The following is a 72,089-nucleotide window of genomic DNA, read 5'->3' on the forward strand; positions in this document are numbered from 1 at the left end:
TGTAAGCCCTGATTAAGAAAAGTGTGTTACAATTTAGCAATCCCTTTGAAAAATGTTTTATAAATCAGACCCATTGTCTCCAGCTGATTCTTGAGTACAACTCACTGCACAGTGATACCTTGCCATGGTTACAGTATCAGGGAAATAGAACCTCTGTTAATTTGCACATGTTATCTTTAGAAAGATGTTGCACCAAGCTTGCTATTTGTAATCGAGCCAGCATGAAAATGCCTCACACACTTCCTCCTGATCCTGGCATCAAATTCACACCTAAGGAAATCAGTGCGCTCCTAACAGTAAGCGGGGTAGGGCACTTTTCTGTAATAAGCAATACAATGCCCTTCTCACTAATAAGGGATATGATGCCCTTCACACTTCTGAGCAGTTTATTCCCAATCAGATGGCAATCCGGGTTCAGCATCTATTACCAAATCTCAGTTTTAGAAACAGCAGGTGGGTGTTAGGGTAGAAATGCATTTTGGGATTTGTTTGGCTTCACATGCAGAGTTCCCTTCTATTTTTGCCATAGTCCTTGGTTTTTGACTCCTGTAGAGGAGGTATTAGACCCACCTCCCTCAAACTGAACGCAGATAACTTGTCAGGCTTATCAATAGTTCCAGTATTGCAAAAATCACAATTGTAGCACTTTCTAGGGCAAAAAGCTAATTTTAGGGTGACATATATAGTTTAGGGTCAGAATGCCCACGCAGTTGAGGGTATCTCAGGCATTACAAATATATTTTGAATATCAGAAATATGGTTTGAAAACTGAATAGGAAAAAAGTTATGCATTAAAAAGTAGAAATAGTAACTCCCCATTGGTAGCCGCAAAGAAAATTCAGGCTAGAGCAAAGTCAACTACATTTTAAAATGGATGCTAGGTAACAAATTGGCTGAGAGTCTAGGTGTCAAGGGGATGACTCATCTCTGTTCTAGAATATTCCTTTGGCAGCAGTTCACTGTAGGCAATTATGTGGTGGTGTATATTTAGAATTTCCTGGAACCAATTCTGGCAGTGATAGGTCGTGGGAGTCAGTTAGAGGTCGGGGAAGTATCAATTAGACATAACAGCTGTTTAAACTAGCAACAAATGTGCTGAGCTCATGGCAGTTCTTACGGTTTAGCCTGCCAAGTGTACTTAGCAGGTCTCTGCAATCTGATAAAAGCTACTTTTTTGGCAGGTGATGAATGAATTATAATGAGTTCCAGTTGAATCTCATACAAGCTAATCAGATCATGTGTCATTCAAATGAGGCAGGCCAAGAGAAATCATGTGGGCTTGGTGATTGACTAGCAAGCCAGCCAACTGGAGAATGTTAGCTAAGAGCGCCAATAAGGAATGTATCCTGAATTTGCATGAAAAGATGAGGTCATTGAAATAATCCTATAAAAGCATGATGTAATTTCTGCTTACTGCTGCCACTTCTGATGTCTTCATAAAGCTGACTTTTGAAACCAGGCCAGGCGCCTGTCTGCCTCCTTGCCTTGTGTCCAGTCTCTGCTGCCTGATCCACAGATGTCAAATGCCCAGGAAGGTTATTGGGCCCTCCACTTCACTCCCTTTTCTCTCCCAGCCAGGCTAAACCCAAAGCCTGACTACAGTGTGGCTCTATGTTTTCTATGTTCTGTCCTAACTTGACTTCTAAGGCAGGGCTACCCCAAAGGTACCCCTTAGTCACCAAGAAAATGTATTATCTCACTGTTAGTCAGGTGACCAAGCTGGCAGGGCTTTTGTACCTGTGTTTACCTGCCTGGGTTCTTTTTGACCCCTTGCTCCATTGATTAAAATGGGGATTGTCTTTGGTTACCCAAAAGATCAGAGAAGGGGGGTGCATATGACTATGCTCTGTACCTTTTTGTTTGTATAGGAGGAAGCGTTTATCCTTTTGCATTGAGTGTGTGAATCCCAGAACTGGGGGCTATAGTGAGAAGGACACATTTTCCATCAAGAACATGCAGATACCTGTCTGGCATAGTGTGGATTCATTATTTTGTGTGAGAGCCTTTCCTGTGCACATGGATGTGCTTGGAGGGATGGCTGTCATTGGATTATCATCCCTCTGAATGGTCTCTAGTGTTCAATTGGGTGCTGTGTTCACCACTGTCTCTTGAGGGGGATAAAAGCAGACCGCCTTTAACACTCACCTCTTAAATAGCTGGAACTCTTAACCTGAAGTATGGAAGAAATGCTTCTCGAGGAAGGATCACAGCTCTGCACCAGCATCATTTGATGCTCTGAAGAATCTGACATTGAAGCCCTGCCTCTCCAAGATGAGGAGGAGACATGTTGGTGCCCCTTTCCTTTTTTCCATTGAGGCAAACTGAATCACTGATCCTGCTTGAAGGCCTTATATCCATGCAGCTTCCAATGGTGCCTGTATCACTTGACACAGGAGTGAGTGATCCTTCACTGCCAGCACTGCAAAGACTCTCTCTACCAAACTGATCGGAACATATTCATCCCACTACATTAGGAAAGCACCCTGGTTCCATCTCCCCCACCTGGGAAGCTTCAGGGGCCTGTGCTGCCTCTGATCCTGAAACTGCACCACCAAACACACATGCGAGGTCTTTCTTCTGTCACTTGCTCCTATACAGTGTGCCTTCTTCAACCCTTCTTCCTTGGGGTCTCCCCAAGCTGACCCCATCCTCAAACTGTGAATACTGTGCCTAAGGATGATGTTGGAACCTTGCCCTGAAAAATACTGCAAAACTGCAGTTGACTCCACTTTTTTCACATAGAAAAAAAGCATGGGCACAAAACACACAGTAAGAGTGCATGCAAGAAAAAGAAAAAGATTAAAACAAGAAGTGCATGTGGAGGAAAGTGCCATAAAGCACCAAATAAGGGATATAAATGAGGTATATCCAAGAAATATAACTCTTTTAAAATTATAAAATGCAGAAAGAGACATGTTTCAGTAACTAAACAATAACACATTTTAGTTGAGTCGAGATAGGTCTATACGGTCAAGACCATATCATCAACAATATATAAATAGAATCAATGTATTAATAACATTTTTTAAAAAGCAAAGAATAAAAACAATATCACAGATATGCAAGACAGTTATTCCGTTAGTCACTTAAAGATGTGCAAAATATTCAAGATTCATACTTGTACAGGAAGGTAAGTAGGTAAGTAGAGTGGCAAAAAAATCCTTTAAAAAAATAAAAGCCAAGATCAAACATAGTCCTAAAAATACATTGCACTACAATAGTAATATGTATTCGCAACTGGGTGAACGGCGCTCCGCCAATCAGGTGGCTGGAAGAGTGGGCGAGAATAAACTGTGTCCTGCCCACACTTTGAAGCCACCCGAGGCCCTTCCCTGAGTGGCGGAATCTTGATTGTGGGGGGGCAACAGGGAGCCTCTCCCTGCTGTCTCCCGACACTCCCTTTTCATATGACAATGGCCATTATTTTGTTTCTGGAAGATTGGGCATGCACAAAACAAGTGGAACCGATCTCCATTTGCATCCTGAGCAAATCCCAGGGTGCAAATTGTTATCACCCACAGGCTCGGGCAGGAGGGCCATTACCAGCCATGTACATTCCCCCCGCCCCCCAGACTCAGGAGTGATTGTTATATTAAAAACATATATCTGTGCTTTCACTAAAAAGAATGATGCAGAATAATAGCCCATAATTTGCAGTCCCAAAGAAATACATTGCATCCCTCATGTTTCTTTTCCCATTTTGATTCAACACTGGCTTAAGCACCCATTAAGACAAGTGATCACAACCTGCCCAGAGTTCACTTCAAGAAGATAAGCATTTTTGCACAAGTATTTTGAGAATTTTAACTTTTTGACTGAAGAGAAGTATGGGGGATGATTTTTAGTGGCTAAAGCAGCCCATACGTTATAACAACAATCATGTATTTTAGAAAATATTGATGTATGAAATAGATTTGGGAATGAGTGTGTTTATAATTAAGTCATATTTATTAGTCGTTTTTTTCAGGTATTAATTGCTGTTTTTAATAGATTTTTTGGATAAGGATGATGGTTGTTTTACTGGAGTTAATGTTCTTCTTTATGGTGTTGAAAGATTGATTCATTCAGCCAAATCAATTAAAAAAAGAAAAAATAGTCATTTTATTCTTATTTTTTAGCATGTAAAAGTCATAAAAATAGAAAATAGTATACATGTTTGTCCCATTGAAAACAATAAGGGCATTTAGTAGTAGTTCCCTCTCCCCTGCACGCTGTAAATGCAGAAAGGTGTAAAGTGCTGCAACACACTGTGTAAACAAGATTCTACAGTGTATGAACTGTGGGAAATCCAATTACTAACACGTGAAGTTTTCACTAACAAAGAACACAACAAATTAAGATGCCCCTTACTTCATCCTGATTAGGTGGAATGCTACAGTAGCAATAATGATAATGCCCATCTCCTCTATCCATCACCCACTAGTAATGCCCTTTGTGGATCTCATTAAAAGCACTTGCTTCACTCGGACTACTAATGTGGGCCAAGGGCTATTACCAACTAGCCCTTGGACTGCAGCAATACTGATTAATTAAATAAACGGTCTAAAGTTTACTTTACCTAATAAGAACATCACTACCTTGGAAACATCCCTGTGTTTTTAACTTGGAAATGTTTAAATACATTTAGAGGGTTTCAAATCTACCGTTTAAGGTGTCAACTGCTGAGCTTAAAGTTAGCACTTTTAGAGTTTATCTGGCAGAAAAATCATCCATGATGCAGGCATATACACATCTGTTGGACTTACAAAAAAGGGGGACTGGTACATCTAGGTATGCAAATGTATACCCGGACATTGCTTAGAGGTAGTTTCAAGGGTATATTGAATAAAGGAAACAACACAGGTTTAGTGTTTATTCAGTTCTATCATGATTATTTAAACCTTGGTGGTGACACAATCTTACAGAAATGAGAAATGGAAATCAACCTTGAATGGGACTCTGCAATTTCTTGAATTTGAAAAGCAGGTTTCTGAATTCAAGTACATAGCTAAATAAAATATCCTAAATGGTATTTAATATACCCCATGCCATGTTACGGTACATTGAACAGTTCCAAGATGGAGTACTGGTCCTGCCTGCATCTAGGACAGTGATCTTCAAACTTTATTATGCCAAGCGCCCCCCACCCCCCTGAGTAAAATGTTAAGAAGTTGCCCATCCCACACCCCCCCACCTTCTGGGGCATTGAGTTCATTGGATGAGAGGAGGAAAAAGCTTTCCAGAGACCATCTACCCATGGTAACAAGCATGTGGCACTGAGCAGGGACTATGCTAAGAAACTGTCCACACTCACCTCTAAAACTCTTGAGTTTCCAAATGAGAGAGTTGAGAAGTTTGGTTATGTGGTGTGTGGGTTGAGACAGACGTTTGTCTCTTAATCCGTTTTGTATCACACGTATTCCTTCTCTCTGTGCTTTGCTGCCATTCTCTTGTTCTCTCACCTTACCACTTGTAATATATTTTGTATGCACACCTTGGCAAGGGCGCTCAGCCAAACAGGTGGATGGAACACTGGACGAGAATACACAATCCCCACCCGCTGTCCCAGCCACCTGAGGCCCTTTACCGGATGGTAGTTTTATTTGTATTTGTTATCATTGTGGGGAGGCAACCAGAAGTACCTCCCTGCTGCCCCCCACCCCCTTTGCTTACCTGCAGGATCGGAGTTTTGTGCTCCGGTTCCAGAGCTCCTCCCACCTGGCCATCTCCATAGACTTAGTCCCTTTTCCATATGGTGGCGGGTATAATTTTTTTTTTTCATCTGGAGTTTGGCTGCACTAGCACCACAGACCCCTAAATGAAAAATTGTGAAAGCCATTTGCACGCCGGATGAACCCCATGGTGTGAATGTCTTTCATGCCCTGCCAGGAGAAATTACTTGGCCTTTAACGGCCCACAGCCTGAGCTGGGCCCTCGTTTTGCTCAGGCCTGCCTTAGCTCAGGGTGGTGGCCCATTAAAGGTCATGTGTGCCCTCCTGGCAGGGCATGAAAGCATATTCTCATCCCCTTAAATTCAGGATCATACTGCCCCTTCGCCTTTCCCATTCTTTTTCTCCTATTTCTCCATTTCTGGGCCTCATTACACGGATGGCGGTAAGGATTTACTGGTATCGGTAAAATACCGGTTCCGGTAAATCCTTACCGACTTACTACGAGGTCCCTTTGCGGGTTGGGGGATTTAACGCCTGCTTTTTGCAGGCGTTAAAAACCAACCCGCAAAGGGACCCAGGGAGCTAATTACGGTACCGCAGTTTGCGGTACCGTAATTAGCGCCTTCCCCATTCCCATTGAGCACTATGGGGCAAAACTGGGAATGGGGAAGGGCAATGGTGGAAGGGGGAATTACCGCCCCGCCAACCTTGGAATGTGGCGGTAATTCCCCTTTCCGCCAAGGCGGTGCCGGTATTTTGCCGGCATGAACCATGGCGCTAATAACGCCATGGTTCTCCGCCATCCGTGTAATGAGGCTATGTCACTTATTTATCTAGCACACATTTGGTCTGTTTTCTCTCTAAACTTCTCCTTTTGTTTGTTGGCTCCCTATTGTTCTTAATTTGTGTTGAAGAGGAGGGTCCTGTATCCTTCATAGCCCTTGAGACCGGTGTACTAAGGTAATATAGACCAGCCAGAGATGGAGACTGACACCAGGGCTGTGTTCAAAATAATCTTTAATGCATCACAGCATACCAAGAAAACAACAGCAATGAGCTCCCGAATTTACAGCCTTTCATATTTATTTACGGCTGGTGCAACATTACATTTTATTATGCATTTTGATTGGTTCTTATATCCACAAACAAACCCCTACCCTGTCTAGTATTGGTTGGCTTGACTGTCACTAATCAAGCCACACATGACATCTCTTGGCAATCCTCACTTGACTGGCACATTGGCTAATTAAATGTGTGTGAGATCCTACTGACCTTAAATATAAAACTTTTGATGTGTGGCAAAGAGCAGTGCTATCAGATCACGGGAGTCATTTTGGCATGCTATACCATGCCGTTCATCTCATTTGTTGCAAAACAAGCAGCTGCCTGCTCTAATTAGTACTTTCTCAGACCTCTAACTGTCCCCGGACCATCAATGTCAGAATTGCTGCCAAGAAATTCTAAATATATATATACCAGCTGCAGTGAACTATCCATGTACTGCTGTTAGAGAATTATTTAATTATCTTGCATCAATATGGGTTTTTCCACCCTCTTGTTTTCCAGTATCTATTTTTAGAATTTGTGTTGACTTTTCTCTACCCTGAATGTTCTGTGCCGCTCCCAATGGGGAGTTTGTTATTTACTTTTGGCCATAACTCAGTTCCTGTTCAGTAACATAATATATGTGTAATACCTGAGAAACCCTCAACTGCATGGGGCATTCTGACCCTAAAAAATATATATCACCCTGAATGTGCTTTTGTCCTAAAAAGCGCTACAATTCTGATTTTTGCAATGCTGGAACTATTGATCAGCCTGACAAGTTATCTGCATTCAGTTTGAGGAGGTTGGTGTCTAACACCTCCACTACACTGCTTTTTCCTTTTCTCGCTCCTGCTGTGTTTGCTCTCTCTCTCTCTCTCTCTCTCTCTCACTCTCTCTCTCTCTCTGCACCCAAACCAATCATCTCTTTTCTGCTTCCATTCTGTCATTCAGTTTCTCACCCATTCTGCCTGTCTCTTCCCTTACAGTTCTGACTGTTCTGTCTTCTCTCCAATTTCAATATTCAGTCCTCTTATGATCTCTTTAAGTTCTCTCCCATTCCCTCACCCTCTCTCTCTTTCTCTCTTTCATTTTCTCTCTATTTCCCTGGCGCTTGCAAAACTCATAGTTTTGCCTCTCAATCTGTGTTCATTCCTTTCCCATTCTGGCACTCTGTCGCACTCCTTCTTATTCTGTCTCACTCCATCTCCCTCCTATGCTGTCTCTTTCTCCTTTCCTAGTTCAGCTCAACCTCTCTAATACCATTCTCTCTCTCTCTCTCTCTCTCTCTCTCTCTCTCTCTCTCTCTCTCTCCCCCCCCCACCATGTCCTGTCCTATTCTGTGGGTGTCTCTTTCCTATTCTCAAACACCCTTTTACTCTCCTCCTGCTCGAACTTCTCCGCTGTCTGACATTCTGGATCTCTCCCTGGTGCTTTTCTCCCTAGCATCTGTGTTTTCCTTCACCCCCTCAGAGTCTTATTCTGGGCCTCTTTCCACTTACCTCATAACATCTTGTCATGGCCCTGCTCTCTTCCTATTCTGCGTTACCACATTTTGTGTCAGACCTGTTGGTTTTCAAACTTGTTAATTCCTCTCAGGTGCTGTAAACTCTTCTCTCTCCTTGCAACATATTTAAGAAGGATTGCTCTGAGTTAAAGAGGATGATTGTACTTGACCTGCAGCAGTCCTTCTTAAATAAGGTGCAGGGAGAGGGGAGAGGTTACAGTGCCTGCAAGGATATAAAAAGTTTGAAAAATAATAAGTTTGTGATTATCACTTATAATAGCGCAAACCTTCTTGTTGTCATTTTGCAGTGACCTGAAGCATATAGTAGAAGACGAGGCCACACTTGATATAAAATACCCAAAGCCTCCTGGCTTTGCCACTGCGTCCTTGGGGCACAGTTTCCTTCTGGCAGGCTAGTGTTATATCCGCCCTGCGCCCCGCTACGCGGTGACGCAGGGCATATGAATAAAAGCCCCACCCCTGCGCAAGGGAGGTAGTTCCGGGCACAGACTCTAACAATGTGTGGCATGTTTCATTTCGCTCCGGCTGGAGCTGCGCCACTGCGACCTACCTCAGAGGCCTACAACGTTCTGCCTCCGCGTGGAGCCAGAACGTAACACTGGCGACGAAGGAAGCGGGACCCAGCACATGCGCTCGGCGCCCGATCATCTCATTCCTCCTGCAACGCATGACCGACCGGCATCCACCGGCCACTGGCACTGCTCTTCGACGTGTGAGCCTACCGCACACGCAGTGCGCACATGCGTTCATGGCAGCAGGCACTTGGAGCGAGGCAGCGGCCCCGTCCGCCAACACTTCATAGGTCGGCCTCAACAGGGACCATCAAAAGACGACGACACCACACCATGGGGACCGGTACGTCCACCCACGGGCCTCGCATGCCCTCCAGACTCGCAGCGAATCTGTTGATTACGCCACCGCCAGCTCGCCCACAAAGCAGCTCCTCCACAATGATTCAGCCATTTGACCCGTTCACGGATCCATCTTCGGTTGTCCCCCAGTGGCAGCTATGGCTCCAAAAATTCGAGATGGCAATGGAGTGCAAAGACGTAACCTCCTCCAGGAAGATGAGATCGCACCTACTATTGAATGTGGGGGACGAGGTGCTACGAATTTTCAACTCGCTAACCATTGCGGATGGCCAGAACATTTATGAACTATTGAAAGACGCTCTGATGGCTCATTTTCTCCCGCATCTCAACCCTGATTATGAAACTTTCATATTCTGCACCACGTTTCAGACAGAAGAGGAGACCTTGGATGCCTATCACACCCGGCTCATGAAGCTGGCGATGTCGTGTGAGTTCACAGATGTTGAGAAAGAAATCCAGAGACAACTCATTAACGGCATCCAATCGGAGAAACTAAGAAGGTTGGTGCTGGGTGAGAGGGGCATCTCCCTAACGTGCATTCTGGAGCTGGGTCGTCAAAGGGAGCTGGCACATGCCAGGGCCACCAACATGGGCATGACTCTGCAAAAACTACAACCGGCCCTCGCGTCATCCATGGTGGCCCATGTCACCAATAGACAGTCCACTAGAGATGAATCTGGCGGCAACTACGCACCGGCCAGATGGCAGCACGGATCCCAGGGCCCACGGAGTGTGGATGGTGTAGTGGATCGCGTCTTGGACGGCGAAATTGCCCGGCACAAGGCACAACGTGTGGGGCATGTGGCAGAAAGGACCACTATGCCAAGGTGTGCCGATCATCGGGCGCTCCACTACCGCCTCCGCAGAACCCCCAGGAGAGGAGTGGAACAAAGAAAAAGAAGCAGGCAGTCACAAGGCGAGTCAAAACGACCAACTCGTCGACCGAGAAAGAAGGGGATGACATTACAGGGACTCAACAGGACCCCGGTAGAGAGCAGCGGACCAAAGGGAGGAAAGTCTACCTGGTGTCAGCCCTGGCTCATGGGCATGCTACGCAGAAGAAAGGGCTCCTGAGGCGCAAATGCCAGGTCACCCTCCAAAACCAGCAGGTATGGATGACCATAGACACGGGAGCCTCAGTGAACGTCATGCCCACGAGCACCTTCAAAACACTGCAACCATGACCAGCCCTCAAGAACACTGACACTCTCCTGTTTGCATATGGCTGCAGAAAGCCGTTACAGGTGGTTGGCAGATTCCCACCACCCTCAGCCATGGTGAAAACAGGCTACCGTCCAAAATATACGTAGTGAATGCAGGGATTGAATGCCTTCTGAGCGGTGATGCGGCTGAGGATCTAGGGCTGGTACAGTTCGTCAGTCAAGTCAAGGAAGCCCAAGAGGTCGAGAACATCCTTGCACAGTATCCCAACCTGCTAAACAGGATTGGTTGTCTGAAAGGAAAGACAATCAAGCTCCACATTGATAAGTCGGTCCAGCCAAAGGCCGTCAGACACCGGAGGACCCCATTCCACATGTGCAAACAGGTGGAGATAGAACTTAAAGTGTTGGAAGAAGCTGGCATCATCGAAGAGGTGACGGGGCCGACACCATGGGTGTCCCCGATGGTGGTCACAAGGAAACCTAAACAGCCGGGAAAGGTCCGCATTTGCATAGATATGCACCTCCCGAACGCCGCCATCAAGAGGGAGCGCCACATCACGCCAACCCTCGACGAAATTGTGGCTGACCTCATGGGATCGAGAGTCTTCTCGAAGGTTGACTTGAAAGCAGATTACCATCAGCTGAAGCTGCACAAGGACTCTCGGTACATAACCACATTTTCTACACATTTGGGTCTGCGAAGATACAAGCGGCTAAGCTTTGGTATATCTTCGGCGGCCAAAGTCTTCCAACAGACCATTCAAGAAGCCATCCGGGTCATACCAGGTGTCCTGAATGTGAGTGACGACATCCTGATCCATGCCCAGGACAAAGTTGAACACTCGAGAAGACTACAGATGCTTCTGGACCGATTAGAGGATGCGGGCCTAACCACCCATAAGGAACATGTGAGTTTTTCAAGACGGAGATATCGTTCTTTGGCTACAAGTTTAGCAGTACTGGCATCTCACCCGACACCTAGAAGGTTGCTGACATACAGGCCGCGAGTCTGCTCATGACACCCACTGACGTCCGCAGCTTCCTGGGGATGGCCACATGCTGTGGGAGATTAATCCGGAACCTGGCCACTCTGTCGGAACCCCTTCGAGAACTTACCAAGCTCAACGTGAAGTGGGAATGGGGGAAAGCGTGCCAGGATGCTTTCGAAAGTATCAAAGAGTCGCTGTCCGTGGAGACAAGAATGGCATACTACGACACAGCGCTTCTGACTGAACTCTACGTGGACGCCAGCCCTGTCGGCCTGGGGGCCATCCTTATGCAGGTCACCAAAGAGGGCGAGAAGGGACCCATCGCCTATGCGTCGCGAGCTCTCACGGCGACGGAGCAGCGATACTCTCACATTGAAAAAGAGGCAATCGCCGTACTGTGCAGGTGCCGCCATTTCCACCTCTATCTGTACAGCCGCAGGTTCACAGCGATTACGGACCACAAACCCCTCCTACCAATCTTCATGGGCACCTCCTCGCACCCGCCGGCCAGAATAGCCAAATGGCTGCTACATCTCCAGCAGTATAATTTCGAGTTAACGTATCAGCCGGGAAGCGGCAACCCGGCGGACTTCCTCTCAAGGCACCCTCGGGCGGCGACGCCACAGTAGGTTCAGGTGGCCGAGAGACCGAAGAGCACATCTGCCAGGTGGTGCAGGCCCTGAGGCCGAAGGCGGTCAGCATTGAGGACATCGCGGAAGAAACAGGCAATGACCCCGGCTGCGATTTGGTAAAAGATGCCATCATTTCGGGTGACTGGAGGTCATTCATGAAAAACACGCACAACAGGACAGAAGAAGCAAAGGCGTTCCTCACAGGGACGTTCACCGTCCGCCAGGTGCTGTCTGTTTGTTTGTTTGTTTGTTTGTTTATTTATTTATATCGCGCACCTTACCCAGGGGCAACAGGGCGCAGGCAAAAGATAATTCGAAGCTTACAATGTTGCAGAAATATACACTTTGAGGTAGTGATAAAGATAATCAGAATTACAGGAATAAGAAATGTACAAATCTTCATGCATACAAAGTCAATATCTATGCAGGGGTAAATATACAAATATGTACAAGGCTGTTAAAGGAGGGTACTCCTGAGAAAAATATTCAGGATTACAGGAATAAGAGGTATACACATCTTCATACATAAAAGGTCAATATCTATACAGGAGGTAAATGTACAGATGTGTGCTGTAAGGACTGTTAGAGGCGAGGGCGAAGTCGCGAGCAAGGTATCACTATCTATGCCTAGGTATAGAGAGTGCAGCTACATACAAGGGTTATTGGAGTTAAGGTGACTGATGAGGTGTCTTCTAAAGTGTAAGTATGGTTGGTCAGCTCTTAGGTTGTGTGGCAGAGAATTCCAGAGTATGGCAGCTTTCACCGGGAAACTGTTCCCACCAATGGTGGAGAGTTTGAATCTGGGAATTATCAGGCGGTTGGAATTGATAGTTCTTGTTTGTCGGATGGAGGACTTTCTCTTTACCTTGTCCATCAGGTAGCTGGGGACGGCATTGTCGATAACAGAGCAGGGTCTGCTGCTCCGCGGAAATCGCATCGTCATTCCGCCAGGCCTGCATGACCAAATAGTGGCCCTCACCCATGAGGGCCACCAAGGGATGGCTCGAACGAAGGCTCGAATTCGACACCGAGTGTGGTTTCCACTGATAGACGAAAAAGTGGAAAAACTAGTCGACACCTGCTACCATGCCTGATAACCGAAGCCCCACCTGATCCAGAACCTATCCTATCGGCAGAACGAGGCTCTGGCAGGTGGGACGCAATAAGCATTGATTTCTGCAAACTACGAGAGGGCCTGTACCTCCTGGTGGCCATCAATTATCACTCCCGATACCCCGAAGTCGAGGTGGTCGAATCCACGGTGGCGGAAGTGGTCATCCCGGCCATCGAGAAGATGTTCGCGACACATGGACTACCCACTACGATCAAAAGTGACAACGGCGCACCCTTGCAAGGGGTGGAGTTAAAACAATACTTGCAAGATCTGAACATCCGGTATCACCACATCATGCCAAGGTGGCCCCAGGTGAATGGGGACGTGGAACAGTTCATGAGAACAATCAACAAAGTGTTGAGGTTATCAAAAGCAAATGCCAGTCCGTGGAAAGTCGACCTCTATCATTTCCTGAGGAACTACAGGGTCACCCCGCACTGCACAACTGGTGTCCCCCAGCTGATCTTATGTTCGGCACCGTCATAAGGTCGTCCATTCCACATCACCCCAGCAGAAGACCAGACGAGCTCGACAATGGGCGCACCGAAAGAAGGAGAAGGGACGCCAATGCCCACATGAGTGCCATGAGGAGGTCAAGACCATCCAACCACCAGGTGGGCGACCAGGTGGCCATGTTACGGAACCCGACGAAGTCCAAGATGGACTCCCGCTATGAGACTCTCCCATGGACTGTCCGCGAGACACAAGGGACCATGATAACCATGCAAAGAGGGCACCGTCAGGTGACGCGCAACGCGTCGTGGTTCAAGGCGGTGCCGCGCAACCTCTGGACTGATGGGGACTGTCCCCAAGAAGATGAGGACTCCCCGCTGATCGAGGACGAACCTACAAATCCTCAGGGCGAAGAAAATGCAGGTGACGGAACGTGGGAGCAGTGGAGTGAACCGGACCTGGGTGAGCCGGAGTTGGAAGGTGAGAGATCAGATGAGACGGTAGAGCCCACCTCCCGGGATGGGAGATATGGACTGAGAACCGCCACCTAGCCACCAGCTCGGCTCAAGGACTATGTGTGTTAGTTTGCACCATGAGAACTGTGAAAGTGGAAAACGCCTGTATTGTTGTGTTCATAAGCATAGGCCCATTCGTGTGGGTGTGCTCAGTTGTTGTGTTTATTTATAATAAAGGAGGAATGTTATATCCGCCCTGCACCCCGCTATGCGGTTACGCAGGGCGTCTGAATAAAAGCCCCACCCCCGCGCAAGGGAGGTAGTTCCGGGGACAGACTCTAACAACGTGTGGCGTGTTTCATTTCGCTCCGGCTGGAGCTGCGCCACTGCGGCCTACCTCAGAGGCCTCATAGGTTTCAGAAATCACACTGAGCCCACGTCCGAACAATGCACCAGAAAAGCAGGGCACTTGGGCACGAGGCAATGGGGGGTGAGAAGGGCAGAGGAGAGACTTTAAGAGGTCAATGTTGGTAGTGGGGTGACTAATGGGGGTGTGGATGGCAGGTGGTAACCCAATGTCACTTGCAACTGAGCATTCTACATCTTTTAAAGAAGGACTGCTGTGGGTTAAGGAGGATCATACTCTTTAACCCGCACACGTTCTTCTGAATCATGTTGTGGGGAGAGGGAAGAGGTTACAACGCATTCTTCTCTTTCAGAAGTGTGCTGCGGTTAAAGAAAGTAAACACAGCTTGGACTCTTCCGCGCTGTGATCACTTTCTTTATCTGCGGCACACTTATGAAAGGTGGGGGGGCAGGCCCCAGATTAAAAGCACGAATGCAAAGGCAGTGCTTGCTAAAGTGCTTGCCATAGAAGAGCCGATTGACAGTCGATCAGAGGCTCTGTTACGGCAAGCCCTGCCTTTACATTTTGCCTTTCATTCGGGTTCTCCCTTCAAGAAGTGAACACAGCACCATGCTCTGTTTATTTATTGAAAGGCGTGCCCTGACTGGAAGGCACGCAACAGCTGTCACATGTTCTGCAAGCTTAGGGATTCGTGTTCCCCATTGGCATGGTGCCCCTCAGTTTGAAGAACAAAGGTCTAGTAGTATTTTGCCAATTTTGCAGACAAGTAAAATGTATGTTCTTTAGAACAATAACGAGAGAAGTTTGTGCTACTGAGGCAACTCTTGTTAAATACCTATAATTAAGGAGTATTGTTTCCACTAAGGTACAGTTAGCAGTAACACATTTTGAAACTACGTGTTTGCTTTTCAACAAATGTATTCCAGGAATAGGCCCAATTGCTCAGTTTTTCATTGCATCAGTGGGTTCTCTGGTAGAACAAATAGGTGCAGAGTGGAAAATCACTTCGCCTGAACGCCCAATCAGTGACAAACAACAAGTATTTGCAATGCCAACAATTTGGGCTTTTGTGAAGGCATGGGAAATGCACTTGACAGGCACTGCCAGCGTGGTATTAAATGGCTATTGATCGTAGCAGGTGCAAAATGGTCTGAGTACCTTGCCATCTGATAGCTGTGCCTGGCAAATGACTAATATTTATACATAAGCCTAAACTTTTGGCTTTGCCAGTGCATCCTTTTAAAAAGGACTTCAGTGAAGGACACACATGGTGCTTGTACATCCAGTGGCTGAAGGAAGACGTGGTTAAGATATTTTCATTACACCAGCAGCATGTTTACAACTCCAATGAAGCCATTAGCTCTCGGAAGACTGCTGTGAGAAAACACTGGCAGGCAGGGCAAAGTTTGATGGTAAGGCTTGAATAAACAAGGTCAAGAGTCCCCATCAGGGGGTGTGTTGGGATGGAAGGGTCAGGAACTGCGTGGAAATGACCAAAATGGATTAGCATGGTCATGGGCAGTCAATGGGTGGGCCCATAACCAAATAACAGCTACACACTTGGTGTCCCTCCTCATATGACATTTCTCCCTATCTGTACCTAATTCAATACATTCTCTGTATAGGTGGCGCTAATGCTCCACCTAATTTAAAAACTAAAAAGAAGAAAGCTGTTAAACTTAAACAGATTGCTGACAGGGAATGAATCCAAGCTCCAGGTTACACTCTGTACCTACCGTTCACCTGAGCACCTGACTCACTGGCACCCTACCACCCCAAAGCCTGGTCCACAATGTAATCAATCCAAATCCGAAATGGAACATATGTTTATTACAGGTAGACAAATAAAACAAACTGTGTCGATGGTGGTGAGTTATATCTCAGAGATCACTGCGATAAAGCTGAAGGTTGAGTTTCTTTATACCGTCATGGAACTCTGAGGTGACTTGCAAATATCCTTTTTACGTACGGTAGGGGGTATTTTATTCCTTATTATACATGACTACACAATGTTATCTCCATTACTACCTGTCTCTTGCTTAATCTAATGGAAGAGATCTTCCATTTGCTGTTCCATAAATTAATATAGGAGGTGTTTGGATTTAAAAATAAATGCTAACATAAAGCTCGCAATATTTAGCAGTAAAACCTTTGAGCAGTTGAATAAAAAATCTTTGAAAAACGTTTAGATTTTGTGTGAAAATAAGAAAAATCTGGTTGATTCTTGCTCACATGTGTAAACTAGATTGAGTGCACAAATGAATCTACCATAAACAGTTCCTGTAATGTCTCACAGAAAACTATTTCACAAGCACAGAATTAGAAATGTTTGGCACGGCTTTAAGTGCAGCAGTGCAGTGAGAGATGGAGTGTTGCTCCTTTTGGCGTAAACAGAAGGCATTGTGACATTACAATGGAAGTATATTAAATGATTACAGAGTGGTTGTGATGTCTTTTTCTTACTACCGGTCAGTTGTGATGTCACAACTAGCCTATAATAAGAACATTGTCTCCATGCTTTTATTTTATACTGATATTGCAGGCTGCCATGTATTATACGAAGATCATTTCCACACTTGCAAGCAGGTATTTCAGTTTGCCATGTGTTATAAGTGTATAAGCCACACGTTTTATTGTATTATAACGAGTGGAATGCAAATAAATAATAAGAAAGCGAAAATTAAACAAAATAAAAATGTTTTTTAAAAAATGATGTTTTTCTCTGGACCAGCCCTGACTGTACCTCCAGCAGACCAAGCAAATCCAGGAGGCAGGAAGTCTCTGAGTTGTATGTAGGGGGGCACACGCCCCCATTTCGTTCAAAACCAGGCCACATATTGTGAGAACCTCTCGTTCCTGCTCCCAAACTATGCCCAAGTCGCACAAGACGTTTAGGAAATTCACCCAAGTATGTTGAATGAGACATGTGCGTTCGTTGGTCTTTTTTGGATAGTTTGTCCAGAGTAAATTGTGAGTACATCATCACGCCACTGGAAACACTTTGTAATACTACTTTGCATCCATGATACGTTTACCTTACATCATCCCATGCGGTTATGCGGTGATGCCATTCGGTGCTGTACAGTTTCAGCGGCCTGTCAGCAGAGAAGAAGTTATCTAAGTTTTTAAAGGAATCAGTAGGAAACAGAAGAAATTGACAGTTGTAATGATGTCGAAAAGTAAGGGGTGTTTTGGTACGTGGAAGACATCATCTACTCCAGTAGAACACTATGGAGTGGAAACTATATCATCGTCTGTGTGGGTGGTTAGCTCACAAGTTAGGTGCTCGTCTCAGATATGGGGTTAGCATGCACTTCCAAAATTCGAATATTGCAATGGGGTTACTCAACCATTCATCTTTCATTGGTCAATACAAATGGGCCTCATCACGAGTTGGGCTGTAGCCCTTAAATGCCATGGTAACGGTATTACAGCCGCATTTAAGGGCTGGCCCTATCACGAGTTGGGCGCTAAATGGGCTGTTTTACCTCCAGCCTTTCTCTGGAGGTGAAAATCCCCTGTTATCGGCTGTATTACCGACAGCTGTATTAGCCCGCATATTTAGCACTGAAAATGCCCCATTGCATCCAATGAACCCAATGTGGAATGGGAATTTACCGTTAACACCCAACCCATGATCCGGCGGTAATGCTGCCGGACTGATCGGTGCTAGGGCTATTACAATCGGGCTGTATTACAGCCGGGATACAGCCCAACTCATGATGAGGCCCATTGCGTACTAAATTCAATAATATTAAAAACTGTTGTAACAGTTCTCACATTTGGAAGACATCTTCCATGAACATCTAAGAACAGGAATTGTCTTGAGTCTGTAGCATCATGGGCTGGAAAGATATGGACAGCTCAAGGGCAACGTATTTGTTTTGGAATCAAAACAACTCACAGCAACATAGGTTCGAATCCCCGTATGCACATACAGAATGGTCTCCTTATCAATGATGAATTAATTAATTTGCACACAGTAGTAATGGGTAAAGTTACCATAAACGTCGGATTTTAAAAACATGTCAATGTAATTTGAAATGCTTAAAAACTTGGCATTACAGTTTAAAGGGTGACAGAGATCACAGACTGTTGGAAATGACAGAATAAAACCATGGAGACAACAGCAGCAGCAGCGTTTCGCCCGAGAATGTCCCAACTGTTCAGAAGAAGCAGACGCGCAGAGCAACATGGCGCGATTACCAGACAGCATGATCTCATTGCAGATGAAAAGCACTGAATGTTCTCGCAAGACTCACAATGCGAAAAAGGTTTCATGTAGTGGAATGATTCAATGAGGAACATTATATTAATGCATTGTACATACAAGTCCACAATTGCAAGTCTTGCGGCCCTGCATTTCAGCATTTCCATGCAACAGGAACAGAACAGGAGGTTCAATGCTTGGTTATTCACTTCTTTTAATTTGTTATTCATGAAATGGCTAGACCAAGTTAACCTTACATAAAATAGTTGTACATTGCCAAATGTACAAAAGATACACTTCACAGTTTAGAATAAAATACGAAATACAAAATGTATTGTAGCAAATGTACACATCACTTATGGAGCTCACCCCCTCACCTCTGTCATATTGGTAGAACAGCAAGAAAGCACTGTGCATGACTCTAACACACTGGGATACGAAGAAAAATCAGAGGAAGGGGAGCAAACCTGCTCTATATAAAATATACACACTGGCGTAATGGGCCCCCCGCATCCCCCACGGGGGAAATCTTTTTGAATTCCCTTTGCATTTATAAAGAAATTATTTCTGTAACAGAAATACTTTCTTTATGAAGACAGAGTGAATACAAAAATAACTTTCTTTCTGAAGTCTGGGGGGTACCCCACTCAATGACATGAAAACCAAAGGCCGGAGGCCGCCATGTCATGGGGTGAGGGAAGCCCTATGACTTCAAAAATAAATAGTTTATTTTTGAAGTCACTCTGCCTTCATAAAGAAATTATTTCCTTTATGGTTCAGTCCTTAATGGAAATAATTTCTTTATGAAGTCAGAGTGACTTCAAAAAGAAACAATTTATTTTTGAAGTATTATGACTCCCCTCAACCCCATGACGTGTGCGTGCGTGAGTGTATGGTGACATTGTGCACACAAATGTGTGGGTGGCTGGGTGTGCGTGTACAGTGAAAGGATGCACACTTAAATGTATGGGTGGTTGCCTGGGTGTGCCTGTATGGTGAAAGGCTGCACACTTAAATGTATAGGTGAGTGCGTGACTGTATGTTGAAAGGGTACACACTTAAATGTATAGGTGGCTGCCTGTGTGAGTGTATGCTGAAAGGGTGCACACAAATGTATAGGTTGCTGGTTGTGCCTGTATGGTGAAAGGTTGCACACTTAAATGTACGGGTGGCTGCCTGGGTGTGCCTGTATGATGAAAGGATGCACACTTAAATGTATGGGTGGCTGCCTGGGTGTGCTTGTATGGTGAAAGGCTGCACACTTAAATGTATGGGTTGGTGCCTGGATGTGTGTGCCTGTATGGTGAAGGGGTGCACACTTAAATGTATGGGTGACTGCCTGGGTGTGCATGTTTAGTGAAAGAGTGCACACTTAAATGTATGGATGCCTGGTTGTGTGTGTGTATATGTGGTGAATTGTGTGTGTGCTTGTGTTCAGGGTGCAGCAAAACCTACATTTCAGGGGGGCTAACCCTTCAAATGTTGGGAGAGGTGCTAAGTTCACGTGTGGTTGGGAGGAGCAAACTTATTTGTGTGGGGGCAACTAACTTCTTTACGCATTTTAATGAGACTATTGTGCAGCTTCAATTTTACAAACAGTTAAATCTCTCCTTTAAGTCTAAAAGCACCCACTTATGGACTCCTGTGAGAATGACTGGTCTCCTGTTCCCTCTCTACCCTTCCAATCACTCCCCTGGTATGCAAGTACTAAACCCACACCCCAATTTCAATTGCTTGACAAATTTGGCATTTGATGCAGGTCCTAACAGTTAAATGCTGTACATTAGTAATTGCTGGGCCGAGCCCTTTTTAACAGCGAAAGGTGCCGTTTAACATCTGTGTCCTTTTCTGGCGGGCAACTGCTCTGTAGGTCAGCCAGGTCAAGTCAACATAGCCCACAATTTCAGAGGGTGGGGGAGTGCTGAAGCCCAGTCAGCTCAATGGTGTTGCACCACTTCTTGTGTTTAATGCCTTTATTACTTATTGGTCATCTTCATTACTCCTCATCCCAGTACTTGTGTATGAGGCAGTACTTGTGTATGAGGCAATATGCCTCATACACAAGTACTGGGATGAGGTAGAGGTACATGAAGGTAATGCCCGATTTAGCTACCTGTAATCTTCATTACTCCTAGTCCCACTCGTCCTCATTCCAGTACTTACCTATGAGGCATAGAGCCTCATACATAAGCACTGGGACAAGGAAGAGGGATGTGGAGGTAATTCTGGGCCAATGAGCTGATTTTGGAGGTTGGAGTAGGGGATGGGAGGGAGAGGGGATGTTTGGGGGGTTGGATTGTGCAATAAATCATAATGGTTGTCCATGTCCATGCTAAGCAGGCAGATATGTGGTATTAGTGGCATTTTGGTGCAGCCAGTCTAGGAATTCCTCAGTTTGGTATGATTTTTTTTTAACTGGGCATTTCCTGCTAAGTGTAATTACCTGGCTAGACTGGCATTTGGGTTATGCCAGTCTAGCCGTTGCTTACTGCAGCACTGTATATTTTTCTGGGCATATGTGATAAAAATGATATGATATGATATGATATGGTAAGTCATATAACGCGCCTGTACACAAGTCCTTTTAGGCACAACAAGACAAGGTAAGGAAAATAGAAGGAGGACAAGAGAAATGATCTTACTAAGCCATGTGTCATTCAGATCGTGCAAGTGCGAGAACAAAAAGTGCAAGGGGAAAGGGAGGGGTAAAGTGCAAGGGAGAGGGGAGGGGAAAACAGGGCAGCAATGCTCTGAGAAAGTGCAGCCATGGCAACGCGGCTCTGGGTAGTGCAAGGAGAACAAGGGACTGTAGGGTTACAGGTAAAGCCCCTAACTGTGTGGTAGGCCCGGAGGCAGTGCAAGGGTGACTGATAAAGTAAGAACCTGGACTCAGTGAGACTGAGGGTAACCAAGCAAACAGTTGGTAAAACAGACAGGTAGGTCAGATAGGTCAGCAGGGCAGGCAGAGAGAGAAAGCAGACAAGAAGAGGAACGTTTTGAGCTGCTTCCAGACCTTCAGGTGGTCTGGCTGAAGTTTGGAAGGGGCAGGAAGGCCATTCCAGAGGGAAGCACCTGCAGTGGAGAGGGATCTTCCCCACAACTCTCTGCCTGGAGAAGCATTTAACCCTTAGGGCTCGAGAAGGAAGGTATTTTGGAGGAGCGTGTTGGATGTAGTGCAGAGCCCAGCCCCAGAAAGCCTTGTGGACAATGCAAAGGGTCATGTACTTGATCCTTGCATCCACCGGGAGCCAGTGGAGAGATTTCATGGCTTGAGAGATACCGTCCTTGGGCTTGAGGCCAAGGATAAGTCTTGCAGTCCTGTTCTGGATTAGTTGCAGAGGGCAGAGAGTAGAGGAAGGCAGATTGAGAAAGTGGCTGTTGCAGTAGTCCAGCCTAGAGAGAACCAGCGCTTTGGAGACAGTGAGCTTCTGGGGAAAATTAGAAAAGGAAGAGTCCCTTTGAGGAGGTGCCACTGGTAGTGGGACTTTTTGGCGACATCTGAGATGTCAGGAGACAAAGATAGAGTGGAGTTGAAGATGACCTAAGAATGAGCGAGAGAGGAGAGTAGGCTGGGGGGAGCCTGAATGAAGGCTGAGTGTCATCCGCATAACACTGAAAGTTAGAGGAGAAGGTAGAGGTCAGGTGGGCCAAAGGGGCCAAGTCGAGTTTGAAAAACCAGGGTGAGAGGATAGAGCCCTAGGGAACACCACAGGTAGAGAGAGTGGCAGAGTGAAAGGGACCAAGTTGGACCTGGGAGTGGCGTCCAAGAGGAAGGAGGTCAGCCACTCCATGGTCTGATCCATGATGCCCAGGTTCTCACAGAGTCGATTGATCAGGATGGCATGGTTGACAGTGTCGAAAGCAAAGAAAAGGAGGATGAGGACAGAAGGAATGCTGGAATCAAGGTTAGAGATCAGATCTTCACAGGTGTTGAGGAGAGCTCTTTCCATGCCTCTGGCATCTCTTAAGACAGACTTATGGTCATGGAGACAACCAACAGATTCAGTGTGGATAGTAAGCTGACAGTTGGCCAGCTTTTCCAAGAGTTTGGGAGAGGGAAAAGTTCCAGTGGCAAAAGAATGATTACAGAAATTGGCCAAGGCTGGATCAAGGGTGTCAATGTCGTCATTGATGGTTCTGGAGGAGCATGCGAGCACCTGTTTCAACGACACTTCCATACAATGGACTTGTCTAGAAACCTCATCAGGTGTTAGAGAGAAAGAGGAGAAAGGAGGAGGAGAGAGAGAGATGGCCAAAGGTGGGCAAGAGAGAAAGAGGGAGAGGAAGAGGAGATAGTGGACAGGATGTCCTGAGTTTTAGCTGAGAAGCGAGAGGCCAAAGCCGTACAGAGGGCCTGTTGATGGAACAGGAGAGGTAGAGACCGCAACAGGATTGGCCAGTTTCTTGCAGATTTTAAAGAGTTTGGCTGTGTTGTTAGAGGCCGCAGAGACGCAGGTTTGAATATGTGCTCTCTTCTTGATGACCCTTCTTGCTTCAACTGACATTTTGGTGCCACCAGTCTAGGTATGTCTTAATGTGGCCTGGCATGCTGTACTGTAATGTTATTATGTGTCATCACTGGTCTACATTGTGCAGCCTGTTGGACATGTTTCATTGTAGCATGGCATTTTTACTAGCAAAGCATTAATGTTCATGTGCACTGTTGGTGACTTGCATGTATTGGATTGGTGTGGTGTTACCCTACAAAACAAAAGCAAACAATGTGGCTTTTTAGCCAATTTCTCTCAGAAAGTGTGCTGTATATTGCATTAAAACACATATTTATATCTTTCTCCTAGTGCAGTGTGTGGCATACCCCTTCAGTAGCATGTTAGTGTGTATTGTGCAGGCATGGTAATCCAGGCTGGCCCAGCATGTGGCGTGACCCGTGATTTGTTGCTGAGTTGGGGGGGCCTCAGAATACCTTGCAGGGTGGCCCCCAGATCTTGTGTTATGCCACTGATCAGCAGTATGGTACTGCAGAGGCCTTCTTGGGGGAAGACCTACTCTAACCAAGGGCGACTCGATTGTTATGTCTAATACATATGTGAACCAGTATTTATAGTAAGCTGAGCTCCGGTGGGACCAGGAATACTCTGCTGCACGTTTACATTGGAGAATTGAAATATTGAATTAATTCATGCTCTGGAGTGCAAGGCACATTGCATTGAAACGGGGTGGCTACACTGTGCCTCCGCAGTTTCCGGGTAAGAGGCATGTGAATGTGCACGTGTTAATTTAATTAATAAAAACTTAGCTCCAGGTAGGACTGGGAATTTCTGCTAAATGTGCACGTTAGAGAGTTGGAGTTGGTTAATCCGTGCTTCTAAAGCGTGTTTCTAATAGCCTCCTGTTGCAGGTCCTGGGCCTCACAGGTATGGGGTGAAGGGTGTGGAGTGCTTGTGATATGAGCTATTTACCTCTAAAGTCCCGGTGGCCTACGTGTGGGAAATATGGTGGTGGAGTGGAATTGGGCAGGGGGGGCACGCAGGGCTTACCTTAATGTATCAAAGCATATCGGTCCGTTGCCCGAGTAGCAGCGTCTAGGTCCGTTGTCCGAGTAGCAAAGGGGATGAGGGAATACATATGAAGGGTCATGGTGTGAATGGCATATGTGTCAAGGGGAGACACAAAGGCTGCGCACATGGGCAATGGTCGGGGATAGTGTCTGACACCTCATGGTGTAAGTGGCGCATGTGTCAAGGAGAGACGAAGGCAGCACACATTGGCAATGGTTGGGGATAGTGTCTGACCCTCATCAGTGATGATGTTGAGTCGCGGCGCGCATAGCACATGTGTGGTGGAACACTGTGGTCCGGCGCATGCGCAATAGGTAATTAGCAAGGATGGCCCTATGGCTTGATGGGAACATCACGCCATAATATTTTAATCAATGGATTCGATATAACCACCTCGTAGGCAGAAGCCCTTTGAGAAGGCATGATGGATTTAGGCTTTTCAAAAATGGCAAGCAAAGCATGTTCAACAAATAACGTCATGGCAGCCTTCTCAATGGCAAACGTGGCAGTGGCCAAAGATTGTTTTCAAGGAAAGTGACCCCTCATTACCGGGTCCAAAATCCCACTGTAATAGGCAAGGGGCTTGTACCCCAATGTGGTTATCTGTGTGAGTACAGCTGTCATAACAGTGTCATTCGTGTGTGAGAATAAGAAGAATTCCTCTGCATAATTGGGAATCCCTAAAACTGGAGCTGTGCAAATTTCCTTTTTCAACTCATCAAACCCTTCTTCCGTTTCCTCAGTCCAGATAATTTTCTCTTGAGTTGCCTGTGCTTTTTTCAGAGCTTGCAACAAGGACCTTATATATGAACTGTAGTCAAAGACCCATGCTCTTACGTAATTACATAATCCCAAAAATCTCTGCATGTGCTTTATCACGTGTTGCTTTGCTGTTTTAAAAATATCTCAGCCCTCTCAGGAGTGACTTTCTTACCTTCATATGAAGTTAACTTGCCTATATACATTACTTCTTTTTGACAATACTGCAGTCTATCCTTGTCTACTTTATATCCTTTTTCTGCAAGAATGGTAATCAACTGCATAGACTCACATCTGCACTCTTCCTCTGAGGTGCTACAGACTAATATGTCATCTACGCATTGCAATACAACATTTTCCAAATCAATATGGCTTGAGTCCATCTGCAGGACTCTATTGAAAATCGATGGAGACTCACAGTACCCTTGAGGCAACCTCATGCTTTTCAGTTTCTTTTGTCTGAACGTAAATGACGTCGAATCTTGAGAGTCTTTATGCAATGGGATTGAGAAAAATGCATTTTTCAAGTCAATCACAGTGAAATATTGCACCTTAACAGGGATACTACTAAAATGATTGCAGGATAAGGAACTACAACTATAGGGAAATCAGCCTCTACAATCTGGTTAATCGGGCGTAAATCCTGAATTGAACACCACAACCCCCCTTACTTTTTTTTCACAGGGTACACTAACGTATTACATGGTGACTCTGACGTCACTAAGATACCTTGTTCCATCATGGCAGATATTGTCTTAAAAATACATTAGTCTGCCTCTCGAGACATTGGATATTGTCGTGCTCGAGGCAAAATTGCTCCTGGTTTCAATTTAATCTTTATTTCTCCAGCCCCTTCAATAGGCCTACGTCATAGGGGCCTGTCGTCCATAATGAAACTGGCACTTTCTCCATGTCTTCATCTTGATACTTGGGGCACTTCCATGCTAACATCATCTTCTGAGGAACCTCACGTTTAATTGCTCATACCCAATAAGTAATGCTCATTTCTAATATTACTTTGTCATCTGATAGATGGTCCCCAAACATATTCTCATTAGGGACGTCAGTCAATCTATAACCTTCCCCAATGGCAATCACTGTGCTCCATCATCTGCCTTACTAATCAGTTCCATCAAGCAAAGCCATTTCTCCTCGTACTATGGCTGCTTTCAATTCTAAAGGAGAGACTTGTCCTTCCTCTTCATCCATAGGTATTTTTGGCCTAAATATAAATTCATCAGGTATTCTCATAGTTCTACCCACTAAACCTGGTAGCCATGTTAACAGAATGGGCACGCCATAGTGAAAAACTTGTGGTTATAAATGTAATTCTCGTATGGCCACTTGTATTGCAAACACCATAATAAATTCACTCACGTTTAAATAATGCATTACTGGCATTGAACACACTATGCCTTCATCAGTGAACAAAATCATCATGTTCAATTTTGTCATTATATCTTGACCTATTAAATTGACAAGTGCCCGTCTTGAATATAATAATGGCACCGACATGTCACATTATCCTATAGAGGCTGGCAATTTTTCAGTAAAAGGAACTCTACATGTAGCTCCTGTGAAACCTTCAGTATTCATGGCATTTCCAGACATTGTGAATTTCCCCTTTTGTATACATGAGTGTGTTGCACCTCTGTCTACTGAAAAAGAAAAAGATTTGCCTCCTATATTGATGTCAACCCTCGGGTCCTCTTGAGGATTGGGTGTCACTGATAGTATTAAACACATCAAGGTCCCAGTGAGCTGTCCTATTGTGGGTAGAATCTCATCCCTGTACCTGTGAAAGGATTCCCTCCATCAACAGTGACACCCCCATCCTAGGAGCCATCAATTGTCCCGTGCTTGTGCACTGCTGTATCTGCATGGGTGAATGCTGTGACTGTCCTTGAGGTGGATTCATTTCTGTTTGCAACCCTGGTTGCATTCTCGGCACTTGTGTTTGCTGCACTGTTTGATTTTGAGCAAAAACCTCTACATTCTGTTGAGTGCCTGCAGGCGGGTTTGTGGTCCCCCTCTTAAGAATTGCCCATTTTGCATGAATCCTTGGTTTCTACACATGTATGCAAGGTGTCCTGACATATCATATGTCCAGTATACAGGAGGTCTCCTAGTTTTCCCTTCCTGCATGCCTTGGCCATCATTCTGTGTGTTTTGAAACCTACTTTGGTTATTCTAGAAATTTCCCTGATTATTCTGAAAGCCTTTGCTCCTGAAATTTCCCCTACCTCGTGGTACAAATCCATTATTACCTTGATCATACAGCCTTTGGTTATTCACCTGCGGCATACCTCCTGCTTGCTGTGAACCTGACCCTTCTCTGCTAGTCAACTTCGCCCCTTCAATGGTGTATTTTGACAATTAGTTCTGCCCTAATGTTGCCTCTTCACCTTTCCTAGCATCAACTTTCTTTTGATTCTTCTCTTGCAACAGTCTGCAATAATGAGCAATGGTCAGCTGTATTTCTGACCATGGCTTTACTTCCATGCCCACCAATTTCTTGAGCTGCTTCTATACTGGTTTTGGCAGCCCTTGGTATAGTATATGATAAAACACAGATATAGACTTCCTCAAGGCTCTTGTGTCTCCAAGTCCCATTCCTCCTGAAAAATCTGAATATAAACAAGAGGATCATCCCCTTCCTGCATCTTTTTCGTCATTATAGCTCCCATATCTGACGTGTGAATACAACACTCTAGCACTTTCCAGACTGCTGCCCTACAATTGGTGAATGGTGCTCCATCATGATCTGTGTTCAACGTAGTGACAGTCGAGTATCCTGCTCTCGACCAAATATCGTCAGCTCTTTCCTCAAGGATAGCGATTAGGAGACATTTAATGTCCCCTATTGGTAACATATTTCCCCCTTTCATTTTTTCTAACTCATGTATCCATTTCCAAGCGCCAGAAGTTAAACTCGGGAGTTTACACCTTAAATTATCCTTATCCATTTGTGGTCACAGTATATACTGTGGTCTCACGCCCCCTTTCTCTTACAAGGGAAACTGCAAAATCCCAAACACACAGTCATCCCCCATCGTCTGTCTGTCCATAGCAGGGACACTGTCTCTGCACCGCCTTGTTCCTGGTAGCGACCTTAACCTACTCACATAAGGTGGCGAGTTCTCCCTCTTTCCATGGGATCGCCCTCTAGGTCAATCTATCCGCGTCAGAGATTATGACGCCCGAGATATAGGTTGGTCTAGATCAGACCATCTTTCTTCCTTGTCCATTGAAAAACATCCTTCAGGACCACGTGTTACCTCCCTCCTCCCCACGGACGGTCTCTCTATCCTTGTCTGACATATCCTGTCCCCAACAAGTGTGGCTTCTCTACTCTTTGTCTCTATTCAGAGTTAGTCTATATAAAGAGAGGTCTATAGGCTCAAAACTACATGAGCCTCCCTCTTTATCGTACAGCTGCATACTTTTGAGACAATTGTTTTTACCCTTTCCTTTCAGTTTTTTCTTAGTCCTCATATCATGATACACCCTATTGATTGCATCCCCAATGCTTCTAGAGTCAAACTCATCCTCTATATTTGCCCTGACATTGGTTGATGTGCTGGGAAAAACTCTTCTATGTCCTCCCATGCCACTATTGGATTAAGATGCCTTTAATTATTTTTCTACAGGTTCAAGATTGCGTGCTCTCTGCCTCCTCTTTCGTTTCATTTCAGCATCAAGCTCTCTTTGTTTCCTTGCGTCTTCCCTCACCCTTCTTCTTCCTTTCTTTTCATATCTCTTCTCTCATTTGCCCTTCATATTTCTTCGCTCTATGTCTTTGTATTCTTTTACCCCTTAATGTCTGTTCTTCCTCCTCTTCTCTCTTTTTTCTAGCTTTTCTCGTTCATCAATTGCCCTCTGTCTGTTGTCATATTTTCTTTGCTCCTCTGCCCTTTCCTGCTTTTTCAGTTGTTCATCTGATACAACTGTTCCCGTCTTTGTCTATCTCTCCTTTTTGCACCATCTCCTTTTAATCATTCCTCTCTCTCTCTCGATCCTTTTTGTCTTGCTCGTCTCAATCTCCCCATTGCATTACGTCCGTGATGCTCTTACCATCATGTTTGAGCAAAATCTGACCACCCATCCACTCATTCTGTATGAGCTCTACCTCATCAGCCTCATCCTTTTCTCCTTTCCATCTCTTTATTTCCTGTCCTATATCTATGGATGTACTTGGTTGCTACCTTCTCTCCTTGTCGCGTCTCTTTTGTCCCTCTGGACTTTAGAGATCACTTATTTTTTGTCAATTTTCTGTGCACCCTCATCGCTGCTTTGTGCAGGCAACTCATATGCTCTTTTAATGGGTACAATCTGTCATCTTCCTTGCTATTGATGTTTAATTCAGGCACAGCCGGAGGAGCAGATGGCTCTTCAACCCCCTCTTTGCATATGTTAAGTATCTAATCCTCAGGAACGGTTCTTCCCTTTCTTCCTCGTACATTTTTTCCAGAGCTCTAAGCTCGCTAGCCTTTTGTCTGTGTGTGCTGCGTGCAAATATATCATCATGTGTTGTAAATCTGCATTCGATAGTGATCCCCCCTGTGGCTATGGCAAGAAAATCTTATCTGCCCTGCCCTTAACCCATTCTGCACTGTACTGCTTAAGCTTGGGTGCGTGTTTTGGCAACTGCTTGCACAGATGTGCAAGTGGAGTAATATCCTCCATTTTGACTCATCACACTTTACTGTCAATATTCAAATTTACACATTGCACTTTTCAACAATACGTTTCAAGAAAAATAATACAATATGTGTGTGCACCAACAGTCACAGCTCCAAACCCTCTTTATCACGTTTACCCCAATCTAATTTGTTTGTTAAACTCCACCAATTCCATTTCAACAAAAAATAATGAACTCTTGAATCTCGTGTTTTCCTTTACACGTTTCTCAATTCCTCTATAATTCCTTCACCAAATACAATCACATAAAACAAAAAGACAAACGGACATACTCGACCGGCCACATATATCTCATTCTATGATCCTCGAGACTTATCCTTGCCCCTAAAAAATATCCTGATTGAGATTTGAGTCGTTCTCTTTGAACTGTCTTTAAACAAGTCTGTAGTCTACGTCATCTGCTAATGGGACTCTAGATACGACTCGTTCTGTTACGTGCTATGATGCAGAACACTGGGCTTACTCTATCGTGACATTCCTCATCTCAAGATTTCTCAATTGCTTGGCTCCTCTACTCTCCTCTAGTCATTAATCTAATAACTCGACGCTCATTGTCTCGAGTTTCTTTTTTACCCCAACCTCCCTCCATTACGTGTTTTCCCCTTATCACTTTCTCCACTCACTGCCCATTCACCATTTTTCCACCTCACTCAGTTTTTACTCACCATTCACTTTTTTGACTTCCGAATCCTGGGATAGATGCCTCTTTATTAGCAGCTTCAACCTTCCTTCCATTCAGCTTCCTGTAGAAGTCGGGAGTGGATTTCATACAAACCAAGGGACCCGTCTCACCAGTACTTGCAAGGCTTATCTTAAAAACTTGTCCTGCCATCTACAGGGAGCTTCACGTCCTTTCAGCCAAATGGCAGAGGACCTCCAATATTGCCGGGAACCCCAACGCTTACTTAGGTTGATGGCCCTGAACCATCATCTCTCCTACCACATGAACCGGGACAAACCCAGCTCTTTAAGACAAGATAACAATACTTAGACATGAAATGGGATGCAGAAGTTACTCAAACATCAATAATCAAAATGACTAGGTATTTGGCAAAAAGGTTGACTGCTTGAATATCAGTTATCTAAAACAGGGAGTACAACAGACATCAACGGACGTCTCACAGCATGGTCTCAATGATTTTCCTAAAAAACATCATACTTATAGTACAAACTCCTCATTGATGACGTTGACCTATTTATTTTCTAACGTCATCCTACATGGCAAACTACAAAAACCTATTGGCAAATGTGATTGGGTCTAAGGGAACATCTAAGTATACGTTCCATACTAGTGTAAGAAAGTGATAGGCTCCTTAACATCAGGTGGGGCAACTAAGCCCTCCCCTCAAATAGGTCACTATGAACGTCACTAAGTACACAATGTCCCATTGGTTACACAAACTATAGGACCCTTAACTACCTAGCCCCCTATCATTGGTTGGCACTCTTACATCCATCAGTACTTTTCCACCTATATTAGCTGCACGCAGGCTAGACTTCCGGGTACTGGTGAGCTGGTCATAACCATAGCTTTTCGCCAATTAGCATATCATCTATCATCACCTCAGTGGTCTGCATGACAATTAAGGCTTTGAACTCAGCCTTGGAAATGTTCTTTGCTCTGGAGAATTCAGGGGAGTAGAGGCACGCTCTGCCTTTCTGCTTAGTTGTGGTTCATCATGTTTGTCCAGTTTCATCCTTCCACGTGACTGAAGACCACAAATTTGAGAACCCGATAAAATGGGGAGGCCTGGTTTGTTATCGGTACAGAATCATTACACACCATTACCCATCATTACCCATTGTTAGAAAACCAGCATTGAGTATTACCCATTTAGGAATTATTGCATCATGTTTAGTTATCCATCATATATTCTGTTTAGTTCTGATTAGTACTGACTATTAACAACCATGCATTTGAAGAGAGAAATAGGCCCTGTTATATGAAGGGTTTGCTTAGTTATGTTATTGCCATATATGTTGAAAGAGATGCTTTTAGAATTATGTATTATGCATTAGAATGTAGCGCTTAGGTTGAGAGAGAAACATGCTAGGCACTATTGAGAATGAATGAGGCCTCAAATGCCGTGCAAAGACAAGTAGAGCCATTTAGAGACACATGTTATGCTTTGTAGTTACACATGTAGAGAGTGTCATGTACACATGTATGCATTGAGTGTGCACTTAGAATTTGCATTATGATTTGAGTATAGTGCTTGGTAGTGTTTGAATGTGTTAGGCCATATATTCGAGAATAGAGAAAGCATGAAGCCATTCCACTGAATGAGATAGAGGAGCGCCACAGTGTGCAAAGATTGTTTTGAATTACACTGAGTACAAGTATTTGTAAACAGTTGCTTGGCAGGCAGAGACAGAGATAATACGACCCTTGTCTCATGACAATTAATGCTTTGAACTCACCCTTGGAAATGTCCTTTGCTCTGGAGAATTCAGGGGAGTAGAGGCATGCTCTGGTGCTTATAAAATACTATTTTTTAATAGACCTCTGACGTCTTCCTTGTTTTTTTTCATGTCTTCTGAACAGAAGTTTTATTCTTTCACATGATTGTAACTAATGTCTGCTCATCCCAGTACAATACAACCTTGGCTTCTTAAGGATCGTCCAGCCTCGCCCTTCTAAGATTCACTCCATTAATTAAATTGTGTTTTCATCTGCGACACACTGGAAAGGCCTTCCTTTCCTAGTCCATCTCTGCTATAACACGTAGTGGAATCATCCATTCTTTACTTGCTTCTACATATGTATAAATTGGTGCATGCTGGAATCTATTCCCTACATAGCTAGCCTCACGAATACTATGTCTGCTTGCATTTCTTTGCGTATTTACACGTTTAAAATGACTTGATATCTTCACCATTTCTATAGCATAAGTTTCTTCATCTTGAGCCCAAGGTGTCACTTTTATTTGATACTTTCGTGAAGCTTTATAGAATATCTTCATTCTATTTTCTCTGCATCTCTTCTATATATGTCAGTCTGGCTTTGTGTGACATCACCATTCCGTTCTTCCAGACAAAGTCTCTGCTTCTTCTTGGATTTCATTCAAAAGGCCATTATACTGTCTCGTATGCAGGTATGGTTTTCTCAATGGGAATCTTGCTTCCAGGATTCACCTTGTTTTTCAATGGTACTGCATGTGTCTCATACTCTGGTTCCCAACATATAGGTAGTATGGGAAAGATGGTTGAGGTGGGGTACCTGGCTCCTTCTCTACACATGTTTTGTCATCACTAAAGGATGCTATCATACCCCCAAACAACTAGGCACGCCATGATTACATTAATGGAAAAGAAAGGAAAGGACGAGACTTTTCCATAAAGTTATTGTCAAATCAGCTTAATAAATACAAACAACAAGGTATTATCTAATCTCTTGGCCATGAGTTTGGAAGCACTGTTACCATAGTTAATTCACGAAAATCAATTAGCATTTATCTGGAAAAGACATGCTTCTTGTAACATGCGTAGGCTTCTACAAACAATGTCACAAGACTTGGATACTTGTGACGATATCGCAGTACTATCTTTAGACGCTGAGAAAGTGTTCAATCGAGTAAATTGGAATTATTTATATGCTGTGTTGGATAAAAAAGGTTTAGGTGTGTGATTTATATCCAGGATAAAATTGTTTTACTCCAGTCCTGCTGCTGACTTCAGTACAAATGGCTTGAGATCTCGCAAGTTTGAATTAGAACGAGGAAGTAGACAGGGGTGCCCCTTGTCCCTGCTTTTGTTTGTTATCACGATAGAACCACTAGCAAAGCCATTGCAATTAGACATGAAAGTGGTATAAATGTAGTGAGTTTCTGGGTTGTGGAACAAAAACTATGGCTTTATGCCGGTGATTTATTGTTGGTCTTGAAGGATTTAGAGAATTCATTACCCGCCTTGATGAGAATTCTTTCTAATTTTAATATATGTTCAGGATACAAGGTTAATTGGGTGAAATCAGAGTTCCTACCATTGACAGTAACCAGTAATAAGCAGTGGGTTACTTTGCTTGGTTTTAGATGTTGCTCAGATCGATTGAGATATTTAGGAGTCTGGTTAACCCCAACAATTGAGGATATGGTACAGGAAAATATGAAAGATTTGAGTGCTGGTTTAAGATAGGATTTGGAGTGATGCAAAGTGTTAAAGCTCTCTTTTGGGGAAGGTGAACGGTTTAAAAATGAATGCCACACCAAAAATAACCTATGTTCTCAGTATGTTACCATTGAAAATAGGAACACAATATTGGTTTGACGGGCTTCTACAGAATTTTCTTTGTGATAACAAACCACTGAGACTAAAATTGTGGAAGTTACAGTTATCACTTGAACAAGGGGGACTCGGAATCCCAAATTTTGATGCTTATCATCTAGCTTTCACGGCACAATTCTAAATTCCATTCTTAGAAAAAGAACCAAATGATTGAGTGACAGCAGAAGCTTGTTTTGTAGGCCCTTTGGCACCAATGTCCATTTTGTCAACAACCTGAAGACCAGGAAGTAAGGTGAATCCTACCACTTAGTTTCTGAGAAGCTCATTGAAAGAGCTTTTGAGGTTAATTGGTGAGAATGCATTGAAGTGCCCAGATGCTTCCATTTGGTGTAACCCAGAAATATAAGCAAATTGTAAGATGTTATTTTGGCCGCACTGTTTTTTTTGGGTGGTAAATGGGTTTGAGACTTGCAAAAGGATGGGAAATGGCTCACAATGAACGAAGTTAGAACAAATGGGATATGCATAACTTCTCATCTATGGACTACAGAAGGTTAAAAAGAAGCTATTGCGATGGTAGATTTCGAGAAAGGGTAGATTTTTATGCCATTTCATTTATTGACAAAAAAGGAGAGGGAGGTTTGTCGAGTCGATTTTACAAGCTAATTCCTTCGAGATGCAGGGAAAATGAGTAATTGATGGTGAATTGGGGTAGAAGACTGCAATGTGAAATCTCTTCAGAGTGTTTGTTGACCACGTGTAAGAATATCAGCTTGTCAAATCAACATTTTAAGTCTACTGGACCCCAGAGCATTTACATAAAAGGGGTCTTTTGGACTTGAATGGCTGCTGGGGGTTTATACATAAGACTGGAACATTGGAACATATGTTATTGGAATGTGTGAGCGTGTATGATTTCTGCAAGAAGATAAATGAAATATTTGATGATGGCCTAGGTGAGACAGTAATTTATGACTTTAAAACCCCGATTCTGGGGGCTGATGAACTGCTGGAAGACTTGAGCACCAGCCAAAGAAAGTGGTTATTTAGGGGAGCTTCAGTTGTCAACAAACTGATAATGAAAAGTTGGAAGTCAAGGGTAGCCCCAGAAGTGAAAGATTGGTCAGATGAAATGTTCAAATTAGCAGAGATAGAGAGAGCGATCTATGATAGAGAAAAAAACATACTTTATTCGAGAAAATTTGGGGGAAATTCATGTTAGTTAGTCTTAATTATACTGTGTGCATGGGTGGGATGCAAGGGGTATTTGGAGGAGGCGGTAATTTTGTTGTAAATATGGTTTATAATGTATATAGTTAGGAATTTTTAGAATATCCTATAATTTAGATTTTATGAGTTATTTCAAAGTTGGAATTTGATTTTAAGACTTCTATTGATCAATGATAACTATTTGAATGTGTTGTAATTTGAGAAAATGCAAATAAAGAATTACAAAAAAAGAAAAAAGAAATGGTGATCCAGAAAAGGGTTCCAGTATAGTATAGTACATAGTTGTTATTCACTGCATCCGAATTAAAAGGGCAGCGGAACGTCAGATGCCCATACACCCAAATGAATAGCATCACAACTACAAATACAACAATGGCCTTAGGTAGAAGGGGAAGGCCTGTTGAAGGAATGGGCTCATGTGAAGACTTTGGCAAATTCCCTTTAAAAGAGACACTTGGCCTACCCGACTCTCAAGTCACAATCCAGATCTGTTCACTAGGAAGGGCAATACATGTCATTATACATAGGCTGCTTTTTACTGCCAGATTATTGCTCAAATCTGACTTAGTCCTTGATCTCAGCAATCGCCTCAAAGTTATTTTGTCGCCAGCTTTAGCTCTTTGGTTCCACTAACCTATTGTAAATTATGCCTTGCTTAACTTATGTTGCCTTCATGATAACTTGCTCAAGATCGTTCTGACTCTGTAACACTTTGATTCCAGTTCACCTAATACTGTATGTACCTGTAACTGTTTTATAGCTTGACCCAAGTTCACGTCTATTGTATATTTATGTAATTGCCTTTAAGTTTTCGCGCCCTGATGCCTCTGGGCCTGGGGTGCACTACAAATAAATAAAATACAAATACAAATACAAATACTCCAGAGCAAAACCCACCTACATCTTCATATCAGACAGCAATTGGGAAGGGGAAGGAGGCACTAAAAAGCCTGGGCAAGATGACTCATGTTTTTTAAAGATCATGTGCTTTACATTGCACGTCTCATGCATGCCTGTCAACAGTTTCTTTTGTTCTTATAACTTGTCATCTACTGATTTTTGGATGCTGCAGTCATCAGTTTTGCCTGAAATTAGCACATGATTGTAATATGTCACCGTGACAGATGTTGTTGCAGTGAACAGCTATGTGTGTCGTTTCATGTTTCTCCCTGCTATGATTATGTTGATGCGAGGACGTACATGTGTACAGAGCCGCTTGGCTATTGCTTCCTCTGGCCTGCGGTAACCTCACGTGGGGTTAGCAATATATGTCTACCTGTCCCTTTTCCTCGTGTGCCTTTCATAGACTTCTCTTTTTCCATGTCTAAGGAAGAGGTGGCGCTTACACGTAGAGTGTATGCTGTGGTTTGGAAGATAGTCAAGCACTACCCAGAGTCAGGTAAATGACAGCATGTGCTTTCAGTAATGATGAATGTGCATTTCTTGTCAATTTCTTTTTTTTCAAACAAACTAATTCTTCTCTTTACCTTTTTGGCCGTTCCTCCAATTTCCCTACCTCCTTACAAGTTCCTATTTCTCCAGTTACACCGACCCATGAACGCCCCACCTCCCCCTATATGTTGTCTCACGTTCCTATGACAAAATGCTATTTTCTGTTTCAAGGGCCTGTGGCACATTTTTTGCCATTTATTAGGGAAATAGATATATGTCATGTTCATTTGTTTCACTATTAGACACTCCAGTGTTTGCCTGATTTTGTTTTAATATACTTTACAATGTGTACATTGCAGAGTCAGTTTTGGGCAAAATAAGTAATGTGGTGTCACGCGTGTGTTAGGTTCTCTCATGCTGAATGTTTTGCACATTAACCACGTTTTTCCAATTTCATGCATTTGCATGTCTTCACATTTTTTATTTTGTTATTTTTTTCAACTGAGGATCAGCATAAAATCAATTTAAGGATCACCATGACATCAATTTAATATCCACATAAAGGAACACCTTCAATGAGTTGGTGTGAGTCTGTGTTTTATTGTAATGGGAGAAAGGTGGGAAAGAAGGAGACAGAGAATGTGGATAAGAGGTACAGCGGTGAAAGGAAGGAAGAGCAAATGTTAGAAACAGCGAGATAGAGAGAGAAATATCTAAATAGGGCTCATTTAGGAGAATTAAGTCCTTGATTTATCTAGGAAGAGGCTATCACTTCAACATTGTGTTATACTGTATATAAAATGACTGCCCATTAATATTCTGGCATTAACTTCTGTAACAATACATAAGAGGACAATATTTTTACTTCGATGGTTGTAACCACAATGCCTTTGCTGTATTGAACTTTCCTCATTGTGCTTAGTAGAGGATATAGTGCCAGTGGAAATAAAATCAAAATCAAAAGCAGTTATAACAGTGACCCTTGTCTTATGTAATAGGTTACAGGGCAGAGGGGCAAATAAGTGTGATTGATCAGGTTTAGCACCGGTCAGCTAGAACAACTGGGCTTGATAATTTTTCAGAAGTTTCCTCCAAACCCAATAGCTTCTAAGGTCCTGATTATGACATTCCTTGAAACTCTGATAAAGGCTTTCTACCCCTTCCATGGCTATGAGGCCCTGTAGTGTGAAGTGGAACAGAGCATGTGCTGTATCCTGACAGACAATACACATGCTGTCTTCTAGGAAGCTACCTTTAGGAAACCACATTTGAATTTAATGTAGTATTGAGCGTCTTGGCCAATGCATTAGCCATCACTCCCACCTATACTTTCCTCTGCTGATTTAATAATGATATTCTTCAGTAGTTTGACAGTCTTTTTGTAAAATAATCTGGTTTGGGATTAACAATACTGGCCATGCAGCACTAAGATGCTTTGTGCGGTTTGCAGGCGCTCCACAAATACACCTTGACCTGCAAATGTCAATAGTGACCCGTCAGAATTCAATATTGTACATACTCTACCACTCATGAGAGGTTAATAGAACAAAAGGAAGTTTTACAATATAAACCACATAGGTAGTGTATATAAAGAGTTATGCAAAAGAAAGTTCAATAATAGTGAATTAAGTCATAGGTGCAGAGGTGGCACCCAGTCCTGGCACATGGACTGGACTATACGTATATAGAAAGCAGAAAAACAGACAACAGAACAGAACAAGTTCAGAAAGTTCCCGAAGGTGTGGTTTTGGAACTTTTTCTTTTCTCTATGCTCGTGAGAGGTTGTCAACACAACTGCGGTTGTTCATTGGACCATGCCTTCTTTAAACTAACTCCGTGAATCGTCTTGCTTCATGCTGTTCTGAAGAGGCCATATGTGAGGTGTACCTCTGTTTCACTTAGTTCTCCCATTGATATACTTGCTGAAAATTAACTTTCCCTCTAAAATGCATCTAAGATTCATCAACCTATGTTAATTCCTTTAAAAAGCTTACTGCACTAATTAATAAAACTAAAATTTGATACCAGAAAGAAGGAATAGAAAGGTACAATAAATCATGCACATACTCCTAAAAGAATTGTTCCCTGTTTATCTTTTAAAACAGGACAAGATATTAAAAAAAATGAAAAGCGTTTCTTTTTTCCTAGTACAATATCTGCATACGTTGTTTGCACTCTGGCCTCTAAAAAAAGTATCTTCCTGGTGTGAATAAGGTTACATCTAAGGAAGGACCTCATTATTATTCCATCTGGGCAGCGTGTCAAATAATCAGGCAGGGACCCTCTTTTTTGTACTTCATACACGGATCACCATACATTTTATAGACACTTCTTTTTTCACAAGTTTCAATCCAACCCACCTCTAGAATGTTCCTTTCTGTCCAACAATAATTTGAAATTAGATCACCCATTGTTTTATCGTAGTGTCCAAAAGTTCCAAAACACCTTTTCCTGAAATTGGATAAACATCCCACTTCGGGTTTGTTCGAAGATTTAAACATTAAATGATAGCGTCTGGGGTCCTGCTTCCATAAGCTTTTTATATAAGCAGAGCTTTTTCCATTGTACAAGACACGCCATGTATATGCGTCACAGCTTGTTTCGTGTCATAACCATGGGTACACAATAGGGAAGCTTTAGAACTTATAAATAAAACCTTCCAATTTACCAAAGTCACATTTTTCAGAAAAGGCAGAAAGTCCAAACACATATAACAAGGCCGTTTTTAAAATGTCTCCATTCTGCAGGACATCTGAGTGGACAGCAGCACTTGTCTGTGTATCCATAAACATCATAAACTGCCTAACAGTTTGTATGAAACCAGCCATGGTTTATTAAGTTGCTATGGATCATGTGGAAAACCTCTTGTTGATCAAAGTTCCACATCCCAGCAGACTATGGTAATGTACATGGACATTCAAAAGCACTACACCAGGATTCGCCTGAGAGTAAGTAAATCTCATACTCAGTTTTATAGTGGAACCCATGTTTTCCAGAACAGTAGAGTTTGTGTAGCTGAAGCAATGTTTCCGGGGTAGTTGTAAAGACTTGAGGGGGTACCTGTACCTCTGCCCCCTATATAGTTAGGGTAGAAGCACACAGCACCCAAGTCAAGGCTCTCAATAGATAACATTGGACAAGCAGCCAGGCTCAGGAGGTGAAGTAAAGTGAACCCCCAAGTCCCTGCAAAGGAATGTACACCCACCATGTGATATGCTACCACAATCATTTTATTACGATCAAGGTTTAGATAAATAAAGTTCAAGTAAATATACACATAAATAAATAGCACACTTTGTTCTCAGGCAACACTATCCTATTAATGATAAATATATACACATCTATGTGGTACCACAATATACTTTAGATTCAATGTAGAACGCACCGACTGCTGCTTATCAAAAAACCTAACCTAGATCCTAGCAACCCGGCTAACTACAGGCCCATCACCACACTGCCTTACCTACTTAAAATTCTGGACCGAGCAGCCTATCTCCAAATCCAGGACTACCTTGACACTAACAACTTATTAGGGCTCAGACAATCCGGTTTCCGTCCCAGACACGGCACGGAGACCGCCCTGATTGATCTGAAAACCCAATTCGAGGACCTGAAAGACATAGGCAAACAAGCACTTTTGCTCCTCCTAGATCTGTCAGCTGCCTTTGATTTGGTTGATCATCAAATCCTTTGTCATCATCTCAAGATTGCTGCTCACTTCTCTGATGCAGCGATATCCTGGATTAGCTCTTTCCTTGCAAACAGATCCATGAGGGTCTTCTCCCCTTTAGCGGCAGCCGACCCGGCACATGTTCCTTGTGGAGTCCCGCAAGGCTCTTGTGTATCTCCCACGCTTTATGACATGTTTACTAAACTGCTCTTTGATATATTGGACTATCTGGGTGTCTCATACACCAATTATGCGGATGACACCCAGATATTCATCCCTATCACTGGCGATTATGTAACCAATGTCAAAGCACTAAATGCAGTCTATACCGTCATCCAGGCCTGGATGGCTCATCACGGGCTATGCCTCAATGATGAAAAAAACGAGTTACTCATCCTAGGCTCACAGTCCAAACTTGCTAAACTAGACCCCAAATACAAATCTTTCATTATAGATGGTAATATTATGAAAGTCACTAATGCCACCAAAACACTTGGTATTTTCTAGACTACACTCTCGCACTCATCAGACAAACTAACTCAGTTACCTCAGCGTCTGCATATACCTGTAAACTGATCACATCGTGCCGTCCCTTCTTGACAATGGGCAACTGTTTAATCCTTGCTAGAACTCTCATCATGTCTAAAATTGATTATTGCAATGCCCTATATCTAGGGACGAGCAAAAGAAATATCGATAAACTCCAAGTCACACAGAACAATGCCATAAGGGAAGCTCTCAATGTTCCCAGGTGCTCCCACATCTCGTCCACCAGACGCAACTTGCATTGGTTACCCATTACGCACCGCATTTCCCTCAAAGTACTCACCCTAACACACAAAGCCCAAAATAAGGCAGCACCGGCCTACTTGTCATTGCGCTTTACACAACACACTGCAACCAGACCACTGCGCTCGGCCCAGGTTCACACCCTAACCATTCCCAGTTTCAAGATGCAGACAGCCAAAGGCTCGAGCTTCCCAGTCCTTGAGGCCAGCTGTGGAACTCCCTACGGAACGCTCTCAGAAATGTTCCTGCCTTCCAATCCTTCAAAAATAAAACCAAACTGTGGCTTTATGAACAGGATGCCCTGGTCGCCACACTGTAAGCTAGGCAATTGTTAGCAGTAAACTCCCTGAACACTGTACATATTGTATACTATGAGCTGTTCTGTTCTCCCTGCAAATGTTCTATCCTCGATGTAGATATGTATAAATGTAATGTACCTATTATTGTAACTTGTAAACGCATTATAAACATGCACCCTGATGCCCCTTGGCAGGGTGCACCCTATAAATAAACAAAATACAAATATACAGTTATTAAAAAGCACAGGACTCAGAGACAATAATGTGTGAGGATCCCCCCACCTGGGCAACTTGTAAGGGAAATGCTAAGGTGTACTTTATCTCGTCTAATACAGCCCAGACCAAATATGTTCAATAATGCTCTGATTCTTTTCTTACAGAACCCACTACCCTAAAGTACCTGGAAATCCACATGAGAACAGGATCCACCACAAAGCTGGGACCCCTGGATGATTCCTGAGGATGGAAAATACTCTTCCTCGTCACAGTACCTTGGGGGCGTTGGCAGTGAAAGTGGTGCAGTTTCCTGGCTTTCCTCTGCAAGACCCCTTGAGGATGGAGCCCCTTTTGAAGAAGGCGTCACTGGGTTGTCGATGGTGAGAATCAAGAGGGAACCAAACAGTGTCGGAAAGGCAGCATTTTCGGTCTTCACAGCAGTCTCCATTGGCGGATCATTACACCAGCTGTGGATGTCCCATGAAGGGGAAAATTGCGGTGGACCCCAACAAGGTATGGCTGAAGTTGATATGACTGTTAGTGGCCTCAGATGACTTTCGGTAGTGACGGGTGCAGTGGCAGAAGTAGGTGTCGGGTTTCAGAATTTTGCGACTTACCGCCTTTTGGTTCTTCAGTGCTGCAGCCACAGCACAGAGCTCTGGATGGCTTCTGACAACCTAGCCACGACCACTGGACTTGACTGCAGACCCTCATCAAGTCTGGATAATCGAGATGTCTTCAAGGGATTTAGGTGGTGGATAACCTACCGGCAGACCGACCACTGCAGGCAGCAACCCCGGACCTTCTCTGGTGGGGACAAGTGGACAGAAGTTGTTGCATGGATACCTCTTGACGGATTCATTAGAGTTATGGAATTGTTGCAGCTCTGGGTGTCACTATACTAGGGTACCCCCTCGTCTGGGCTATACTCTGCAACCTGGCTTCCAACAGTCACAAACACTCTTCTGCACCCTGGGCAACACAGATTAATTATTTGCCTTCAAGAGGTTAAGCCAATCCTCTTCTGGACCATGAAGATCCCTTCTCTGGATAGAAGGCACACATGACTAGTTCCACAACAGTTTGGGTGAAGAGCAACAGTTGCACAAAGTTGCCTTATAGCTCAGGAAGAGGTTGCTTCTCCAGGTCCTCTCTGGTTCAGTCCTTGTGTCAGTACAGCAGTTTTTGGATTTGGTGAAGAAATACAGCCACAGACTTCTTCCTCCAACTGGACTCCAGGATGCAAGCTTAAGAGGACTTCAGCTTCAGTTTTCTTGCTACAGCTTCTGACAAGGAGTTGAGTGTGAGGCTGCATCTTATACTAACCACTCCACATTCACTCAGGCTGAGCCAGGCCTAGCCAGCCAATCACACACAAGTGCAGTCATGCAGGCAGCACCCAATCAGGCTCAGAGGCCTTCAGGCTATTCACCAGAAACCAGACACCAACAACACAGAATGTGAATTGGGGGCTACTCCCCAGCCTTTCAGTGAACCACACTGCATTTTTCCAGTTTAAGTCAGGACTGGCTCAGGCATTGTGCCACAAAACCAAAACCAGACACTCACAACATAGAATGTTTAATGACTATTTACTCCATTCAGGTAAGCTCCACCACAAGATTGCACCCACAACAAGCAGCCCCTGGGAATGCTCCAGCCAGGATGGCAGGAGGCAGCCCCAGAGCCATATATGGTCCTTCCACCCAACAACCATTCAGGAAAAGGGGACAGAGCCAGGGATTCTCAGGACTTTTGGAAACAAGGAGGTAAGGCAAAGGAAACCAAGATGCGACCAGTGGCCATCTTGCCTTTGTGTGGGAATCCACTGGTTACTATGACAGAGCCTGGGCATCCCAAAATTGAAGGATACCCAAAGAGAGCAACGGGTGATGCCAATGTCCATAAAACTGTGTGGGGAGGCCTCAAGGGTGTGTTTTTATGTCTGGGATGAGAAAACAGTCTCCTTGTTTCACAGTGACCCAAGGTGAAGAGACCGACCACCATGTGTAAATAAGCTGGATGATAAGATGAGACAGATAATTGGAGACTGGGCAATATGTGAATAAAGCATGTAAATAGGTGGTAGACAATGAGGGTGGTGGATGAACACTGTGCATAAAATGCATTACACATGATGAATTACATGGTTAGAACATGTTGCTTGATTAGATTAAGACAGAGAGCTCTGTGACAGTGGACAATTAATACCCTGCCACCATTTCCATAGTTTGTATAGAAAGAAAAGCTCATGTACTTCCTGAAAATGTGGGCACCAAGCATTTTTACCTAGTGGGCTGTTCAATCAATGTCTGTGTGATGTGAGGTTACCCTGCATTGTCCACAACAAAGCCCACAACAAACGCAACACAGTCCCCAACCACTGTAACATGTGCCCCACTGAGTGCCATGCAGCAAATGCAAACAATAACTCCCCATCCTCTCATCACCATGTGTCCCCGCACCCATGCTGTAAGATCCACACACCTCTGGCAAATGCATTTAAATCACCCCACATAGTGACACCTTCCCCACCCAGAGTGCCATGTAGTGAAGGACCATGTACCACTTACTCCTTAGCTTGGTGAGGGGATATTGTCACAAAAGCACTCCCAATGCCACAAAATGTCATGTGATCAACGTGCATCAGGTCACAGCAGGAATCACTGCTAGGGGAGCCGATGATGGAAAGTACAAGATGATGGAAAGCAAACATCTCATCAATTGCAGTGAAGACAGCATCTGGTGCAAGGCAGCTGGTCAGAGACAGCAGTCATACAGGAAGGCAGGGCACAGGGGCAGCTGGCATAAAAGAGACAAGCAGACAAGAGAAAGAAATGAGAAAAGGAGGCCAAGGAAACTGCCACACAGAAGGGATTAGGGAACATGCAAAAAGAAGGGAAATTCATATGGACTGGACTGAACGTGGACCAATGAGCGGGGAACTGCAGGGAGCATTGAGATGCACTGAGCAGCAGTCAACAGGCAGCAAAACATCTGCTGGTGTACCTTTCATGGACCATGTCCCCATTAAACAACAACACCATGCCAATGGCGTGTGCCTGGTGTCTGCGGTGAACATGGCATCCCCCAAATGGCCTGCAATGTTGTGCTGAGTGTGGATGTGTCTCGGGACACCACCCCCATAAAGGGCAGAAGTACCAAGAGTGGACTGTCAACATGGGTAGTAATTACATGAACAGCTGAATGAGTGAATGGGAGTGAATGGGAAGCCGTGCAGCAGGTAACACACATGTAAAAACTGCAAGCAATAATTCATTAGTCTCCCATCACCATGTGTCCCAACTTCCCTGCAGCCAGTTGGGCCACCCTCATGACAACTCACCAATAAATATCCTACAGTTACAGTCTCCCTCACAACAATCCCCCTGCAACTAGTGCCCCCCTGATTTGACATGCAAAGACAGCAAGCACACATTCACCAGCCAACCATCAACAAGTGTTCCCGCACCCATGATGACAGACCTGCTCACCTAGGTCCAAGGAAAAAGAAATGACACCACATACAGTGCCATACACCCTGCCACCAACAACACCACAAGTGCCACTGTGAGTGCCTTCAGTTTACCTGCACAAGGTATCCACCTGTCTGGCATCTACATTATCCCACCTGGAACAACATACTGAATTTGCAAAGATATGCATTGCATTAATGTAAAAACATTGTACAGCCATCTCAGCTCCCATATGGAGCAAGGAATGAGCATAGACCTTCCAGTATCAAAGTACAGAAGTACAACAAACCAAGCATCTTCAAAGTTCAGCATACCAACAGCAATACTCACTAACAGAGAAATCACTGGCAGTAAATCAAACATATTACAAGCACAGTGCGATGTGCACCCTGTCAACATGCATCAGTCCCCCGGGATGTGACCACAAGTGGATACATTGTTTGCAGGCATACAAGTGCCGCACACTGACTATCAGGTGTCATGTTTGCCTTTGGGTCAACCATGGATGGAGGGGAGGAAAAGGACTCCAAGTGCAAAGGTGATGTCTCGGGATTGGAAGTACAAGTGTGGTAGCTGATGAGATGGATGACAGAGGTCAAGAGTGAGACAGGACACTGTGCAATGAATGTATAGCAGTGGAGCAGAGAGAGGGAGAGAGATAGGGGAATTGCAGTGTAAGGAGGAAACTGGTTGGTGGGGAGATGAGGGGAGACATGTAGGACATTAGCATAGGTGAGGGCAGAGAGAAGGTGGACAAGAGAAGAAGACAGACAAAGAAACACATGATTAGAAAGCAGTATGGTCAGAGAGCCTGGAAGCCACATAGATGGTAAACTAGCACATGTTGGGGCGAGGAAGGACACAATTGGGTGATGGGGAAGGGCAGGCTCAAAAACAAAGGCACCTGTGAAAGGTCAGTCAGCAGCTTCACTTCACAGAAACAATATGCAGAAACCACCATGCCATGTAAACCTAAAAGAGACCCATGTCTGAAAAATCCCACAAATAAGTGCCTCCAGCCAGATCCCCATAACCTGCAACACCACCCCACCCCCCCTTTGGGCACCACTGTAAATGGACAAAAGAACAGTACACAGTTGTTCACAAACCCTACAACAGACCACACACCCTGGATGTGACGGTCCCAATAAGCCTGCGTGGATCACAGGGTACACTGGCATTACCTACAGGGACAACAGATAAACCGAAGGTGGGGGAGTTTATAATGTACCACATCCATGTGGACAAACACACATCTGCACTGACACTGACCGTGACTCAAAAATAAAACCCCAGAAAGAACTGTGAGAATGCATGCAAATATCGTGGTGACGACTAATACATATATAACACGAGAGACTGTGCTCATACTTACCTGCTGACAGAGCTGCCTTGATGTGATTCCCTCATTACATCCACTGGAACTGTACCTCCACATTTATGAAAGGAGGGCCAGTGCCTGAAAGAGAGCATGGGGACTAGGGAGGTGAAAGGGTGCAGGGCTGACCTCCCATGGAGTGCAGTCATTGGATGAATCAGGATCACTGCAACAACATGGGACATGTTATGCCACCAGCAATAGTAGCACATCATGCATCCAGCGCATATGTGGACAAGGTGCATCACACCATTGTTACCTGCACATTTCATCATGTTGTTCTGAAGGCAACCATGGCAGTTGACACTACTGTGCAGGGCTGCATCTCCAGTACTGTTCTCATGAATTGTTTGGGAGGGCAACAGCACATCTCTAAAGGAAAAATAAAGAAAAAAAAGAAAAGTCCATCTTGGATTGGGGGAAAAGAACACATGCCTCCATCCTGGACAGGGGTATAAAAAAGTTAAAGGTATTGCTCCAGCCCTATCAAAGGGTCATATAAAATAAAAAATCAGACCACAACGGTCAGGTAAAAAACTAAACTATATGTCCATCCTGGACTGGGGGTAAAACAAATGTCCACCCTGGAGGGAGCATGGGGAGGGTGCATATCCAAAGCCACATGAATGTACAGAGAAAATAAAATCCCTCCATGGGTCCGTGGACATCACAGCAATATTAATTGAGGAGGCGTGGGTGTGCTGGTCCCCCCATCCTGCAGTTGATCTGCAGGTGGGTGTGTCGGTGGATCCAATCCATGCAGTGGCAAAGGCCTAGTCTTCATTGGCCAGGGCCAGCCATGACACAGATGCAAGCACCAGCATCACAATGACAGTGAGGTCATGATGCGCTTCATCACCAATGGCTACAGAGTTCATATGCACGCTCACTCGTGACGCATCGAGTTGCTGGGACAGTGTCTGCCTCAAGGAATCCATCTCCTTGTGGAACAGTGTCCTTGTGGCTGAGGGTTCATCATGCAGTGCAGTCCTCAAGCTCTCGATCTCACGGTAATGTAATTTATGAGATGCCAATATCTCAGGCCTCAGGGTTGCTCTATGTGCTATAGCATCTGCATGCAGGGACACCTGCAGACACCTCAGATCAGCCTGTCAGCCCTTGATGTTGGCCTTCATGCGTAGTCTGTGGGAGCGTCTTGAGGACTGCATGATCTGAAGCCATTGCGCATCATGGGCCACTGGCAGGGCCATTTTCTTGGGCAGTTGATCCATGTCCTATGCAATTCTATCCAACACATTGCTTTGCCAGATGGCGTTACTCAACATTTGCTGTTCCCACATTGTCTCTCCATCCTGCACACGCCCACCACATGTGTGGAGCCCACAGCAGTGTGATGCACAGGACCAGGCCCATTGCTGTGGTGCCTTCGTTGTTGGCTGCAGGTCTGGAACCCTCCATTGGACATCAGCCCCAGAACCTGACACCAACTCATGGGAGGGTGGCCTTGCAGCCGTAACCACTGCTGACGTGGGGCCTGCCACTGACTTGCCTTGTGAAGCCATTTGAACCTTCACAACATCAACAACCACATCTGACATGAACATTGGGGCTCTCACCTTCTGCCTCATCCAGTCCTCCACATCTGGTTGTGCATCTGAATCAGCAGAGTCAGAAGAATCCGAAGAGGCAGGGACACTGCTGATAATGGCCTGTAGTAAAAGTGGGTTTTCACGTTGTGCTACACAACAACCTAGACACATGTGCATCAAAGTGCAGATAGACACAAAATGGCGGGACACCCATGCATCTGACATTGTGACTTGTAACACTTTGAGCTGTAAACCACACAGGTATGGCTTTTGCTGACATGCAGCACCACCACACCCCTGGTCCAGTCCATGCCATTAGTGGACACATAGACATACTAAAATGACAGAAACAATGATGCAAGGGATAAGGCAAGTGTTTGTCATGCATCGACTAATGGAAACATACAGGGCTACCATGTGAGACAGGTGGTACTATTTTGAACCATATGGACACATTTGGAATTCAACAATGCACCTACATGACATGCAATGCAGACAAACACACTCATTAGCATTATTCATGCCCTAACCTTTTGTATAGAATGTCTACAGTCATTACTATTGGAGTGTACCAGACTGGCCACCTTACCATGAAGATCCACCATCAGCCATTATTCACCATGTTATGTCTATGGTTGCCCCTTGTATTACACAAGTGAAGTTGCATATTCACAAGGCCTGCTGCAGAGGACAGTTGTCTGTGGGGACTGGTCACACCACACAGTGTCATGGCAGGAAGCTTGAAGATGCATCCTGACAAGGCATCCCCTAAGAACATGTGGCACTACATTCTTAAAACTCTGCAGCAATTGCTGTGGGGTCCACATGTATCACATGTACTCGATATGCAATGCAACGATACAGGTACCTAATCTGTGGCAATGAATGATACATGTGGATGTGGCATTGTTTGGCGTGAAACAGATGTGTGCCCTGTGGGTGATGTGTGCATGTCAGGGTTGCACATCATGGGGTATTGCAATTTGATCATGTATGTGGACCACATAGGAAAATTATTGAATGCAGGCCATGTGACAGAAGTGTACACTTTAACAAACATGCATTGCTAAGGATGGATGACAATTGCAGCCAGCTGTACAGCTCCACAAATATGGTTAGGTCAAACATGATTGACCACACATAGGATAAACACAAATGCTACTCACCAGATGTGTGCTCTAGGGTCTCCACCCCTCCCATGCCTAGCACATGCTCAATGCTGTTGAGTTGACTTGTGGCCTCTTTGATTGAAGTCAGCTCCTCCTCCTCTGCTGCCCCCCCTCCATTGGCCAGTGCAGAGGCCAGGCTGGCACTGAGCTTGTGATTGGTCCTCCATGTGAGATCATTCCACCGCTTCTGGACCTGTTCAACTTTGCGCCTCTCATCTGCACAACAAAGGCGTGGATGCGGTCAGTGACATGCCACCAATGCTCCAATCGGTGTGCGGTTGTAAACGTGCTCCCCACATACGGGAACTACTCACAATTTGGATCGGTCACATAGTCAACGAGGATCTGGACCTTCTCATCAGTAAAGTGCCTCTTTCCGTCTCCTGTGCCGTGTCTTGTGTTGGATCCTCTTCCTGCTCTGCAGGGCTTCCTTTCTTGGCCTAGGTGGTCCTGCTTCACCTGTCTGGCTGCAACCATGTCAACATCCAGGTACTGGGTCATCCATGGGATGAGACCCACTGTGTCCTTCTAGGAATGGGGAAGATGTGTCCTCACCACATCCTCGACCCCTACCCCGTCTGCTCCCTTTCCCTCTTGGGGCCTTTCCACTGATGGTACAGATGTTAAGGAGAAATGGAAGACACCAAGATATTGTTCTAGGAAATATAAGTAAGGGAAGAGGCTGTGTGATGTGCAACGTAGATGTGTGGTCCAGCAAGGCTCTGCTGTACCCCAAAAGCAAAGATATGCATACACGATATGCAGAGGCACCCCTAAACTCAAAAAATGCATTCACGATACCTGGAAAGCATCCAAACAAGGAAAAAAGCAGTATGTGATATGCAGAGTCACCCCTAAACTCACAAAATTGCATACGCAATACCAGGAAAGCTTCAGAAAGGTGGAAAAACCAATACATTATATGCAGAGGCACCCAGATACCAATAATTGCATACACAACACACTGTAGGTCTCAAAATGGAGAAAAATAGATGCACGTATGCACATAGGCAAAGCCCAAAAATAAAAATGCACCAAATGACTGATATGCAAATAGATATTTCTCCTCTGTGAAAGGTACAGTCTGCTAAAATGTGGTAATAGACCCTCCTGAGTGGAAGAAGTTCCATAGAACTAGGTATTTGAACCATGCTTGTTCGCAGTATTGAGGCTTGCACACTCTTTTTTAACATTGTAAAACTTGAGGTTTCACCCTAAGTATCCCAAGGTAACCCAAAGGTCGACCCCTTGCTCACTGTGTCTTAGAGTGGCTCAGCTTCACCTCACTGATGAGTCCAACTATGCCAAAACACATGCCTGGAGTTGGTGATGGTACTCTTTTTCAGATGAGATTTGCCTAGCATTTTGGTGCTGGACTGCCCTTGACGGTGGGACAAAAACTGATATGCAAATGCATATTTTCTCCTCTGTAAAGGGTGCAGTGAACAAAAGCATTGTTGTAGACCCACCTGAGTGGAAGAAATTCCATGGAGCAGGGTATTTGACCCATGTTCATTCTCAGTAGTTGAACCATGCTTGTTCGCAGTATTGAGGCTTGCACACTCCTTTGTAACTTTGTAAAAACGTGGGGTTTCACCATAAGTAACCCATCGTAATCCAGACGTGGACCCCTTGATCACTGTGTCTTAAAGAGGCTCAGATTCACCTCACTGATGAGGCCCGACTATGCCAGAACACGTACCTGGGGTTGTTGATGGTAGTCGTGTTCAGAGGAGATTTGCCTAGCATTCCGGTGCTGGACTGCCCTTCAGGGTGGAATAAAGAATGATATGTAAAAATGAAAATGCGGTACACATTACATTAAGGAAACGGCTTGCCAACAACCCCCAAATGCTTGTACACACTATTTGTCTGGTTCGTACCTTTGTGCGCACAACCAGTGATGCACCTCGCCGTGCCTTAAATTACACTGCCATTGCCATGAGTTAAGTAGGTGTGCCGCATAGGTGCGGTGCATCCTGCTCATAGGATGTAACTTACGCGTTAAGGACCTTTACTCTGTTATCCTATGCTACGGATGAGAGATGCACTCCAGAGTTCCTCCGGCATGAAAACTTCTGAGTTTACCTCCTTCAGCCCTGCTTTGCCTCGGTCACTCCTTATCTGTTGCTGCTTGTTTGAGTGTCTTGGAGTGCCAACTGTCCTAATTTTGCCTGTACTCCCATTTTGGGGGCAGTGACCACCTCTTCTGTACTTGGAACTTCCACCTATCCCTGCCAACACCAACACAGCTCCTCAGCATTGCCCCAGGACCCTGCAAAGCCATACCTGCATTGGGGGTGCCATGTCAGGTCAATCCGCGTTTAGAAACCTCTGGCATTAAGCGTGTTATAAATAACCTATCATATCATATCATCGACATTCGTGGAAGAGTTCAGCACCCCGGGTTGAGGCAGAGGGCCGCCAACTTCACCTCTGCTGAAGTTGGCATCATGGTGGATCAGGTCCTGGGCGCCTATGATGCCCTCTTTAACCCAGCAATGCAGCGGGGCAATGACACAAGGCTAAAGGATCTGGGATGACATCTTGGCTTTCATCAACGCATAGGGGCTGGCAGATCGCATAAAGAACAAGGTCCGGAAATGTTGGTATGACCTCAAGGCCTGTAGCCATTACAAGGCACTGGGAGGCGTCGGCAAAGAACCCACCGTTGAGGTGTACCCTGCCAGCTGCAACCGGTTCTCCCAGGTAGAGCTGCGTGTCCTTGAGAGGTTCTATCCAGACCTTCACACCCAGATCTGTGCCTGGAGAAGTTGTCTTGAAGCTGCTGGTGAGTACCCATGTGAAGCAATGCTCTACTGTGTATATGTGGCATTCATGTTTGCAGATGCCACATTCTGTATGCAGCTTGAGTGTGGTTTGAGATACAGCAGCTTGCTGCTTCATGCCAATAGTGTGTGTGTTTAGCATTGGACATTGCATACTGGCATATGCATGGGTAGTGGCAGATTTTTCATCAGTGACTTGTAGGACACATGCTGGGTGAGATCATGGACCAAGTGCAGGGATAGTACATATGTGGGCATGCTATGTTGTGGGCATGTGAGGGATGTGCACGATGGACACCTCCATGTGTGGCACACCTGCAAGTGCATCCATGTGAACAAATCTGCTGAGAGTGACACATGTTCATTGATGTCTGTGAATGGCAAGTTGTTGCATTGGCATCTCAAGGACAAGCCTCTAACGTCTCATCCCACTGCATTTGGAGCACATGTGTTCGTGTGTACATACAATATGTGTATGCTTGGCCGCACAAAATGAGCAATTGATTTGCAGATATGTGTGGCAGTACATGTTGGTTGCTTGCAGGTCATGCTGCCACATATGCCTGTTGGTTACTGTGTTTTCTGTGGTGGTTACTGTGTTTTCTGTGAACAGGTGCCCTGGTGCAGTTCCCATGCTACTGCATGTGATACTTGTGTTGCTTGGTCATTGGTATGTTGGCGTTGCATTTTTTGGGTGATGTGTTGGTGGCCACGTAACAATGTGCTGTGTTGACATGTGCGTGTGTCATGACTGTGATTCATCCTCCACTTTACACTCATGCAGCAATTGACATGCAGTTTGCATGGGCACGTACATGTGTGTATGCATTGTGTGTGTGTTCATTCCTGGTAGAATCATAATGTATTATTGGTAATGTCAATGTTGTGTATGCCACTCATGCATTTTATAATGATTACTGATGTCAGAAAGCTCTATCAGAGCATTGGCAGTATCCCGGCAGTTATACTGCTTGGATACCACAAACACAAATAGCATTGCCGCTACTTGGTCCAGCGCTATTCGTGCCAGATCACGAGTAACGGTGCAGCGGTATGTTCCCATTCCCCAATGGGTCCCTTGGACCCAATGGGGTTGGAAGCACTATTAGCGCTGGCGCAATTAACGCTGCGTTAATAGTACTGAAAAACAGGCAGTAAAGGTAACACTCCAAATTTTCCACCCAACTCATGATTTGACCAGCCCTTAAATGCAGCGGTAATAGTGTTACCGCCGCATTTAAGGGCTGAGGCCTAACTCAATAAGGCAGAGGCATCACTGTGGAGCAGAAAGGCAGAAACCGGGCCACCAGACCAAAGCACACACCCTGACCAGCCATCATTGAGACCACCTCATCTGAGGGAGAGTTGGCTGGGGCAGCACATGTAACATAGGGCAGAGCAGCTGGGGGTATGTCTCCTCAGTTGCTGTGAGCCAGGGTGCAGAAACAGAGGGGTCATCCAAGTAGGAAGGCTCTGTGGAGTCATCCAGGGAAATGGAGGGGTTGGTGGAGGAGGAGGCAAGTGAAGGCCAGCAAACAGGGTCTGGCGGGGACATCCAGGAGGGTGTTTAGGCTGCACCTCTAGGTCAGGGACACAAGGATGTGCAGTGCACCATGGAGGTAGTTGCACAGCCCCCTCTTGTGCCTGAGGAGACCAGCCCTGATTTGGTGTGTGCCCTGCTGGCGGGTCTGGTGAGGCGGACGGTCACGGTTCGTGATGCTGTGACAGCTCCTAGTAAGGAGCTGTCACACCATCACAATTCCATGTGGCTCTACCTGGGCCAGCTGGCACATGCACTACTCTCGGGTGGTCACTGTGCGCTGGCACATTCACTTGCTCCCTCCTTCACTGACTCCTGTGTGGCCCAGTCATCCTTCGGGGAGCCTTCCTTGTAAGGTAACATCAAGGCCTCCTCTACAACAATCCCACCCATACCACCCAGTCTGGTGACAAGCATGTCTGTGCCTCCGGTGGAAGTCCCAGCTGCTACATAAGGAGTGATTACTGTGCCTGCCAAGGCACCAACACAGGGAGAGGCATCAGTGGGAAATCTGACACCTCAGGACAGTGCTGGCACTGTACCCCCCCAAAGTGTAACATCCAGACGGCAGGGGTACCTCAACAGCCTAGAGGTCGTAGCAGATAAGGAGTGCCCAGAGGCAATCGTCGCAGGGCCATTCAAGATCGTGAAGGCAAGTTGGGTGGGACAGTTCGGTCAGCTGGCTGGAGGAACAGAGGAGACTCCCCGAAATGGTACACGTCAGAATGGAATTCAGAAGGCAGCTAATGGCAGAGAGGCAGCGGGCTAGGGAGCCAATGATTGCTATGGGCAGTGCAGAGGTGGTGGAGAGACAAACACTTACACCCTGATTCATGGATTATTTGCACTGAAAAAAACGGGATTTGTGCGCCATTCTGCCCGCAAATCCCCATTTGCTAAACAGGGATTTGCAGGCAGAATGACGCACAAATCCCATTTTTTTCGGCGCAAATAATCCATGAATCAGGGTGTTAGGCGGGCTGCCATCCTGGATGAGGCTTGCATGGATGCGGAAGAGAGGAGGATTTTGTGGGGCCTGCAAGCCACCCAGGAAAGAACAGAGGCCTGCCTTCATGTTGAAGACGAGGAATGTGGCTCTACCCTGGAGGACGTGATGAGAGAAAATTGGACCAGCTGCCTGTGCTTATAGTTATTTGTGTGGATTTTCTTTTTTAACTTTTGTTCAATTTTGTCCTTGAACATTTCCCCCCTTCCACATTGAGTTTTTTGTAGTGTACATATTTCAAATATACGTTTGAGTTTATTGATCACAGTTGGTGACCAGACGTCCAGAGCGGGTCCCGCAAGGGAACCTCGTAATAGGGTGGAATGGGATTAACGGCGCCAGCACCATTATCGGCACTGTTACACCCATTCCGCCCTCCACGTAATGAGGCCCATAGTCCTCACAATGTAGGTAAAACGTGTGTGTGTGTGTGTGTGTGGTGTGTGTGAGTATGTGCAAGTATGCAAGTTGCGAGTGTCCGCAAGGTCAATTCATACCAACTGTACTTTGCATCCACAAATGGGATCATATATGAATCGTGGCACTAAAGTCTAAATAAAGGTTTGTTATTTAAACAATTAGCATTATTTCAAAGATACCATTATCTGCTAGAAAAATCTCCACAGTTATCAGAATGTATTTACTGCTACAAATGTATTTTTTTCCCGAGAAACAACTTGCAAGCAACAAGAGATAAAGGTTGTGAATGCAGTAAACACAAAAGCAGAATGGAGACAAAAGACTGCATAGCTCAAAGCAGAACCCTGTGATGTTTGACATTGGACAGGGCAAGGTTGTACACTTTCATGCAGAACATGGAAGAACTCATTGGACATCGGGCATTGTCCCACCATAACACAAAGCACACCCAGAGCCTGATTTACAAAATAATTCTACAATGGCTCAATCCCATTAAAAAATGCTTTGAAAATCAGGCCCTGTAGTCTCTGCATTGTTTAGTGCGTGATATGATATGATATGATATGATATTTTATATATATCGTGCCTATACACAGGTGTTTCAGAGCGCGACCAGGCAAAGGGAGGGGGAGCAGGGGACCAAAACAAAAACAAAAACGATTTTACTAGGCCCAGTGACATTGAGACTGCGCAAGTGCATGGGAAGGGAAAGGGGGAAAAGTGCAAAGGAAAAAGGGAAGGGGGGGGCAAAGAAGTGCAAGGCATAGGAAACATATAAGTTAGTGGATAAAATAAGTGAATAAATAGGGTGATAAGAGCATTGCTAGGTGCAACCAGTGAGGGGAGACGTGCAGAGCAAGTCAGATAGGATAACATCTGATAAGTGCAGATAGGATAACATCTGATAAGTGCAGGAGAGGAGTGGGGGGACCTGTAAGGGTACAGATAACAGGACCCAGTGCAAGGGTGGCCAAGAGGCAGTGCCGGAGGATGCCCGGGAGGGCAGGTAGCTGAGTCAGGGGGGCCCCGTTGACAGGTGAGGTAGTGCTGAGAAGAGAAGGCAGATCAACAGGGGAGGAGAGTGGCAAAGGCAGATGCGAAGAGGAAGTTTTTAAGGAGCTTCCGGAATTGTAGATGGTTTTCCTCCAGTTTCAGGGTGGCAGGGAGGCCGTTCCAAAGGGAGGCTCCGGCCGAAGACAGAGATCTGCCACCTGCGCGTTTCTTAGAGAAGCGGCTGACCCTGAGGGAGTTAGAAGTAGAGGAGCAAAGGGCTCGAGAGGGGAGGTTTACTGTCCAATAGAATTATTTGAATGTATTTATTTTATTTATTTTTTGTGCATTTGTAAGGCACTTATACATAAAGTAAATTATGTTTCAAAGAGCCACAAGGGCAACGGGCAGGGAACATGGGAATGAAAGGCAAATATAATAACAATGAAGAGAAAGAAAGAGGCGATCTTGCTAGGCCTTGTGAGCATTCAGAACGTGTAAGTGCAGAGAGAGAGAAGGGACGAGGGAGGGGGTAAGTGCTAGGAGTTCAACGGAGGGAAGTGCTAAGGAGTAAGTTGCAAGCAGATGTTAAGTGCCTAGCAGAAATCACTTGTTAAGAGTGGTCAGCTGCCAATACAATAAGTGCAGGCCTGTGAGACAGCACCGGCCAGTGGGTGCCCAAAGGCAATTGCTGGGAGTGGGCACAGGCTGAAACAGATTGGGGAGGCAAGAGCTGGAAGGACAAATAAAGGCCCTGTTCATCAATCTCAGCAGCTGTGGGGTATAGCAAGGGAGGGAGAGGGGGAAGGAGAATGTGAAAAGAAAAGTCTTGAGGAGTTTACAGAATTTGAGGAGACCCAACTCAAGATGAAGAGGAAGGTGGAGGCTGTCCCAGAGAAGGAAGCAAGCCGAGGAAAGAGATTGGCCACCAGCTTGCTGTTTAGAGAAGGGCTTGACGCGCAGAGAGTTGATGCCGGAGGATTGTAAAGATCTGGAGGCAAAGTATTCGGTGAGAGCCCGTTGTAGATAGTGTGGTTCCCAGATCCAGACAGACTTATGGATGATGTAGAGGGATTTGAATTTGATTCTTGCAGCAACCGGGAGCCAGTGGAGAGATTTTTCGGCTGGAGAAATGCTGTCCCTGGGCTTGAGGCCAAGGATAAGGTTTGCAGCCCTATTCTGGATGAGCTGCAGGGTATGTAGAGAGGAAAAGGGTATATTAAGGAAGAGGTTGTTACAGTAGTCCAGCCTAGAGAGTACCAGAGATCTAGAGACATTGAGCCTCTGGGGAAAAGTGAGGAAAGGAAGGATTTCTTTGAGGAGGTGGAGTTGAAAGTGGGCCTTCTTGGCAAGGTCCTGGATATGAGGGAGGAAGGAAAGAGAGGAGTCGCAGATGACTCCAAGGTTTCTGGCTTCAGATAAAGGAGAAGGGGGAGAGACCATAGAGGGTGGCCAGAGTGAAGGGAAGACATATGGAGCAGGAGTCCCAATGGAAAGGATCTCAGTTTTTCTGGCATTGAGGCAGAGATCATTGGAGGCACACAATGACTGGATGGCAGATAGGCAGTCAGGATGATGGAGGAAGTAAGGAGAGGATCAAAGGGAAGTTTGAAGAAGACTTGAGTGTCATCTGCATAACACTGGGAGTAAGGGGAGAAAGTGAAAAAAAGGTGTGCAAGCAGATCAAGATAAATGTTTAAGAACCAGGGAGAAAAGGTGGAGCTCTGGGGAATGCCACAAGTGGAGATAGAGTAGGGAGAGGAGAAAGAGCACATGATATCCTGAGAGGGAAGGTCAGTGACAAAGGAAGTCAGCCAGTCCAGTGCCTGATTTGAGATGCCAAGGGTATCATGGAGCCATTTTATGAGGATGGAGTGGTTGACTGTATCAAATGCAGAGGAGAGATCAAGTAGAATGAGAACAGCGCAGTGTTAGAGTCAAGAGATGCAAGCAGTTCTTGATGGGTGTTCAGGAGAGCAGTTTCCATGCCTCTGGATGCTCGGAATCCAGAGTGATGGTCGTGTAGGCAACCAACAAGCTCAGTATGCTGGGTCAGTTCGGGAAAGACAAGCTTCCCAAGAGTTTCCCAAAGAAGGGAGTGATAGAGATGTGTTGGTAGTTAGCCGGACATGAGGAGTCGGCAGAAGGTTTTTTCAGGGCAGGATGCACAAGAGAGTGCTTGAGGGAAGAGGCAAAATACCCAGTAGAAAGAGAGTGATTGCAGAAATCAGCGAGTGCAGGGACAAGAGAGCCAACATTGCCCTTAATAGTTCTGGAAAAACAGGCGGACAATTCTAGTGACCTCATCGAATGTGATAGGAGAGAAGGAGGGGCGAAAAGCAGATGGAGGATGGGGGGTCATAGGTGGCAGTGCATGGGCAAGGGGAGGAGGAATAGGAAGAGAGGGGCCTCAGGATGTCTGGAGTTTTTGCAAAGAATTGTGTGGCCAATGCAATAAAATACTGCTGCATGCTGTCTGGATACTGCCAGTATTCCCCGAGGGCTGGTCCTGGCAGTGGGCAGGACACATTTGCAGTCAATGAAAGAACATGTTCATGCGTGCGATCTGTGTTGTGTCCCTCTCTTCATCATATTTCTGTCAATAAAAATGGTGTGTTTGCAGACAATGTAGGGGAAGGCTAGAGCCTGTCGTCAGTGTGCCACTGGATTTCCCCTGCAGTCTAGTTCTGACTTCTTCCAGCATCAATTGGCTGCCAATGAGGAATGATTCTGGTGCCTTCAATCAGTATCCTGGAAGAATTCCGCAACAGAGGTCTCTAACTGTGAACCCGTTGTTTACAATACTACGGAATGCTGTTGGCGAGCCACTGAGATTCTCCTGTTGCCTTGTTAATTCTGAATCTGAGATAAGACTGTGGTAAATGGGATGGGAGGGAAGTATCTAGGTTTTATCTGGGTGCTGCGAGATTTCCCCTGTGGTTTGCATCTGATTGACAGCAACAGGTGTTTCTCCGTGAAATTGAGGAGAATTCTGGTACACATCTATGCACTGCCTTCATTGACCATCTATAATATGCATATGGTACCAGAATTATGCCCATTACTCCATGGTTTGAAATGCATCATGCAACACAATTACTAGAACTCATCCAACAAATATTTGCCACTGACTGCCCTCTGAAATATAGCAGTGAGAGATCCAAATAATGTGGCCATTACTCAGACTTGACATTTTTCTTGTCTCTCTGGCTCTTTCTGTTCAACTCTGCCTCCCTCACTATGCATTCCCCAGTCAATTTGACTAGCATGCCTGCCTTCTTAACTCTGAATTACCCTAACTCTGACTGTCTAGATAGAGAAGTTGGGCTACTCCTCATTCCTACGTTGTGGGAAAATAAAAGTGATCTCTTCCTGATAACACCTTGCAACCTCTGAGTAAATACTCGAAGATATGTAGAACAATCTAATGGCAAACCCTTCTTTAAAGGAAAATAAAACAGAAGAAATTCAGCCCAGAGACGTTCATGATACAATACTTTTTTTGTGTGATGAATTGAACAATGCAAGAAAGAGGAAAACACAGAATTGCGAATCTGTTATTGCGTACTATGATCAGGTGATTCCATCTGTGAGACATCAAATCAGAAAAGGGACTGAAATCTCTGCACTGGCTCGCATTGGCAGTGATGATTAAGTTAAAACCCCTCTGCATTGTCCACTAGGCCTTCTGGGACCTCAATACCTTCAACTCTCTCTAACTTAATATCTTCCTTCTCGGGCTCTTCGCTCATCCGCCTCCAACTTCCTCAGGGTTAGTCGCTTCTCCAAGTGGCGAGTTGGTGGTAGATGTCTTTCTTTGGCTGGGGCCTCCCTCTGGAACAGCCTCCCTGGCTCTCTGAAACTTGAGGAGAACCATCTCCGGTTCCGGAAGCACCTCAAGACATTCCTCTTTGCTTCTGCTTTCTCTTTTCCTCTCCCCTGCTGCTCTCCTGGCTGAAACTGCACTGGTTACGAGGCTACCCTCTGATCTCGGGCCCAGGTCCCCTCCCCTGCCAGCTGCACACCTGCACTGCGCCCCTGGCAACTCTTGCACTTGGGGACTGTTTTTGTATCTCTAAAGCCCATACTAGCACCTGACACCTGATGTCTGCACGTACCTTTGCACTTGCCACCAGCTTGCAGCACATTTATTTATTATTTATTGTCTTACTATTTTACTGTTATCCTATGTACTGCACTTCCTCCCTTCCCCCCACACTTTTCCCCTATCCCCCTCTCCCCTCCCGTGCACTTGCACAATCTCAATGTCACCGGCATGGTAGGATCGCTGTCTCTGTCCTCCCACTGTTTCCCCTTCCTTGCCTTGTCGCGCCTTGAAACACTTGTGTATAGGCGCGTTATTAATTCCTTATCATATCATATCATAAAAGAAAAAGTGGGGATTGAGAAGTTCTCATGGTGCTGCACTGCCAGAGAGCAATCTGAAGCTGCAGAGGGTCCTCAGAGTTAGATCTAACAGGGCAGATGCCACTGATGAGATACAACCAGTGAGCAACATCATGGATGAGACAAACACAATACCGAGATGGCAGAGGAACTAAGCGCTACTGAGATATGTCAAACATAAGAGGGGGACATAAGAGACTGGGACAATGCGGAGCAGACCTAGTGTTCCCTGATTGGAAAGTACGTACGAGTGACCAGAATGAGAGATGGAGAGAAGGCAGTGAGAAAACCAAAGAGTGGAAAGAGATTTGTGGTCACCATCCACTTTGTACAGGGAGAAGCAAGGAGAAGGATGTGTGACAGGGAAAAGCCGACCCAGGCAAACATCTTTCAGGGCAGCAACTGAGGAGAAATTCCACAGAGGCAGCCATGCAACAAGCAGGATAACATTCAGCAGTGTTGAATCCTGGAATTTGAATGCAAACTTCTGAGAGTTTTTTTTAGAAACAGATTGATGTGAAAGGTACGAAACGTACAATTTGGAGGCAATGTTCATAACCTCATATGAGAAAGAGATTGTGGCCGAAAACCCTGAATCTTGAAACTTCGAGTCCAAGTTCATTGTCCGTGTTGAGAGAGATATTGAGATGAAAAGCAATGCATTCTCTACTTTGGATGCAAAGTTCCTAACACCAGTTTGGAAAGAGATGGAACTGAAAAGTGCTGAATCCGGGCTACTGTGATACAATGTTTATTAATGCAATGAATGGCCTGAAGCGTACTGGACAAGCACAGACGGCTAGAGCCTTGCGCACGGAAGTCGGACCAAAATCAAGCTTGTCTGTACTCATCCGTGCGCAGTACGGGCTAAATTGAGTAACACTTGTAGGTTTCTCCCACAAGGAGTTACTGGTTTTGGCCCCACCACATAATTGCTTTCCCTCTAAATGGAACAACGATTTGGTGACATCCATTAATGGTGTGAAGGAGGTTGGTCCTTCGGTTAAAGTGATCCTTGCTAATGTGCACATCTTAGTTGCTCACATGGATTTTGGTAAAGATATTTTATGTGCTCAGTCCCCGGTTTTATGTGATTGAAAGAGACATGGCTGGGGGCAGCCTGTGCACATGTCTTGGTACAGGCACTTCCAGAAAATAGATAAAATAATTAATCTGGATAGGATTGCAGCCCACCCTGGTGGTGGTGTCGTTGTCATATTTAGATCTACTTTTAATGTATTCAGCATTCCATGTCTACATTCAGTTGACATGGAAGCTCTACTTATTGGGGTTACTGTATTCCCTAATTGCACTGTGCACTTTCTACTTATCTATATGCCTCATGGTACTCATACTGCATTATTAAAATCCTTTCTTGAACTTGTGGCTGAGCTTTAGATGAAATACCCTAAATTGGTTATTTCTGGTGATTTCAATATTAAATGTAATCCTTCTTGTACCCCCATTTTTAGTCAGTTCTTTTATTCTCTACTTGATCTTGGTCTTCAACAATTTTTACTGAGCCTATTTGCTCTCTGGGTAATACCCTCGATTTAGTGCTCTCTGCTGAGTCCCAGACCATCACTCTTCCTGTGGAGCTGGTGTTCTGGTCTGACCATCACCTGGTGCTATTTAATGCTAGGACTTCATGCTTCTCCTCCCAACATTCCAATGCAATCAGCCCCTCGGTGCAACGGGCACTCTGCAGATTGCACTACTTTATTAAGTAGTGTTGTGAAAGAGTGTAATACTAGACCAACTGTCAGCACATAATTTCTGACTGAGTGGCTGGGAGAAGCCGTTGATTTAGTTGCCCCTCCCAAATTGACCCAGCTTTGTAATTGCCAATCCAATCCCTGTTTCTCTGATGAAGTTAAGGCTGCCTGTCTTGAGGTATGACAAGCTGAACGTAAATGTTTGTGTTCCTATCGGGCATCTGAAAATATGGCCTATCAGTTTCTAGCTAAAGTCTATCATCAGTATATCTTTGTCGCCTAGCACAAATGTGTTACTCATAAAGTTCCAAATGCTCTCAATCAGCCTTAATATATGTTTGCTATTATTAAATAACTGTCATCTACTGTTAACTCCTCGCCTACAGTTGTGCCTATGCAATTACTTTGTGAGTCTTCGGCCCAATTTTGTATTTCCAAAATTGATACAATTCGGGCTGACATCATCTGATGCATTGGAATCCTGCTACTTCTGTTCTGGCTGCCAATGCAACCTGCTCTATCTATGTGTGGTCAGAGTTTCCAGTGTTCTCTGACATAGCAGTGGAGAAAGCAGTTCTGCAGCTTAAATCGACTTCCCCCTCTGACCCAGTTCCTCTGCCAGTCTTTAAGGATATTCTTCCTGGCTGGACCAGCTGGGATTCCCAAGCTATTAACGTATCTTGACAATCTGCCCATATCCCCCTGGAGCTTAAACATATCATAATCATCCCCCTTCTTAAGAAACCATCATTGGATCCAACAATGCCTGCTAATTTGTGTCTTATTTCTCTTTTACCTCTTTTTATGAAATTGTTGGAATCTTTGGGGGTCTCCTCTTCTTTCTTCCTTCCCAGAAAACACTGGGTTCTTTGACCCCTTTCAGTCAAGTTTCCGCCCAGGGCATGGCACAGAGAGTGTCCTGGTTTCTGTTGTCAATGATTTGGCCAGGCTGGTGGATGGCAGTGGAGTGGCTGGGCTGATATTGTTAGATCTTTCAGCGGCTTTCAACACTGTCAACCACCCAATCCTGCTATTTTGCCTGGCCTCAGCAGGCCTCTCCAGGTCTGTCCTGGCCTGATTTTCCTCCTTCCTGACCGATAGGGACCAATTACTTTCTCTTTCTTCTTTTTCTTCTGCTTCTTGTCCTCAGTCTTGTGGGGTCTGTCAGGGCTCTGTCTTGTCCCCTATGCTTTTTAATATCAATATCCAGCCTTTGGTCTGCTCTCCTGAACATCCATGAGGACCTGCTCTCTAACCTTGACTCTAACACCCCCTGTGTTCTCATTTTTCTTGACCTCTCTTCTGCCTTTGACACTGTCAACCACACCATCCTGCTCAACCGCCTCCGTGATAACCTGGGTATCACTGGTCAGGCTCTGGCGTGGCTGACCTCCTTCCTCTCCAATCGACCCTCCCAGGTCCAACGGGGTTCCTTCCTCTCTGACATCTTTTTCTCTACCTGTGGTGTCCCCCAGGGTTCTAACTTCTCGCCCTGGCTGTTCAACCAGTATCTGGCACTTCTTGCTCACTGCATCGCCGCTCTCTGTCCCTACTTTCAGTGCTATGCGGATGATACCCAGCTCATTTTCAGGCTACCCTCGCCCTGCTCTTCCCCTTCCCTCATCTCTGACTGTCTCTCTGCTATCTAGGAATGGTGTGCCGCCAACGAACTCTGCCTTAATGCCAGTAAGACTGAGATCCTACTTATCGGCACACCCACTCCCTCCTTCCCTGCAGCTCTCTGGCCGGCATCCCTTGGTCCTCTTCCTGCGCCTACCTGCAAGGCAAAAAACCTTGGGGTCATCTTTGACTCCACACTCTCTTTCTTTCCTCACATATCTGACGTCTCTAAGAAGTCACACTACCAGCTACACCTCCTCAGAGGGATCCTTCCCTTCCTCTACTTCCCCCAGAAGCTCACTGTCTCCAGAGCCCTGGTTCTCTCGAAGCTGGACTACTGTAACAGCCTCTATCTAAATCTTCCTGCCTCTACTCTCCGCCCTTTACAACTCATCCAGAACAGGACTGCGAGACTTGTCCTTGGACTCAAGCCCAAGGACCGTATCTCTCCAGGACTGAAATCTCTACACTGGCTCCCAGTGGCTGCGAGGATTAAGTTCAAAACCCTCTGCATTGTCTGCAAGGCCTCCTGGGGCCTTGGGCCAAAATACCTTCATCTCTCTCTTCCTAAATATCTTCCTTCTCGAGCTCTTCGCTCATCCACCTCCAACTACCTCAGGGTCAGCTGCTTCTCCAAGCAACAAGCTGGGGGTAGATCTCTCTCTGCAGCAGGGGCCTCCCTCTGGAACAGCCTTCCTGCCTCCCTGAAACTTGAGGAGAACCATCTCCGGAAGCACCTCAAAACCTTCCTCTTTGCCTCCGCTTTCTCTCCCTCTCTCCCCTGCTAAAATCACTGAACCTGCACCGAATCTGCTACTGGGCCACTCACCGATCTCGGTCCTTGGCCAAGCCTCTCTTCCCTGCACTGCCTACCTGCACTACAGGACTGTCTCTGTATCCCACAGCCCCTTCTCCCGGCACTTACCTTGCACTTGCCACCAGCTGGCCCTATTATTTATCTTGTATTCTACTAACCACGTATTGCACTTTCCTTGCACTTGCCACCAGCTGGCCCTATTAATTATCTTGTATTCTACTAACCATGTACAGCACTTTTCCCCTCTCCCCTTCCCCTTGCACTTTTCCCAGTCCCCCCTACCCTTGCACTTTTCCCAGTCCCCTCTACCCTTGCACTTGCGTGGTATGAATGACACCTGGCCTAGTAGGATTGTTGTCTGTCTCCCTTTGTTCCCCCCCGTCTCGTCGCGCCTTGAAACACTTGTGTATAGGCGCATTACAAATTCCATATCATATCATATCATATCATCCGCTTCTTCGGCTTCAGGTGCTACTCAAATGCCAATGACACCCAGACCCTGGCTTATTTAGATCTGATGGAGGGAGTGTCATCGTGCTTGGGTCATTGCCTGGCAGCTATCAGTGATTGGATGGGTAAGAATTGACTGAAGCCGAATGGGGACAAGACTTAGGTTTTGGTTGTAGGATCTTCTCCTAATCTTACAATCTGTACTCGATCTTTTTGGCCTGTTGTACTTGGTGATTTTCCTTCTCCACTGATGGTTGTAAAGAATCTGAGGGTCATATTGCCATCTACATTGTGTATGGCCTCACAGGTTTCATATGAGGATTTTGCGTAGGTTTCTGCCATTCTTACCCTACGTTCTGAGACCCTTAGTTGAGGCCTCACTAGTTTTGAGCCATATAGACTATTGTAACTACTTCATTTTGGCTCAACCAGTGGGGCTTACCCACCGGCTCCAGATGTTGAAGAATTTGATGGCTCGGTTGGTCCCTAATACCTCTTATGGTCCCCATATTACCCCCATTCTGCATGACCTTCATTGGCTCCCAGTTGCTTGATGTGTGGAATTAAATGCCCTCTGTTTAGTTCATTGGGCTGTTCATCTTCAAGGCACGTACTATATCTATGATACCTTTCCCCCTTATCTTCCTGCTCGAGCTTTATACTCTGGGAGTGCCTGTTTAGTTTCTGTTCCTAGGTTTCGTCTGTCTAGAGTGGGTGGTAAAACCAGTTGACAGCTGGTAGACTTTGGAATGCACTCCCTCTTGCTCTTAGATGCACTGCCAACCATCTGCAATGTAGACATCTCTTGAAAACCCTTCTTTTATAATAAAAAAACTTTGAAAAACAGATTGACCGGCTATTCTAGCTGACTTCAGTGCCAAGATACCTGCGGGCCTATGAGTACTTTATAAAATTGTTACATAACATAGCATTAATATAAAAGGTCATTTGCATATGCAGATATTTTTAATGTGATTAAGGCCTGAAGTTGAAATAGGCTTATCAGACACAATACACCCAGTTTCTAAATCAAAGGGCCTCATTACGACCCTGGCGTTAAGGGTTTAACGGCACCGTAAAAGGTGTCAGCGCCGTTAAACCCTTAACACCTGATTACGAGGTCCCTTTGCGGGACCCAACCTTAACGGCTGGTTTTTCCAGCCGTTAAAGTAGTGATCCGCAAAGGGATTTTAGTGCTAATAACGGTACCGCAATTTGCGGTACCGTTATTAGCGCCTTCCCCATTCCAATTGAGCCCTATGGGGCAAAAATGGGAATGGGGAAGGGCCATGGCGGCATGGGGAATTACCACCCCACCAACCTCGGAATGGGGTGGTAATTCCCCATTCCGCCATGGCGGACACCGGCATGGACCATGGTGCTATTAGCACCATGGTCCTCCGCCTGGGTCGTAAAGAGGCCCAAAGTCTTGCTCCATTGAGGAAAATTAAGGAGCAATCCCGGGCCTTTCTGTCAAGTATCAAACCTAATTATAAATCTGTCGGATTTCTCACCTGAAATGATAATCATAACTGGGCCATTTTTTTGTATAGAGCTTGAAAAGCTTTACTAAATAAATGAGAGTCACATCATATGCAGAGTGGTCCAGCAAAACATTCAGCAAACCCTATCAAATGCTTATTATGCATATACTTAATGCAGTGCAACGGTTTTCCTGTGTGGATTACATGACATGTTGGTTTGCAATAGCTCTATAATCCTGAAAACCATGAAAATCTTAGAAGGAGTACGACAGGAAAGCCTGACGGGAACAACTCGTGTCGGGTTGTGCCGAGGATTTTATGTCAACATCGGCACAGCTTTGACCTTTCGAGTGTTAGACTATCTTTTATTGAGCTCCTCATATCTGGAACTGTACAAGAGGTCCTCTCCATCAAAGGGGAGGTCATGCCCTTTCTCTTGAACCTCCTTGGTGAACTTGGCAGCACAGAGCCATGCCTGTCGACACACATCTGCTCCTCGTGCAATCTTGTGGCTAAGGTATGATTGTGATGGTGGCCAACAGCTCTGATGAGGTCTTGGTCAATTACTTTAGGATCCTTCAGGCCCCCTCTGAGTTGGTCCAGTTTATGAAAGAGAAGAAAATGTCAATATAGCCATGTATTCACTAGATAACCTACCTGTTGATGCTGTGAAGAATGACCGATATTGACCAGCTTTGTAAGATTTTATGATATAAGTCTGGATAAAGTTCTAAAAATAAAGTAATTATTATCTCTTTGTCAGTAACATTGTTGCTATCCTTGTTAATCATGTCAGAATTATGTCAGCCAGACCTGTTAATATTAAAACCTCTCTCTCCTGTAGAGAAGGATCCAGAGCAGATACAAGTGAAATGATGTTCATGTGCCCACTTCTAATATTGTTTCAAAAACTCACATTCAAATGTGTTATTTTAGGAAAAGAATGAATACCCTTGTACCGGTCAGCATCATATTCCTCTTTTTTTGGTAACCTGATGTTCTATCAGGGCCGGTGCAAGGAATTTTGCCACACTAGGCAAACTGTCAGATTGGCGCCCCAACCACTCGAGATCCTTACCGATCTCAACCAACCGATTGCCGCAAACCCATTACCTCCACCTAACACATTGCTAACGTCTTCTGCTGTGGATGGATACCATTGCACTTTCCTCATCCTCACGTCCACTCGCAGTGTTAGGTTTCAGAAGTCAAATTAAAGCCTCTGTGTCTCATAAATACAGGTTTATTAAACAAGTCAATGATAATATAGCAACAACAAATGTAATACTGAGGCATGTGGATCTAATCCTTTCTGTAAATATATGTATACAATACAAACAGTAGGAAAATGATTTTGGTAATACATAGTAGACACGTGTAAGCAGATTAGCAGCACTACCTGGTACAAAATACTAAACATGTCCCAATACTTACTACTTAATATGATATTTATAAATGCAACAATACTTTGCAATATGTTTCTTATTTTTAAAACACCTAAAAAAGTGAAAAACAGTGAGTGACTCTCCAGAACCATCCAAAAACCCAAGAAACAGAACAGCAGAAGTAGTGTGCTACCTGTTGACAAACCATGAAACATTTTTCTGGGTCATCAAAGCCATCATGTATGATACATAATGGCTTTGGTGACCAAGACATATAAAACACACATGTGTGTAGGAATGCATGTGACTTTGTAGCAGATGTGTGTTAAAACAAGTGAAAATGCACATTAGAAATTAACTTTCCAAGCTTTCATTTTCGCAAATGTGGAAACGAGTTTCTTGATATCAATGTGTTGACCAATGTCATGCTCTATTGACAAGGTTACAAGGCCAACAAGTCTTTCTTGCATCATAGAAGATCAAATATAACTTTTGATCAACTTTAGCTTTGAAAAGCTTCTTTCGCCACTTGCCACTGAAACAGGCAGGGTTAAGAGAATCTGGAGAGAGATACATGTGTTGGGCATACTCTTTGCCAGATTATTGTTGTATAAAAATGTCATTACATCTTGTGGAGATGACCTTTTCGGAACTCTTCTTGCTATTACTTGCAATTAGTTGCACAAATCTGACGCATCAATGTCCTTCGAGTCCCCATATTGTAAAGCTTTCTCTAGCTTCAAGCAGTGGTCACAGATTTGATGTGCCGCCTCAGTATTCAAACTGTGTATGTTATAAAAGAAGGCAAACACAGAACTAATTTGATGCATTTGAGTACATCTCTCTTCTACAGATTGAAGGGCTGTGTCAATGATTGCAAAAAAGAAGTTAACTGACATTTTCCTTGGGGTTTACAATAGGCTCATCATCTGCTTCATATGTGAACTGCTTCTTCTTTCTTCGAACACGTACAGAATGATCAGGTTCAAAGCATGCAGGAATTTCCAACTCTTCTGCAAGTTTACGTGCATTAACAAGTACTTTCTCAAACCCTTCATCACTCCTGCACCCACTAAGAAACCTCTTGGTTTCTTCCAGTTGTTTTATAGCATCACGAACATCAAGTGTTTTTGTCTGAAGTTGTTTGCTTGTCACATTTACCTCAAAGAGAATGTTATGCCACACAACAAGGGAAACTACAAACCTGAAACTAGAAATACCCTTTGGAAGACCTTGGGCATCTATGCGAGAGATATTACCAGATGATCCTGTTTGCGTAGTGTCATTTGATATCTCAACTAGTGCATCATATACATCACCCAGCTAATATCGGAGCAGATTCAAGGCATGAATTCGACTTTCCCATCTTTTTTCACTCAGTGGTTTCAATGTAAAATTTTTAACATGGTGCTTTAGAACTTCCCAACGGCGTGTTGAACCAGAGAAATACACATAAGTACGTCGTACCATGTCAAAGAAAGCAGTTGCCGCCAAGCAACACTTAACTGCATCATTAACAACCAAATTTAAAGAATGTGCACTGTAAGGAACATACAAAGCACAGGGATTTACATCCAAAATTCTACGTTGTACACCATTTTCTTTACCCTTCATATTACTTCCATTATCATAGCCTTGGCCACGCAAGTTTTCAATGGGCAAAGACATTTCTTGTAACTGGCGGAGAATAGTGTCTGTCATACTAGATCCAGTTGTCTCTTTTAGTGGTACAAATCCTAAGAAATGTTCTTTTATGCACTCAGCATCACAATGATCAGAATCCAACACTGACATGGTGGTCACGTAGCGAACTATCATTGTAATTTGTTCAACATGACTGACATCTGGTGTGCAATCTAGAATGATTGAAAAGTACTTGGCAGCCTGAACTGAGGCTAGGATTTCCTCTTTAATAGTTGTGGCTAAGAGCTGAATCAGTTTGTTTTGTATATCTTTCCCCAGGTAGTGAATGTGTGATTTTTCGTCTGTTGTTTTACGAAGATGCTCATTCATCAGTGGGTCAAACAAAGCTAGATATTCAACAAATTTCAGGAAGTTTCCATTACCAAATGTATGCAGTTCCACAAAAGGCCAGATTTTGCATACCGAGAACTCTTACTAAAGCCATCAGTCGTTCTAAGATTTGCTGCCAATACTTCTCTTCTTGCTTAATGAGACGCACATTTTCGTCATCAATTGTTTTCTTCTTTTTCATTTGCAGTGACAGTTCCTGCCACTTTTGAATATTTTCTAAATGCTCCTTACCTTCTTCATGCGCTGCTAGAATTGCAGACATGTTTTTCCAGTCCCTTGACCCTTTATTAGCAAGAGATGAGGCATCGGCTGGATTACTGCTAAACAGCTTACAACAGAAACAAAACACAGCGTCCTTTGATATGGAATACTGAAGCCAATGACGGTGCACAGCATTTCCGTTGGGAAGCCTCCGTTTGTAAAATTTTGAGGAAAACTTTCTTTTGTTTCTACCTTTAGGGAAAATAAACTGCATAACCTGTTCTGGCCCATGTTCTACCAGGATTTGTCGGACATGATCACTGCTTTTGGAAAGAAATGTGTCCTAGGTAGCAGGATCACTATAGCTCATGCTGATGGAGGCATCAGCACTTTCACATCTTCTCAAATCTTTAACCTGCAATTCTTCATTCGGTTAATTTTCTACATTGAGAGTTTGCACTTCCAATTCTGCTTCCACTTGTGAGGCAGTAGCTATATCTGCCATCTCAACTTCAGTTTCAGGAGGATCCTTTGAACGATCTTCATCTCGATCTTGCAGTGGACCGCCTCGAAAATACTTAAGAAAAGACTCCTCCTGTTTTGCTTTTTCTTTTTCCCTTTTTCTTCTGAATTTACTATACTGTGACCCAGACAATTTCCTGAAAAAAGATAAACCCAATGGATTACTCAAGCTTCCATTAAATAAAAGATAACAATCCAGTGTTCTGCCCAGGTTTCTAAGAGAACATAAACACATAGCCATATCTTCTCATAACTGCACTCATTGGCATTGCTATAAAGCAACCTTTCCTACTCTGCCCAAATTTAGCCCCATACCCCACCTCCTGCAGAAACACCAGTACTTCCATTCATGTAGTGATGTTATAAACTCATTATGCTAATGATTATATGAAGGGAAGCTTCACCTTTTAAGATACATTCCCAATATCCACATTCAGTCCATAAGGACATTTAAAAAAAATCTCTCTGCAGTGTGAGCGGGTAGGTGGTATGGGAGAAGCACAAGGGTGGTTGGGAGAGAATCACAATGTATGTATGTGTATATGTGCATGCATGTGAATGTATGGGTGTGAGAGTGTGTGTGTTGTGTGAATGAGAATGCAGTGTGTGTGAATGTTGTACATGTGAGTGTGGAGAATGGAGTCTGAGTGTGCAGTGTTATTGCAAGAAAGGGGATAAGGGTGAGTGACTGATGAATTACTGTGTATGAATGTGGCTATGTGTGTGTGTAACGTGCTGGGAGGTGCGGAGGGCAAGCATGACTCATTTACTGGGCATATAAATGCCCAGCAAAAAATGTCATGCTGTGCCTTGCCCCCCCAATGCCTCACATGCAGACAACTATGATAAAGCAAGCATGATAAGTGTTATTACATGGTTATACTGGCATGCTGGTGAAGCTACTCAAGGCATTCGTTACTGTGGCATGACATTTTTGACTGGGCATCTTTGATAAATCAAGCATAATAAGTGTTGTCACGTGACAAGACTGGCATTTTGGTGCAGCCAGCCTAGCCATCTTTTAGTGCATCATAACATTTTGTGCTGTTCATCTATGCTAAATCAAGGATGTAAAGTTTTACTGCATGGCTAGGCTGCATTTTGGTGCAGCCATTATAGGCATTTATTATTGTGGCATAATATATTTTATTGGGCATCCATGATAAAGCAAGCAGGATAAGTGTTATTACGTGGGTAGACTGGCATTTTGGTGCAGCCAGCCTAGACATTTCTTACTGTGGCATGACTTTTTTATTGGACATCTATGATCAAGCAAGCATAATGAGTGCTGTTGTGTGGCTAGCCTGACATTTTGGTTCAGCCAGTCTAGCTATAATAACTTACTGTGGAATGGTATTTTGTAACTGGCATCTATGAAAAAGCAAGGAAAGGTGTAATTACGTGTCTATATTGGGCTACATTGGTGCAGCCACTTTGGACATATTTTCTTATTTTGGCATGGCATTTTTAATGGCACAGCAGACTGGAGTATGTTCTTATGTGGGGGTATGATATATATATATTGGCAGAGTCAGCTGGAACATGTCTTATAGTATAATTACAGGCATTATGCAGAAAGCAAACATTAATGTATGTTCTTATGTGAGAATACTGGCAGATATTGGTGCTGCCAGCATGGAAATGTATGGGCACAGTCAGCGTGAACATATTTTATATAGTGACATATGCTCTTGGCGAAGGCATCATGAAAATGCATTTGGAATACTCCTGTGCACTGTTGGTGACTTTGATTTATTGGATTCTTTCATGTAAAGAGTTGTACTCTCTGGTCCCTCTATCTCCCATGGGCACCCTCACCACAACTCAGGGGTCCCTATTAACCAAATCCATCCTGAATA

Source organism: Ambystoma mexicanum, chromosome 4p (genome assembly GCF_040938575.1).
Source record: "Ambystoma mexicanum isolate Mex_15411 chromosome 4p, UKY_AmexF1_1, whole genome shotgun sequence".
In the NCBI taxonomy this organism is placed as follows: Eukaryota; Metazoa; Chordata; class Amphibia; order Caudata; family Ambystomatidae; genus Ambystoma; species Ambystoma mexicanum.